Below are 72,089 nucleotides of genomic sequence, written 5' to 3' on the forward strand. Positions count from 1 at the left end.
CCTGAAATCTGAATGTCCTCCAGAAAGAAGGTGAGAGAACTGGTGAGGGAGGGCTCATTGTCCACCTTCACAGGAGGAAGACCCTCACAATAGGGTAGTACAGTTTGGTAATGAGGAACATGGCCTCTAGTGTTTGAATCCCATCTCAGCTGTGTGACCTTGAATAGTTTATCCCACCTTACTAAGCTCTGGTGTTCTCATATGGATGAGAACTGCCTCACAGCCCCATTGCAAGGATAAAATATGCTGACCCATAAAATATACTGAATGGCACAAATGAAACTACAGAAGTGGTAGTCATTGTGCCTATTACCATTAAAGAGAAGGAACAGGAGGGCTTCAAACACTGAAGTTTTAAAGTCAGAACTAATATTAGTCACCATTCCTAACACCTTTCAGCTACAACAAAATCATCCTGTCACTGTTCAGCAGGACTCTCCTTGACCTCTACTGAGCCCTTTTCTTGACCAGGACATGTCCTTTGAATGTATCCTAGTTTTAACTAAGCATCCTATTGAACTAAGTTTTCTCAAGAATCCTACTAAGTCAGTTTAGCAAAAATACCCCAAAACATTGACATCAAATTTAGTTCCTCTTTCCCCACTGCTGATATATAACCAACTTCCTCTTAGTCATTTCCACCCATGACTCCCTTACTCCCTCACTCTGTCCATTCACTAGAAATGTCCTGGTGTCCTTGCATTAAGAGTTGAGTTCAGTCTCTGTCCTGTGTTGTAGTAGTCTTGACCCTATTTCAAAAGTCTTGAATAAAACCTTCTTTGCCTGTTAAACTGTTTGGTGCAAGTTTTCTTAGACACTTATCAAGGTAAAACCAACATTTTCTTTGAAAAGTAATTGCTTAGGGTTAAAAGGGAGAGGAAGAGAAAACAGGCATCTATCCTTGGGCTTCTTCTTTTCATTCCAAGTCCTCCAACCCCAACATGGTCATCTGTGTCTGAATAAGTGATTTCAGATGTAACAAAAGTCACTTGTATGCATATGCAGTATGTAATTCATCAATGCAATTTATCAACCATTCCCTTAAAAGACTTTAAACAGATAAGGCCTAATAGGAAAAGGGGCAAGAACTGGGGCAGTGACCCATGGAGTAAGAAAGAGGTGTTTGTTCAAAGGGAAAAGGGTTTAAGAGTGGGAGGCTGAGTACTGAGACACAAACTGACCCCTTTTACAATGCTGCCAAAGGGAATTCTGTGATCTGTATTAATGAAATATTTATGGTGCATAATAAAGTCTGATTAAGAAAGAATCATTTCTTTCCCTCTGCATGACAGATTTCAAGCTGGGACATTGATCTACTTCTGCTTTTGAATTCAGACATAGAATCAAATCTATACCATTAGCTCTCCTGGCTTTTAAGTCTTGGTATTCTGACTAGAACTACACTATATCAGTCAGTTTCATGTTACTGCAATAAAATACCTAAGGAAATTAACTTATAAAGAGAAAAAGTTTTATAAGCTCATGGTTATGGAGTTCCAGTCCATGATGGATAGCCTCATTGCTTTGAGCCTCTAGTGAAGGCACCAATAGCAATGGTGGGGAGAACAATCCCTTTCTGGAACACTTCCCTAATTACCTAATGAGAACCCCCTCGTAGAGGACAATAGCACTGCCACAAATCACCACCCTGGGGACCAAGCCATTAATACCTGAAACATCAGGAGACACTATCTATTTACCTTCAACTCTCCTGTGTCTCCAGCTTATTAACTATATACTTTGAATTTCCCAGCCTCCATAACTGAGTAAACCAATTCCTTGCAGTGAAACTCTTTCTAAATTCCCACATCCATATCCTAATAATTGCAACAATTTGCTCTCCCTCTTCTCCCACTATTCTCTCCATTCCTTTCTGCCATACTTATTTTCTACTATATGAATCAAGATTACTCAAATTCCTGGCCCCCATGCATAAGGTACAGTACCTCAGTGTGGCGACTCTAAATGCAATCAATCTTATCCTACTCCTTGAGACACAGCATTCTGCTCTAAAAGGTACATGCTGTAGTCATTTATCAAGCAACAGAACACCTACCTTTGAAAGGGAAGTTTAAAACCTATCTATCCCCCGCCAGGGCATGCATTTAAATTTCCCAATACACCTTCAGTATCTTATCAACATAAAATAGAGCTCCAAAATTTTTTCTCCATTATTCCTTAGAAAGGAGAATTCACTGTATAATAAAATATGAAGGGCTCTCTAAATTTATTTTGAATCATAAACTAAAGGAAGATATATTATTAGTTAGAAAGAACTAGAAAATCTTCATCATAAAAAAAGAAACATGTTACCAAATTATTCCTTACAAATGAATTCAATACCCAATTGTTTATATAGCCCAACTAAAAATACTACATAATAAGATTCTCTTTATTCCAACTATTATGTTATAAATCAAATATATAAGGAAAATATTGCTTACATTCTTCCTCTCATTTTCTGGAGCTGCAAAAAACTTTCTTCTATAGTTTTCTCTAATAGTCATTTGCCTCTAAACCCACTAACTTGGAAGAAATTTTCCCTCAAGGATAAGTAATTTTTCCTTCCAAAATTTGTCAAATATAAGGCATAAAAATTGACCTTAGTTTGCTTTTTAAATTTTCTGCTTCAAAGAAATAAGGGACTAACTCCGCAAGATACCTTTTCAAAGACCAAAAGGAACATTGGATGCTGTTGTAAATAAACCTTATAAGTAGTCCTATGAGAAGCAAAAATGAAAGTGTTACATTATGGAGATCGCACACTCACCAGAATGAGTGAAAACAACGTGGGTACTGTGACTTGGGATACGATTTTCTATGATGGCACCAAACAAAACCACTGTGTTGTTTCTGTTTAGGAGTCAAGTTATTGAGCCCTGAAAAACTATGTCAAATGATTCAAAATACATATTCAGTGATGATAAAAGACAAATATTAGAGATGAATGAGGGACTGTGGAGTAGCTCAGTGGTAGAGAACTTGCCCTCACCTAACATGTGTGAGGCTCTGAGTTCAATGCCCAGTACTGCTCAAAAAGAAAAAAAAATAAATGGGTAAATGCTCAGTAAGACTTTGTTTTTATTTTTTATTTTTTTATTAAAATCCAAGTACATAAAGTCATCACTACTACATTAAAGACATATATGATTTTAGAAGACAAATAACTTTAATATTTGTTGATTTTTTTATGAGCTAGTCACTCTTTCACACTTCAATTAATCCACACAACTAATTGAGAAGACAGAACTAAATGGTTCCAATGTACAGATGAGGAAACAGAAGTATGAGGCTAGTAACTTACGGGAGCCATTCCACAAGGTTGAGGCAGAGTCAGAATTTGAACAAGGACATCTGGATTAGAGTGTGTGAGACCATGAGACTTCTGTTGCTCAACAACATGTGTTTTGTTTTATTTTGCTTTTTGATCCTTTCTTACAGAGAAGGAATCATTTTCTAATTCCTGAAAGGTGGATATGTAGACAATCAGTCCTGAGAGTGTAAACACACACACACACACACGTGCACACACACACACACACGTACACACACATAGACACACACACACACACACACTCATAATCAATAATAAATGCAATGTTATACTTATGTATTATACTCAATTTTGCTGCATCCTTTAAAGGTTATATATGCCCATCAACCTGATAAGTTGTTTTTTGAGTTTCTATTCAAGAAAATGGGGGAATTTGGTATTTTCTCCATGAAATCAGGTATACCCAATGAAAATACTACTCTCATGTCATTTTTATCCACATTCTAAAACATAAGAGAAAGAAAATATGCAAAGCATAAATAAGACATTGCAACTTAATTTTTAATTTGGCCCACTGTTCTCAAAGGCATTATTTACAGATAAATTCTGAAGCACTTGCACTGTCTATTTACTGACTACAGTATATGAGGCAGTCTAGTGTACATAAAATGTGCCTCTGGATTACCTGGTTTCTAATCCTGACTCTGTTTTGTAGATAAGCAAGTCTGGGGAAGTTATTTAACCTGTCAATTTCCTCATCAGTAAAATGGAGATAGTAATAGCACTTCATTCACTAAGTTTGTTATTAAATAAATTTAAAAGTGTCTAGGCACTTAAGGAAGCACAGTATGAGTACAAAGTTATATGTTTATGTGCCTGTGCTAGTCAGTTTTGCATCACTGTCATTAAAGTACACAACAAAAACAATTTAGAGGAGGGGAGGTTTATTGGGGGCTCACAGTTCCAGAGGTTTAGTCCATGGTCAGCCAAGTCTGTTGCTCTGGACTCAAGGTGAAGCAGCACATCATGGGGAATGGCTTGGTGGAGGAGCACTGCTCCACTTATGGCAGCTAGGAATCAGAGATAAAGGAAGACAGAAATAGGAGGAGACAGAGAAGGGGTTGCAAGGAATATGCACCTCTCTAGGGTACACTCTCAGTAAACTGGGCCCTCTAGCCAGGACCCACCTACCTACTGTTACCAATGAATCAGTCCATTCAAACTAGGATGGAACAATTAGGTCACACCTCTCATAATCTAACCATTTCACCTCTGAACATTCCTGTCTTAACACAGGAGCTTTGGAGGATGGCTCACATCCAAATCACAACACTACTCAAGTAAAAATAGCTTTCAGTCTATCATGGTAGCACATGCCTGAAATCCCAAAAACTGGAGAGGCTAAGGCAGGAGGACCACAAATCAAGGCCAGCCTGGGCAACTTAGTGAGACCCTGTCTCAAAATTAAAAGTAAAAAGGGCTGGGGTTAAAACTCAGTTGTAAAGTGTCCCTGGGTTCAATCCATACTCCCATACAGAAAGAAAAGTTTTCAGATAATCCATAATAATATTTTTCCAGGTATTCTTTTTTAAGTTAAAAAAAAAAAAGAACAAGAATAGCTTCTTTCACCCATTTTCTGAAGTTATGTGAAGCATTTTCTGTTTCCTTTCTAAAATAAAATCTTTCTCCATTATTTTCTAGTGGTCATTTACCCCTGAAACACCATTGGACCCACTGATTTGGGAGAAGCTATGCCCTCCAGGATAAGTATTTCTTTCTCTACAACATAAAAGACACAGCAATTCACTTCAATTTTCTTGCCAAGTTTACTGCTTAAAAGACAAGGGACTAACTTCAAACATATGTTTTAAAAGACAAAAGTAATTTTCATGTAAAGGAAGCAATACAAAGTTATCCACTCAATGAACAGATACACATATGTGACACTCAAATCCTTCGCCTCAAAGATAACATCCCCAACTGCCAAAAATAATTCACTCTCTATTATTTTGAGTAACTGCCTTTTTGTTTTTTTACTCTTAACTTTTATCCATTTTAGGAAAATAAATTTTATTCCAACCTCCTGAGTCTCCTCTCTTTCCTTCCTCTTTTTTCACATTTTAAGTCCAAATTCCCAAATGATTCCATTCTTCACCACATATTCCCTCATAAAAGCCATCCATAACTGGTATAATTATCTTTTAGGAGGTTTTGCTAAATGGTCATTTACCTAAAACCCATGCTTTCTCCTCTGTCTTGGGTTCTGGTGTTTACTGGTAAACCTGTTATCTTCTCTCCTGACTGGTTTTTTTTTTTTTTTTTTTTTTTTTTTTTTACTGTAAACAAATGGGATACATGTTCTTTCTCTGTTTGTACATGGCATAAAGGCATACCATTTGTGTAATCATAAATTTACATAGAGTAATGTTGTTTGATTCATTTTGTTATTTTTTCCCTTCCCCCCACCCCTCCCACCCCTCTTTACCCTCTATACAGTCCTTCCTTCCTCCATTCTTGCCCCCCCTCCCTAACCCTAACTCTAACCCTAACACTAACCCTTCCCTCCCCCCCATTATGTGTCATCCTCCACTTATTAGTCTCCTGACTGTTTTTAATCCTCCTTCACTCTTTCCAAAGCTTCCATTCTACGATCACATCTCTGTCTACTCTTCAAATGACACGTTATCAGAACTTTAAACATTACTAATGTATTGATTGCCTCTCAAGCCCATGCATTATCAAAACTCCAGGGCCATTTCTTTACTTGAATATCAGTTCCATCCAAAATCTTAAATGTCCAAACTAAGTTCCCACTCTCCCTATTTTACATTGGTTTCACCATTCTCCTAGTGTTTCCAAGTCTGCAGATCTAAGAAAACCATCATTATCTTCAAAACAAAAATTATACAAGGCAAAATTAGCTCATTGAGTCCCAAGTTTTCAATTCTGCACATATTTTAACAAAATTGATCACCGGTCCATTACAATAAGTTGTAAATCATAATCTAAAGTTTATATATTAATTAAGATCATTATGTCATAATTATATTTTCTTATTGTATAATAACATATTATATACTATATTTAGGATTTTACAGATATTTCACATCTGAGACAATGGGACAAAGTAGGTTAAACAAGAAAAGAAGACAACTAAGCATGATTGCACTAGGGAAGGAGAGGCAGAACTCAATCTGAGCTTGTCTCTGCTGAAACAAATGGTGAGAAGAATTTGAGCACAGGAGTGAGCTTGTAGAAAAGTACTTGTGGATGTTAGAGGGAAGTCATAGGACATCTATGTTAATTTAATTTATCTAAAGAAACAATAAGCTTCTCGTATCTTTTTGGCTGGAGGTATTACCTACTTGGACAGGGAACTTATCCTCCCATAGAGACTATCTTTGATGATAAATACATTTCAAAGGATTCTTGAACAAATATTCCTGGGTTGTAAAAACTGGCAAAAGGACTTTTAAAATATTTACATTTCAAAGGAGCAGAGGAAGAATTTATAATTACAAGTTTTCTAAAATAAGTCTTCTAGGACAAAGGAGGCAAGGGACCAAGAGCAACAGGTAACCAACAGGACCTGAGTTCAGTGTACTGGTACACCCAATCCCTGGTTGGGATCATATGACTACACACAGGGAGCATGTCCCATAAGAACTTGTCAGGAAAAGCAGTAGATGTTTTCCATATGAGTTATTGTCCAGAGGAGGTAAGCAACAGTGCAGGTGGTCATCCAGTGAATGGTAATTAGTGACCTGGGAGGTGGGCAGCAGTGGCATATTGTGAACCATCATGGAGTCTGACAAAAAAGCTGCAGCTCTGGCATAACCCATGGCTGCCCAGTAGCAGAGGGCAGCCCAGAAGAACATTGAAAACAGAGCAGGTGGAATTCAACACTGTAGTCTCTGGTTCTGAGTAAATGTTACATAGTTAAGTCCCACCTCCCTACAGGAAAAGAATGATAAAATTGATAGAACATAGTGACCATTTGATAACACAAATCAAAGATACTGAGGAAAGATTGATCTCTTTCTTTCAAGGGAAAGAAAAGTTCAGGATTTAAATCTGACTACACAGGAGGGGTAGCACAAGCCCATAATCTTAGCAAATCAGGAGGCTGATGCAGGAGGATTGCAAGTTTGAGGTCAGCCTCAACATCTTAGCAGGACCTTGTTTCAATTTTTTTTACAAAGGTGAGGGGGATCTGGGATGTAGCTCAGTGGTTGAAAGCTCCTGTGCTCAATACCCAGTACTGAAAATATTAAGTAAATCTCACAAGAAACAGAATCCAGAACATGAAATTTCAAGTCTAAATTATCCGAATTATTGCAATTTCCAGTTCATAATTTACTTTCAAGCATGGATTTGTCTCTCAGTAGAATTATTTCTTTCTCTCTCTCTTTCTCTCTCTCTCTCTCTCTGTTATTGTTCTGCAAACTCATACACATAGATGCCCACAGATTTTTTAAAAGTGATTCATGTTTACCTCTCTGGTAACAGAAGAATCAATTTCAGCATTCCAAATTAAAAAAACAGAACATGAAACATTCAAAATGGGCATAGTATGTTCTACAAATATTTATATTCAAAGGATAGCAGGACAGAAAACTTTGTGGGATATAAAATTATACTCCTTTAAATGTGTTCTCATATTTTTTTTTAAATTTGGCATTGTCCTCACCTTTTAGAGTGGAAGAGAATTGTTTTGACTTAACATTAAAAGAGAGTTTTTCCTTCTTTTTTTCCTTTAAATTAAACTCACTTTAACTGATATATTAAAAGTGTACATATTAATGTTGTACCATGCAATGCTTCAGTGTGTGTACATACTGTGCAGTAGTTAAATCAGGTTAAACATAGATATTTCTTCAAAAATTTATCACTTCTTTATGGTAAGAATGAGATTTTGGGGTGCCAATGGATGGGGTGGTACCATTTTCCTGCTACTCCTTTAGTTTTTGTTTGGATTTACTGCTTCTATGCACCCTACTTATATTCTGTATGAAGCAGGGTATGATAATATGCATGGCAGTGACCTAGAGGTTATGATTTGTTTAAATAGCTCTGTTTAGTGCTGTTACCCCAATAGTGGCCCAGAATCCTTAGCAGTTGTTGTAAAGAAGGCACTTTTACAGACAAAACCACCATGGGAATCTGAGAAGAGGGAAAAAAGTGACAGTTCTGAAGACCAAAACTCTTTTACCTTCATGAGAGCTATGATTCTCTGAAAACCTCCAGTTTCAGAGAAGAGAATACAGAACCAAATAAGTACATCTCCAGGACACCATATGGGGGAAAAAAAACCAACATAGAACTAACTAGAGCGGCAACTGGTCTGCCCCTTTTTGTCCCATCTGAAGCCCCTAAGGTAGCTTATGGCTGGTGACTCAAAGACATCATGGCAAAGGTCCCAAATGGAATTTTACTAGTGTTTGCATCAGTTGAGATATTTGACCTCTCACAAACAGTATCCAAATATTACTTTAACCCCATTTCCTTTGTTCAAACAAGCCCTCAACTTCATCCCAGGTTATTCTCTGCTTAACCTTTCTTGAATAATCCTACCTCCATCTCTTTGCTCCGAATTTCTCTCTTGCCTGAAATAGTTACAATTTTTCTCACCTAATTCTATCCATTTTCAAGGCTCTGTTTATATACCACTCTGGGTAAAGCTTTCCTGTATTACCCAGCTTAAAAACTCCTAGAAAATTTTGTTAGTAATCTTATAAAACTGCCTTTCCCATTGTCTTGAGTTATTGTTGAAATACAAATGTATCTAACTGTCCAGTGCTTTGTAACATGTCTCATAAATGTGTCTCATAAAATACAGGCACCACCATTAAAGAGTTTACAATACTATAAGCTCTTTCATGTCAGAAGCCATGTTCTGCATCTTTGTACCCCACTGGTGTTTAACCTTTTTTTCTTTTCAGTTGTAGATGGACAAAATATCTTCATTTTATTTATTTATTTTTATGTGGTGCTGAGAATTAAACCCAATGCCTCACATATGCTAGGCAAGCGCTGTACCAGAGCTATAACCCCAGCCCCAGTGTTTACCCTCTTGATGCAGAGAATACACTCAATGATCCATCCCCTTCTGGGTATAGCCAGTGTTAATAACACACCCAGGTAATCCCTTCCTCCGTCAAACTCAATATATTGCTTAATTTACATGGATGCAGATTAATCAGATCTTTAAAGATTTTGCAAAGGAGAATTTCAAAGCCTTTTCTCATCTTTGCTGTTCATTTGAAAATTATTTCCACAGTTGATCTGACTTCACCTCACAACTCCCTGCATAATCAGGCTGCAGTTTCTTATATTCTCCCAACTCCGTAGTTCTAAAAAAAGAGCAGATTTGTCCCTCAGGAAGCATTTAGCAATATCTTGAAATACTTTGGTTTTCACAGCTGGGAACACATTCCTAGCCTCTAGCAAGTAGAGGCCAGAAATGCTGATGAAAAAAGTCCTGCAGTGTACACAGCAAGCCTTCACAACAAAGAATTACCCATCTCAAAAGGTCAAAGTTATGAAAATTTAGAAAGCTGACCTACCTGAAAATAATCCCCCCACTTTTAAATTTTTAATTCATTTTGTCCCTCCCCTTCCTTATGGGAACTCTTTTTCTCTACTTTGAAATTTCGTGAGAAGGGACCTTGCCTTCATCATATTTCAGTCACCCATCTCTCAGTGCTTAGTACCACGCCACATACTTTTACCTAGTTCCAAATAATTTTAGAGGATACCAAGACAAAATAAAGCAGAAATTCTTAACATAACAATACCTAACACTTATTAAATGTTTGTTCTCTTCCAAATATCCTAAATGCTTAACAACTTTTATCCCAATTAATCCTTCAACAACCCTGTGTGGGAGGCACTGTTATTTTACAGATGGGAAGATGGAATCATTAAAGAAGTAAAGTCACCTGTTCAAAATCACAGAGCTAATAAATTAAAGAACCCAAATTCAAATGCACATATTCTGATTCAATCACCCTCTTCTTAATGAACTGTATGTACCATGTGCACTTTATTAATGCTTAAAACATAATCCTCAAGCATAGACCAAAGATCTTTGTTATCAAGGTTAGGAAAGGTACACTTTCAAAGAGAGGAAACAAATTTTGGAAAGCAGGTTATTTTCCCACTATATTAACTAGTTGCTATACCGCAGATGTTAAATGTCTCCAAAGACCCAAATACTAAAATCTTGGTTCCCAGGATGGTGTTATTGGTAGGTGATAGAAATCTTTAAGAGATGGGGCCTAGTGAGAGGCCTTTAGGTCATTGGGGGGCATGCCCTTTAAAGATGGAACCACAGCCCCTCCTTACTCTCTTCTGCTTCTAGCCATGAGGTAAGCTGTTTTGCTTCACCACATAACTCCACCATGAGTACTTACTACTGCTTCACAAAAGGCCCAAAGCAATGGACCCAACCAATTGTGGACTGCAACCTCCAAATTTGTGAGCCAAAATATACTTTTTCTCTTTGTAATTCAATTATCACAGGTGTTATGGTGATGGAAATATGACTAACAGATGAGCAGGGTCAATAAAATAAAACTTCTTTCTCTTGTTTCCAGTAAGCCCCATCTGTCATATGTCTTCCCTTTTACAGAAATGATATGAAGGTCCACATTTATAAAAATGAACAACTCAGAGTCCCTAATTTGAAAGGATTAATGATGGATTAAGAGAGAGAGAAGAGGTTCAACAATTTTGACCCAATAAGGTTAGTACTTTACTAGACCTGTAAATAAGGTGTTATGGGAAACTGAATAGAAATAGAAAAATGCAGCATACCTCTTTGGGAAAGTAGCACTGCGACTGATTCTTAATGGAGCAAAATACCACCTGAAGGACATGCTGACAAAGGGAAAACAAAAAGATAGGCCTATGGATGCATGTGCTCCTCACAGAACTGGTAGTAATTTATCTGAATAAGTAAAAAGTTAGGTATAAAGCAGTCACAAAATGGAAACTTTGAAAAGAGCAAAGAGTCAAGTGGCCATGCACTTTGTGAAGCTTATAGCAATCTTCAGAGCACGGGGATATCATCCAGTGATTTTAAGTAGGAGAGTGATACAGTCACATTTGCCCTTTCAAAGATCTTTTAGGCAGCAGGGGGGAAGGCATATTCGAAGGGGGCAAAATTACATGGAGGAAACCCAGTTAGGCATTTATTGAAATGAGCCATATGAGAAAGGATAAGTTCTGAAAAAAAACATTGACAGTGGAGGTAAGAAGTTCCCTGCCTCTAAGCAGATTCTTCCCTGAGTTATTTCCTGAAATTTACAGTGCCATATACCTCACCATCCAAAGAACTTAAGCAGGCTTATAAATATTTTTCTCTTCAGTCAAATATTCAGTACTTCTGTGATTGTCTTAAAATTTATGATAGAAAGTCTAGATCTTACTCTAAAAATCCCAAGCACACCAGCACTGTTCAGGACCATCCCAATAGGTGTAGGGACCACAGCAATGGGATGTTGCAGTGGGGAAGAGAGATTGATCTCAAATCTGAACACATCAGGGGCAAATAGGAATTGAGAGCCAAAGGGTATGTGGGGTCAGAAATGGGGAAATTACTAAAAAGAAAACCCAGGGTAAGGTGGATAGTGACTAAACCAACCTAAAGGATTCATGTTTAAGACAGGCTAGGCTAGGTCATCTCTTGGGGGATGGCAGAGGAGCAGGAATCTGATCAGCTATTAAAGGTGATTAGTTATTGGGGGGGCAGTGTTGATAAATGACTTAGCAGGACTTTTTTGTAAAATTAGATTTTACAAGGAAGTGTGCAGATGGGCATATAAGATATTTCAGGAGGGTGTAACTAGCATTTGGCCAAGCAAAGAAACTTTGTCAACTTCAATAACTTTTATTAAATAAATAACATAATTGAAGATCTTCTTCCTGGAAGTTCTCAATAATGTTTAATCTAAATCCTTTAGGATGTAGTCTTCTTTTGTATTATTTTGGCTTACTTTCATATTATTTATTCAAATTTTAGAAGTAATACATATATTTATTGTAAGGCAGCTTAGGACTCATGGCGATAGTCGCCACTTTGTGGTCCCATTGAACTGCTGCCCACTCACTCAGCTCGCCAATAGCTTCTAGAAACAGGCACCGCAGACACGAGGTCTCACGCAAGAGACTTCATTATGCGGATGACTAACATGTCCACTCAGGGTGAAAAGAAAGGAAAAAGAGAAAGATGGCATGTGTGTTTCTCCCAGATATTGGAATCTCCTGGGCTGGAAGGAACCAGTAGTGGAGGAGAATACTTGCAAGCTGACTGATGAATCAATAGCTATTTAGCATGTTAGGATGTAACGTGGGAAGCAGAAAAATGGTGGCAGCATAAGCCGGAAATTCCTGTAACGTAAGAGGTGGGCAGAGCGCAGATTGACAGGTGGTGGGGAAGCCGGAAATTCCTGTAACATAAGAGGCAGGCAGAGCCCAGGTTGACAAGTGGTTGGGAGGCAGAGTATCGGCTTTATATTACATTCCCCCATTTTTTATTTTATAAAATATACATCTTTTTGGGTACATGGATGAAGGTCAGTCTTCTGTAATTACTTCCTGCTGAGTGTGGACATAGAGCTGATTCAGGGGAGAGATCATCGTGGCAAGTTGGGGACTTGATAGTTCCTCCGGGGACACATCTGTAGCTGGGCTCTGATTTCTGTAAGATCCTGATATCGGCTTCATATTACATTTATCTCCTTGGATTTTAGCTTTTGCCCCACAATTTATTTTTAAACCCAAGTTAGGATTTTTTTTTTTGGTAGTGGGGATAGAACCTATGGGCACTTTATGACAGAGCTACATTTTCAGTCCTTTTAACATTTTATATTGAGACAGGATCTCACAAAGTTGCTTGTGGCTGTGATGGGCTAACAGATCTGGCTCTATGAGAATGTTACAGTCCAGACTCAAGGGAAATGACCAAACAGACTCCATTTTGATCTGAGACTCCATGTTACATAGGAAATAATTTTCTCCCATGGAAACACCCTGCCTCTGTACCCATCATCAGTTACTTAGTGTGACATGTTTAACAATACAGAATGATAATTCCTATGTAAATAAAATTGCTCTCTTTTGATCCCTGTTGCTCTTAAACAATGTACCATGTGAACGGAGATTGTGTGGATGCTAGTAACCATTCTTTAATTTGTACTTGTGTAAGGGTCATTTTGACCCACTTCCTCCTCTGTCAATGATCTCATGATGTTACTGTGTAATTTAGAATCATAGCAACACTTATGATTAATGTATTTTTTGGTATAAGAACCCCTACAACACTGTGATCGGGGCTGTTCTCCCAATAGCCATTTATTTGGGCATTGTGTGAGACAGTCAGCTGGCCAGCTTAATGCAGACTCTCAAATTTGGACTTCTCAGTGGTGATCAGTCTGTTCTTAAGTTGCACCCCATAACAATGGTCTCTCTAAATTGTTAGGGTAGATTCAAGCTTGCAATCCTCCTCCTTACTCTCCCAACTTACAGGGATTACATTAAAGCAGACACCACCAAACCCTGCTACAAATTCTCACTTTTGAAAGCATAAACCTTTTTTAAAAGTGTACAACTTCATTTTAAAACTTAATCAGTATCATGGCCATTCATCTCAAAATTCCAAAATGACTTTGGAAGCTCTACACATTACACCCTTGGTCAGCAATGTCTAAAGACCAAAAGAGTACAGGTTCCTTCCTTGAACCTTTTCTTGAGAGAGAGGTAAATTTTCTCAGAATATACTAGTAATATCTTCCTAGTTGTGCCTATTCCTAAACAATGTTTTGATTGAACTTCCAGGGATGCCACTCATTTAACAGGATGATGCCTGATCAAAAAAAAATTTCCCCTCCTCCTCTCTCTCCTCCTCTCCCCTTTCCTCATCCCCAGAGCTCATGGTCACCTTGTATCTAAAAATTTTCATGGGTCTGTTTGCAAAGAAGATTGGAGAAAAGGGAAACCAGTAGTTAACCACATATATCATTCCCATGAACAATTTTTCTTTCATTTGTCCATTCTAAGGAATAGATTTATTATCATAATTATAAGGTGGAAATTCAACCGGAGTAAGTACATATGTTAGGTAAGAGCAAAAAGGACCAGGATAGTGTGGTGCACACTTGTTGTTCCAACTACTCAGAAGGCAGAGGTAGATGATAGCTTGAGTCCAGGGGTCAGTGACCAGCCTAGCAATGTAATAAGACCCCATTTCAGAGAGAGAGACAGAGAGAGGGAGAGAGAGAGAGAGAGAGAGAGAGAGAGAGAGAGAGAGAGAGAGAGAGAGAGAGAGAGAATGAAAAGAAAAAATTAGTAAAATGGAGTTTTTATTAATTTTTTCAACAAATTGTGAAAGGAGCTTTTTGTAGAATAACTGATAAGTACATTTTCCTGACTCTCATAAAGCCATCTTGAGAATGAGAGACATGGTTTGAGGGTTCCTAATTCTTCCTTTAAAGGAAACATGGTAAAGGGTGATTATAGAAAGGTATGTGAGAATATCAGTCTAGTGATCTCAAGATGGGTTCTGGTGGTCTGGTCAGTCTCAGGATTCTCAGGCTGATGTGGTCTTCATTATCTGAACAATCAATAGTGCTCGAAAGTCCCCTATGATAGGTAACAGACAGATGTGAGCAGTGGAAACATGAGATTAAGGGGACAATTGTATTAACTGGGCTTATTGTGCTGACCATGCATTCTTTTAAAGGGCAATCTACCTACATCCCTGCCTGGTTTAGTTAATAGAAAATACATTCCTCAGCAAACAACCTGATCTTTACCATATGCAGTAAGGACACTGAAGTCTGATGTAATCCTGCTGTCAGTCAAAAGTCAAGAGGTGGACATGAATGGAACTCTCAGGAAACTTCCCTGGGAAACTCAATAAAACTGGAGGGAAACAGGGGTGCAAAGCCTTCTCCTCTCTGAGAGGATCCACTGTCTCCCTCAAGAGTGTCCTCCTTTCCTATTTTTCCTATCCCTTCTAAAAACTGATGCCCACTACTCTGAATGATATGCCTGAGGTCTTTCCAGTATAATCATAAGAACCAGTAACTGAGGACCTTCACAGCTGCCTCAGCTCTGTGGCAGACCTTGTTTCCTAACACCCTAAATTATATGTTCCTCAAGATATTGTATCTCTCTTTGCTCATTGTATTTATTAGGAAAGAGAGTTAATTAACAGTGCATAGCTAGATTTACAGATTTCTCAGCAATTCTTGGAGTAACAGACCTGTAAACGAAACAGACCTAGGGAGTGACAGGTGTGGACAAGTGTACAGAACTTCTGAATTAAAATCATTCTTCCTTGTCCTTCCTCTATGTCTCCTTGCTATCTATTTTGTTATTTCTTCTACCCTACCTCACAAACACATAAATTCAGTGATCAGGTGTTATGGTTTGGATACATGGGGTCCCCCAGCATACTTAACATAATCAGTGCATTGATTCACTTGAATGGATTAATTGGACATAGGTTGGTAGGGTGTGGCTCAAGGTTGTGGGTCACCAGTGGGTAATCCTTTGGGGTATATATTGTGTCCCTGGTGAGCAGAGTCCTTTCTCTGCTTCTTTGCTTCATATTCTAACCTGATTTTCTCTGCCACACCCTTCTACCACCTCTTCTTCACCTCAGACTCAGAGATATGGAGTTGGCAATCTAGGGACTGAGACTTCTGAAACAATGACCCCAAAATAAACTTTTCTTCCTCAGTGTTGTTCTTGTCAGGTCATTTAGTCCCAGCAGCAGAAAAAGCTGGAAAAGCTGGTATTAAGTCTGAAAAATGAGGAGAGATAGGTGGAGGGCAGGTGCCTTAGGCAGAAGGAAAATATGAAAGGTCTAAGGCAGAGGCCATAAGGCTTGAGAAGGGACACTTTCTCCTCTGCCTCAAAATTAGAAAGCAAGGATGACTCCAGGTGCAGGTAAGTGGCAAAAAGTTGAGGGGCTCCCTTCCAATAGGTTTTATGTCTGTAGATGAAATAAGATACTGGTTGCTATGGCTCACATTACCACTGAAAGAAGCCGAAGACAAACCCATTAAAAGGAAAAGCACAAGTTCCTATGGAAGTCACAGAACACAGAACAAGAAGTGCTGCTGGAAACCAGGAAAACCCTGAGGACTTCAGGGACTAGAACTAGGAACTTAAAAGTAATCAGTGCTCTCTCAGGCTTGCCTGATGCCTGGGCATCAGCATCACTCAGGTTTCTCCTTGTGAAGGGCAACACTGCTATAGGCAGCTCTTCAGGTAGAAGCTTATAATCCCAGGAAAGAGAGAAGATGGATGATTCCCTACCACTTCCATCCAAAATAAAATAATACCAGCTTGGCACATCCCGGAGTCAATCACTGCAGCCAGGAGAAGGAAAGCACTATTATTTATTTATTTATTTATTTATTTATTTATTTATTTATTTATTTATTTATTTATTTTTATTGTAAACAAATGGGATGCATGTTGTTTCTGTTTGTACATGGAGTAACAGCATACCATTTGAATATTCATACATTTACATAGAGTAATGATGTTTGATTCATTCCGTTATTTTTCCCCTTCCCCCCACCCCTCCCACCTCTCTTTTCCCTCCATACAGTCCCTCCTTCTTCCATTCTTGCCCCCCTCCCACCCCCCATTACATGTCATCATCCACTTATCAGTGAGATCATTTGACTTTTGGATTTTTTAGATTGGCTTATCTCACTTAGCATGATATCCTCCAATTTCATCCATTTGCCTGCAAATGCCATAATTTTATTATTCTTTATGGCTCAGTAATATTCCATTATATATATATAATATATATATAATATATATATATACCACATATATATATATATATATATATATATATATATATATATATATATACCACAGTTTCTTTATCCATTCATCAATTGAAGGGCATCTAGATTGGTTCCATAGTCTGGCTATTGTGAATTGAGCAGCTATGAATATTGATGTGGCTGTATCTCTGTAGTATGCTGATTTTAAGTCCTTTGGGTATAGGCCGAGGTGTGGAATAGCTGGGTCAAATGGTAGGTCCATTCCAAATTTTCTAAGGAATCTCCACACTGCTTTCCAGAGTGGCTGCACTAATTTGCAGCCCCACCAGCAATGTATGAGTGTACCTTTTTCCCCACATCCTCTCCAACACCTATTGTTGCTTGTATTCTTGATAATTGCCATTCTAATTGGGGTGAGATGGAATCTTAGTGTAGTTTTGATTTGCATTTCTCTTATTACTAAAGATGGTGAACATTTTTTCATATGTTTGTTGATTGCTTGTAGATCTTCTTTGGTGAAGTTTCTGTTCATTTCCTTAGACCATTTGTTGATTGGATTATTTGTATTCTTGGTGTAGAGTTTTTTGAGTTCTTTATAGATTCTGGAAATTAGTGCTCTATCTGAAGTATGAGTGGCAAAGATATTCTCCCCCACTGTAGGCTCTCTCTTCGTATTGCTGATAGTTTTCTTTGCTGAGAGAAAGCTATTTAGTTTGAATCTATCCCAGTTATTGATTCTTGCTTTTATTTCTTGTGCTATGGGAGTCTTGTTAAGGAAGTCTGATCCTAAGCCAACAAGGTTTGGACCTACATTTTCTTCTATAATGCAGGGTCTCTGGTCTGATTTCAAGGTCCTTGATCCATTGTGAGTTGAGTTTTGTGTAGGGTGAGAGATAGGAGTTTAGTTTCATTCTGTTGCATATGGATTTCCAGTTTTCCCAGAACCATTTTTTTAAGAGGCTATCTTTTTTCCATTGCATATTTTTGCCACCTTTTTCTAGTATTAGAAAATTGTATTTATTTGGGTTTGTGTCCATGTCCTCTATTCTGTACCATTGATCTACCTGTCTATTTTGGTACCAATACCATGCCGTTTTTGTTACTATTGCTTTGTAGTATAGTTGAAGTTCTGGCATTGTGATACCTCTTGTTTCATTCTTCCTGCTAAGGATTACTTTAGCTATTCTGGGTTTCTTATTCTTCCAGATGAATTTCATGACTGCTTGCTCTATTTCTGTAAGGTACGTCATTGGGATTTTAATTGGAATTGCATTGAATCTGTATAGCACCTTTGGTATATGGCCATTTTGACAATATTAATTCGGCCTATTCAAGAACATGGGAGATCTTTCCATCTTCTAAGGTCTTCCTCAATTTCTTTATTCAATGTTTTGTAGTTTTCATCGTAGAGATCTTTTACCTCTTTGGTTAGATGGATGCCCAATTTTTTTTTTTTTTGAGGCTATTGCAAATGGAGTTGTTTTCCTCATTTCCCTTTCAGCTGTTTTGTCGTTTGCATATAAAAATGATTTAGATTTATGCATGTTGATTTTATAGCCTGCTATTTTGCTGAATTCATTGATGAGGTCTAGAAGTTTTCTGAAGGAGGTTTTTGAATCCTCTAAATATAGAATCATGTTACCCGCAAATAGTGACAGCTTAAGTTCGTCTTTTCCTATTCATATCATTTAATTTCTTTAGTCTGCCTAATTGCTCTCACTAGAGTTTTGAGGACAATGTTGAATAGAAGTGGTGAAAGTGGACATCCCTGTCTTTGTGAAGCACTATTTTTGACTTACTGTTTCACACGTGCAGGGTTTGTCATTCAAAGGGAAAGAGAAGGGCATGGACAAAAACAATTATCACCACACTCAAGCTCTTAAAAAAAAATAACTCATGTGGCTGACACTGGCTAAATCCATAGTATGTTAAAAAAATCCTTTATAATTAATTTATACAAATAAACTATAAAAATCCTCTACTAAATCCAGTACTAAAGTTCTCATTCAATTCACAAAAGAATCAATAAAGCCTTAAGCCACTTGCAGCTTGGAGAAAAGGTTTTCCACTTCTATTTGGAATCTGTTCTTTCAGTGAACTGGTTCTGTGATGCTAACATCTCATTGTGTTCCAGTTTATCCCATAAAGTCCCATAATTGGCTTTATTAGAATTTTACTTCCCTCTGTCAACAGATGTTCAAAATTTTATGCTTTCTTCACATCCACTCCACAAATATTTGCAAATATGAAACAGAACAAAAGTATACTTAAAGTCACTACAATGATCATCCTTGATCTTTGTCATAAATCACATAATGCACTCAGTTAGGATGTAAAGTGTTAATAGTTTTTCTGATAGAAAAAGACTTCATGGCTAACTATAAAATCTGATTTCAATTCAGATAGCACCACCTTCAGAGTAATTTTGAAATGTTGCAATTCAGAAAAACCAAGCAAGCATAGCATTTACTGAGAAGAAAAGGAAACAGAACTAAGGGGTCATGTTCTCCTTTGTTATGTTTTCCTGAAGTCCTGCAATTATACACTGCCTTGCAATCTTCTGTAATTTCCAGAAAATTCCAAAGTCTCAGACTTCAAAATTCTAATTGTATTCACAAAACTTGAAATCAAAAAGGTTAGCATAAAAGTGTATAACAGAATATAAAGGTATTAAAATATTTTACTACTTATCCTCTTAAGCAGCATGACTTTCTTTAAAAGTTAACAGAATCTATGCCTTTGGAGAGATGTCAAACAAAATTTTACCAATACAAAGAGTATGTAACTATATAGCAGAAAGAAGAAAAAATTTTTCTTTCTTCCTAATTTTTGCAATTTCACCAACTCTATCCACCTCAAATAAGTGTGGTTAAATGTTTTGGTTAAAGGAAGTATTGATTGTTTGTTCTCTACAGTACATTAAAAATGATCTCCTATACTTTTAACTGTTAATTAGCTCAAGATTTGGTTCAGAAATCACAGCCCTGTGTAGTGTGACTTCACTGGTATGGTATATGGGCAATTATCTTTGAGATGAGCCTTTTCATCCATAACAGAACAACCACCTCTCACTTAGACTGCAAAAGATCAGAGCCAATCTGCTGCACGCTAGTGTGCCTGCCATCCCCTTTGTAATGTACCTTATTTTCAAACTAACCTTTCACATTCTGAATTAATTAAAGTGTTTTCAGGTTAAAAATTAATGAATTCACTTTAGCATCATTTTGGGGGATAATAGGCACAAAAATATCATCCAAGCAATGCTTTTTATTCAAATACCACAGCCTCAATGGAAAGGAAAACTGCATCACAGAATTTTCTGACCTGTCATAGCTCAACTGGATCCCGATTTGAGTTACTTGGAAAAACAGTGCCTCAGAAATGTTTCAGTGATGCAGTGTGGTACATAATTACTTGGCATTTTGATATATATGCTAATATCACTCAAAAATTAATTTGAATATCACCAAATTTTCAATCAGTATTGTGGTCCCTAACATTCACTATCAATGCCTACCTTTTATTTGTTTCTGCTTTGCTACCTCACCTAGTCTTCAAGACTAAATTTGTCCCAAGTGCTCATGCAAAACAAAATGAACATGGAACCCCTTTCTCAAGGGGAATTTAAGGCTGGGGATATAGCTCAGTTGGTAGAGTGTTAACCTCAAGGGGAATTTAAGGGAGAAAAGAGATTTCACCCATCACTATGTTTATTATCTGAGACCAGTATAACAAAAGATAGATTAGCAAGATAAAATAATATTTACTTGTTTAATATAAGTTTTATCTGACAGGAGATTCTTCCTAAGGGAAAAAAGATTCTAAAAATCAGGGAAGTCTGTGTATTTTCTAAATTGGTTAAGGTGTGGACACACACACAGACATAAATTCTTTGAATAACAAAGAGCTTAAATATTTTTTCAGGTAAACCCTCCAGAATTCACTCAAGGATGGTTTGAAAGTGGCTTTTCAATAATGGACATGTGCAGAAGAAGCCAGCCCCCAACACACAATTTTGACGTCTTGAGCTCCAAACCACCCACACAGAGCAGCAGAACATAACTTCCCTTCCCCAGAAGAAACATGCAACCTGTGAAGAGACTTGACCATCTATGCCCACAGAAAAGAACCCTGAAACCCCCATTTCACTATCCAATCAACAAACAGCTTCTCCTGTCTCCCTTCCTATAACTGTCTTCAAACAGAACCAGTGGTGGTGATAGATTTGAGCAAGACTTCTGTCTTCTTGACAGTCAGTTCTCAATAAAAGCTTTTTATTTATGGAAAATAAAAAAAGAAAGAAAGAAAATATTGTAGTAATGGCTTCTACATGTGCAAGGCAATGAGTCTTTGCTCAGTATCACAGATGTGTAAGTGAACAAAGATGGTACAATCTGATGCCAATGAACTCAGAGAAGGAGGAGAACAAGGCCTGTTTTGGATTCTCCTTACCCTTTATCTGTGTTTAAGTATAAAGATGTTCCTTTCCTCCATGTAAACAGAGGATCCCTCTAAAATGAAGGTAATTTAACCTTTTTTGGAGCAAGATCAAGGGAATTATTCTGCCACTGGAACAGGTCCCACGAGGTCCCCAAGAGGGGACCTCAACTGAGGGTAATAGTGATCCTTGACAAATACCACCAAAAAGAATTCCAAGACATGTCAGACAGAGACACCAGCAGAGATTTATTCAGAAAAGTAAGGGAGAAACAAAGAGAGAGCAGGTTATCTCAAGATTGAAACACAATTCTAGGGCCCCAGGTTCTTCTTATAAAGGAATTTTTGGGAGGGGCTGGCATGGGAAGGCATGTGAGAATATCATTCTGATGTGGGAATATCAGTCTGGTAATCACTATTAGATCCAATGCTTAGCATCTATGCAACCATTTTAAATTCTTACCATAAGTTGCTTTCCAATCCTAGAGGGGTACTTCCAGAGAAAACAAGAGTTAAAATGTAACTTCCCCTTCCCACCTGTCATTAACCACCCCACTGGAACATCCCCTTTACTTGTCCTGTCAGCCCGTCATAAGTTCTTACACAAGTAGCTCATATGAGCTCATGTGACCTTATGCAAGCCACCCAAACTGCCCTATGAAATACCCCAGGGCTAAGTTATTTCTGCCTCTCTTGCTTTCCTGAGTGATGACCTTTGTCAGATCCTGAATGGCAAATAAAACTTTCTATGTGCAGATCTCCTCACCTGGCTTTTGTGTTTCTCATTTGTGTCCCATTTTCCTTTCAATCACAAGATGATTCATAGTTGTCTGACTGTTCTCCACATCTTTAGGTGGATGTTGTCTTCATTATTTGATCAATAGATACAATGTTTAGAATGCATCCTATATTTTAGGTTTCTTAAAATAGTATATGTCTCTGCTTAATATACTTTCAATATGAATGTGTTAGTACATTGCACAAGGCAGTTTTCAAACAAAGTTTTAGATTTTTGTTGTGTGTAGTGGTACACGCCTATAATTCCAAATGTGCAGGAGGGTGAGTCAGCAGAATCTCAAGTTCAAGGCCATTCTGGGAAACATGGTGAGACTCTGTCACAAAAAGTTTAAAAAATATAAAAAATAAATATATATATACATATATGTATACAAAATATAAAACATGTATGTATTTACATATAGATAGAATGTGGCTTAGTGGTTTAGTGAGTTCAATTCATAATAATAATAATAATAATACAGTAAAGATAATGAGAAAAAGTTTTATAGTTTTTTAAAAATTTTGGGAATGACAGGCCTGGAGAAAAATCAGCTTTGGTGAGAAAAGGTATGAGGAAACTTTAGCACAAGATTTTTAGATTAAAGTTATACTCTGCTTTTCCTTTCTTCTGTCTCCTTTCTACCTTTTCTTCTATCTCACTTTTAAGTCTGGCTCAAGGAAGAAGAGGAAGGGAAGGTGAGAGAGACCTTCCTGCTCTTGCTTTTCTCTCAAATGCCAAACTTCCACACTTGGGGTAGCACATTCTGAACCCCAGTAGGGTCAAGCACTCCTTGAAAATCTACTGGAACACCATTTTTCTATAAGTCTATCTTCCTGAGGTAGCTTGATATGGACAGATTCCATCTAGATATACAAAAACTTTTTAATATCACTTTGAAATAACACAGGAATCAGTCCTGTTCTCTTACCATTTTATGCCTGGCTTGACTTGGTAAGAAGGAAGGGAGGCCTGGAAAATGGATGCTAACTGCTTTGTCATCTTTCTCTTTGTATTTGTCAAGTTTCTTTTGTTTGTGAGGAACAGAAATCAACTCAAAGTTAACTTAATCATGAAGGAAGAATTTTTCATGAGACTTAATTGTATCCAAACCTCATGAAAAACTAGATCAAAAACCTGGAAATGTAAAGCAAAGTCTCCTTCTCTTTCTCCCTCTCCTCATCCTCTTTTCCCTCTCTTCCTGCTCTCATTTTTCTCTTTCTTCAAGTTACTTAGCTTAGCACCAGTGATCTATGTAGATTTGCAAATAAGAAAAATGACAAAATATTAAGATGCTTGTATTGATCCATACCTGTGTCCAGGGAGGTAGGGATTAATTTTCTGAATATGGTATGTTTCGGCAAGGCCTTCAACATCAAAATAAGCATTCCAACTACACATGCACATCACACTCCCCAGACCACCAGCATCCAGCCCTAAAAGATTCGGCATAAATGATGAAAATTTAGTTATGCCAATAATGAAACCCATGGTAAACGATACATTTTTATTTCACCCTTGAAGATTTTTTCCCCTGCACTCATACTAGAAAAATATCTAGCACTGCCTTTGCCACCAAGATGCAGGTATAGACTGCTCCAATGGCTGGTGGGAATGGAAAATGGCCCAGTCACTACAAAGGTCTGAACATGCAGCTACCCTGGGACCCATCAAATGGTATGGTTGAGCATTTATCCCAGGAAAATTACAACCCATGCTCACCCAAAATTCTGCACACAAAAGTCCACTGCAGCTTTGCTCACAATGCCAAAATACTGGTAGTAACAGAGCTCCCTGCTGACAGGTAAAGAGCTTGAGGATCCCAGACCATGGAATACTACTCAGCCAGATCAAGGAATCAACTATAGGTACAGTGACCAGGAGGAATCGCCAGAGGCTTGTGCTGCCTGAGAAAAGTCAGTCCCCAAAGGTGGCATACTTGTGATTCCACTGGTCTAATACTCTGAAACTGAGAAAATCACAGCAATGAAGAGCAGATGAGTGGCTACCAGAAGTCAGGGCTGGCAGTGGGACAAGGGAAATGTTCTGTATGCTGACTGGGAAGGTGGGCATGAATCTCCACTGTGAGAAAACCAAAGAACCAACCAAACACACACCCAGTGCCAAGAGGTGAGGGCATGTGAGACTGGGAAGCCCAAGCACAACAGGTGTGTCCTCTCAGTGCTGAGGCCCTGGGGGTGCATGAGTTGCATCAGCTTTGCTAGATGTTACAATTGTGGGGAACTGGGTAAAGGACATACAATATACTCTGCTGTATTTCTTACAACTGGGTATTAATATATAATGATCTCAAAACAAAAGGTTTATTTAAAAAAGACATACGCCACTTGTGTTGTATGTCCATTGGACAGGAAAAGTGGGGGAGCCATGAGCCTTGAGGTCTCACCTTGTTTCCTGCCTACCTTGGTCTAACATGGAACCAGAGCTCCCCAGGCCCACAGTGTCCAGCTCATTTTATTGTAGGACACCCCACAACCTGCAGGGGTAAGCAACCTCCTTCCTGTTTCCATCATCCTGAACTGATAATGGCCCAGGAGGAAGGGCCCCATGGCCTTGTGGATCTCAGGCTGGATGCCTCTGTAGTAGATGAGATGCAGCAGCTCCTGCTCCTTGTAACTCTGGGGTGCAGGAAGGAAGCAGAGGGCTTAGTCAGGTGGGAACCAGCAGGTGGGCTCTGAGGCTCAGTTTGCTTCTTGGAGCAGCCCCAGAGATTCTATGTGCATGAGCAAAGAAATGTGTACCTGAGTATTAACTGTGGCATTATATGAAGGAGCAACACCTAGCAATCCACTGGCTGCCAACCATGGAGAACAGGCATCCCTGCCTGGGTACCACACAGAGATCAAAGAGGGTGGGGGTGCATTTATGAGGCTTGATGCCAGAGAGGTTGATTCCTTGCTGGCTTAACAGCCCTGGGTGTGCACTTCTGGTGAAGGGCATCTCTCCTCCCCAAGAAGTTCACGCTTCTTCAGTCTGGGCTCCCACCATTCTCCAGGGCCTCATGGTCATGTGAACCAGCAGAAGAGGAAGTAGACAGGGTGGAGGGAACCCACAGGAAAGATTCAATGTGTGTTAAGTGGGAGAAAAAAAAGAAGCCTGATACAGAACATATCTAGTGAGACTACAGCATGCCTAGGGCTTTTGCAAAAAGAAAAATGAAGAGCATGAATGTATTGTATATCCATTGTATATTACTGTATGTAATTGTTATGTCATAATTCACATGTATGTTTAATTTTAAGCCAATGCTTCATATTGTGTATATTTGGAAATATTATCATGCAGTTATTAGTGTGAACTCAGCTCTAAGAAAACTTGAAAGGGAATGAATCTAAAAGGAACATTTCCACTTGGTACTTCACACATCAATAATTTCTGTGCACACTGGTATGACCTTAGCAACTGTTTGCCATATTGTGTGGAGTTGATTTTTCCATCTAAATAATAATCATTTCTATGCAAAGGCTTTTCACTGAACTGAGGAGCCAGCAGATCCCTGCTGGACTGTGTCTGTGGAAGGGAACCAATGGCTGCAGGATGCTGCTCTGAAGGGCCCCAGGGACATCTCCTATTACCTCTTTATTTCATATTCCAACTTTAAAAGTGTATTTCACATGGGAAGGCTTGTCTTGGGTGTACCCAACAACAATGAGAAAAACAACCCCTCTTTTGTCCTTCTTGGGGATTTTAATTTATGTTTTGTAGATGGCCTTGTCAAAGCTATTTAAAAAGGAGAAAACAATTTGCCACTGAGGCTCTGATCTCTTCATCAAACATCTGCTTCCTCTTCTGGGTCTATCATTAGACTCCATTTCATAGCCTCCCTTGCAGTTAGGAGTGGTCATGCTGCCAGGATCTGGCCAATAGGATGGGAGAGGGTGTGAGAGAAGAAGCCCTTTCTAACCAAAGTCCAGGAAAAACATGTGGGTTCCCTCTGTACTATTTCCCCTTCAGCTGGATCACATGACCATGAGGCTCTGGAAATGGGGGGAGCACAGACTGAAAGAAGGGGCCTGAACCCCTTGGGGGAGCAGAGATACCATTCAGCAGAAATGCCCACCTGGGGCTCTTAAGTCAGCATGAAATCAACCCCCTGGTGTCAAGCAACTGAAAGAGTGGGGCCCGTCCCTTCCTAGCAAAGTCTACCCCAATGCCAATAGGCAGCTAAAGGCAAGACATGGCCAAGTAGGTTGAGAATGGTGTTCAGTGAGACCTACTCACTGTACTGTCTCAACTAACTTGTCCTTAGACTGGGGCCTCCCCAACTTGGAGGATTACCAGAGCACCTGGGGACCTTTCAACATAGATTCTGGGCTGCATTCCCAGAGGTGCTAAATTAGTACAGCTAGAATTAAGCCCAGGAATTAATAAATCTTTTAAATTCCTCAGGAAACATGGAGACTCAGAAACTGCTGGGGGTTAGGAGTACTATGAAGTTCTGGGACAGTAAGCTGGCTTCTCTATTTAAATTTTAAACTCAAATCAATCAATTTTATTTCTAGGAATATCTCAAAATAAAAGCACTAGTACAGAAAGCTATAAAGATGTTGAATGGAATACTGTTTAAAATAAAATCATTTTTATTAAAAAACAAGAACTCAGAACCAGGGCGGCGAGTTCCTGCCCACAGGTTGCTTCAGGGACCAGGACAGGGCAGCAAGGGACTTCCCCAAGCAGCCCACAGCCCGGCCCTCTCTGGCGGTAAGTGCTTTTCCAGGCTAGCTTCTTGGAGGACACCACCCAGTGAGAGCCTTCTACACAGAGCCAGCCACAAGTCCCCAAGCCAGTGGAGACTTCCGGCCGACAAGCAGCCTCTGGGACCAGGGCAAGGCAGCCAGACTCCTCTCCAGGCAGACCTGCGCCCCCACCCCCCTGGCCGCAGGTTTTTTCCACGGGGCAATCCAAGATGGCGGACTAGAGGGTGACTGCATCTCCAGTCACTCCAGAACCCAGGATTCAAGAATGGGAGATCACTGAGAGTCTCGGACTAAAATAGAGCCATGGAGTGAGTCTCCCCCACCCAGTGAAGTGCTGCCTGGATGGAAGGCCCAGATTCAGGTGGCTTATTAGAGTACAGCAGAGCAGCTAGAGTCTTCCCCAGGCAGCCTTGCACAGTCTGGCGGTGGGCTCAGGGCCAGATTCTGCAGCATCTTGGAGCAAGACCCCCAGTGAGAGCCTTCCTGCACAGAACCAAGCTTCAAGTCCCTGAACCAGGGCGGCGAGTTCCTGCCTGCAGGTTGCTTCAGGAACCAGGACAGGGCAGCCAGGGACTTCCCCAAGCAGCCTGCATCCTGGCCCCCTCTGGTGGGAAGCACCTTTCCAGGCTAGCTTCCTGGAGCAGGCCCCACAGTGAGAACCTTTCCACACAGAGCCAGCTCCAAGTCCTGGAACCAGTAGCGGGCTAGGGGCAGCTTTCCTTGGAAGCACTGCATTATCAAGTTACTCCAAGACTTCAGGCTCCTGAAGGCAGGAAGGTGATACACTGGAAATCTACAGGGACACTATAAGCCAATAGAAGAATTCTGCAATATCAGAAAGTTCCACTGACATCTGACCAATAAAACAAGGGAAGAAAATGTCCCAAACAAACCTAGATGCTATATCAATAAAACCCAATGACAGCACAGCAGAAGAAATGTCAGAAAGGGAGTTCAGAATGCACATAATTAAAACAATCAGGGAAGCAAACGAAGAGATGAAAGAGCAAATGCAGGCATTAAATGGTCACACCAATCAACAGTTAATGGAGCAAATACGGGAAGCAAGAGATCATTTCCATAAAGAGTTAGAGATATTGAAAAAAAAAAAACCAAACAAAAATCCTTGAAATGAAGGAAACAATAAACCAAGTTAAAAACTCGATAGAAAGCATAACCAATAGGATAGAACACCTGGAAGACAGAACCTCAGACATTGAAGACAAAATATTTAATCTTGAAAACAAAGTTGAACAAACAGAAAAGATGGTATGAAATCCTGAATAGAATCTACAAGAATTATGGGATATTATGAAAAGGCCAAATTAAAGAATTATTGGGATTGAGGAAGGCTTAGAGAAAAAAACCAAAGGAAAGAACAATCTATTCAATGAAATAATAGAAAATTTCCCAAATCTGAAGAATGAAAAGGAAAACCAAGTACAAGAGGCTTATAGGATTCCAAATAGAGAAATTTACAACACATCCACACCAAGGCATATTATTATGAAAATACCTAACATACAAAATAAAGACAGAATTTTAAAGGCCACAAGAGAAAAGAATCAAAGTATATTCAGGGAGAAACCAATAAGAATATCAGCAGGTTTTTCAATCCATACCCTAAAAGCTAGAAGGGCCTGGAACAACATTTACCAAGCCTGAAAGAAAATGGTTGCCAACCAAGTATCTTATACCCAGCAAAACGTACTTTCAGATTTGACGATGAAATAAAATCCTTCCATGATAAACAAAAGCTAAAGAAATTCACCAGAAGAAAGCCAGCATTGCAGAACATTCTCAGCAAAATATTCCATGAGGAAAAGATGAAAAACAACAATGCAAATCAGCAACAGGAGGAACTAGCCTAAAGGAATAGCCAAATAAAGGGGGAAACCAAATCATGTCAAAAACAAAAATGAGTCAAATGACTGGGAATACAAATCATATCACAATAATAACCCTGATTGTTAATGGCATGAACTAATCAATCAAAAGACATAGACTGGCAGAATGGATTAAAAAGAAAAATCCAACAATTTGCTTCCTGCAAGAGACTCATCTCATAGAAAGAGATACCCATAGACTAAAGGTGAAAGGATGAGAAAAAACATACTATGCACACGGACACAGCAAAAAAGCTGGAGTATCCATCCTCATTTCAGACAATGTGGACTTCAAGTCAAAACTAGTCAGAAGGGATAAAAAAAGACATTACATGCTGCTTAAGGGAAGCATAAGTCAGCAAGACGTAACAATCATAAATATCTGTGCCCCGAACATTGGCTCATCCATGTACATCAAACAAATCCTTCTCAATTCGAGAAATATAATGGACCATAACACAATAATACTAGGCAATTTTAACACACCTCTCTCACTACTGGATAGATCGTCCAAACAAAAATTGAATAAAGAAACCATAGATCTCAATAACACAATCAACAATTTAGACTTATCCAACTTATATAGAATATACCATCCAACAATGAATGAATACAATTTCTTCTCAGCAGCACATGGATCATTCTCTAAAATAGACCTTGTCATATGCCACAAAGCTACTGTTAGCAAATACAAGAAGATAAAGATACTACCTTGGATTCTATCAGATCATAATGGATTGAAATTAGAAATAAATGACAGAATAAAAAACAGAAACTTCTCCAGTACCTGGAGATTAAATAATACACTATTATATGATGAATGGATAACAGAAGACATCAGGAGGGAAATTAAAAAAAAATTGTTAGAAGTAAACATGAACAAAGACACATCGTATCAAAATTTCTGGGACACTATGAAAGCGGTACTTAGAGGAAGATTTATTTCATGCGGCACATTCAGCAAAAGAAGTAGAAATCAACAAATAAACGACTTAATACTACAGCTCAAAGCCCTAGAAAAATAAGAGCAGACCAACACCAAAAGTAGTAGAAGACAGGAAATAGTTAAAATCAGAGCCGAAATCAACGAAATTGAAACAAAAGAAACAATTGGAAAAATTAACAAAATAAAGAGTTGGTTCTTTGAAAAAATAAACAAAATTGATAAACCCTTAGCCACACTACCAAAGAGAAAGAGGGAGAAAACTCAAATTACTAAAATTCGGAATGAACAAGGAAATATCACAACAGACACGAGTGAAATACAAAACATAATTAGAAGCTATTTTGAAAATCTATACTCCAACAAAACAGAAAACCTCGAAGACATCAACAAGATTCTAGAGACATATGAATTACCTAAACTGAACGAGGAGTACATACACAACTTAAATAAGTCAATTTCAAGCAATGAAATAGAAGAGGTCATCAAAAGCCTACAAACAAAGAAAAGTCCGGGACCAGATGGGTTCTCCGCCGAGTTCTACAAAACCTTTAAAGAAGAGCTCATTCCAATACTTCTCAAAGTATTCCATAAAATAGAAGATGAGGAAACCCTCCCAAACTCATTCTATGAAGCCAGTATCACCCTGATACCTAAACCAGACAGAGACACATCAAGGAAAGAAAATTTCAGACCAATATCCTTAATGAACATTGATGCAAAAATTCTCAACAAAATTTTAGCAAATCACATACAAAAACATATTAAAAAGATAGTGCACCATGATCAAGTGGGTTTCATCCCAGGGATGCAAGGTTGGTTCAACCTCCGGAAATCAATAAATGTCATTCACCATATCAACAGACTAAAAGTCAAGAATCACATGATTATTTCAATAGATGCAGAAAAAGCATTCGATAAAATACAGCATCCTTTCATGCTCAAAACACTAGGGAAAATTGGGGTAGTGGGAACATTCCTTAACATTGTAAAGGCCATCTGCACTAAGCCCATGGCCAATATCATTCTAAATGGTGAAAAACTGAAAGCATTCCCCCTAAAAACTGGAACAAGGCAGGGATGCCCTCTTTCACCACTTCTATTCAAAATTGTTCTTGAGACTCTAGCCAGAGCAATTAGACAAACCAAAGAAATTAAAGGGATACGAATTGGAAAAGAGGAAATCAAAATATTCCTCTTTGCCAATGACATGATTATATATTTAGAGGAACCTGGAAATTCCACCAGAAAACTCTTAGAACTCATAAGTGAATTCAGTAAAGTAGCAGGTTACATGATCAATGCTCATAAATCCAATGCATTTTTATACATAAGTGATGAATCTTCTGAAAGAGAAATTAGGAAAACTACCCCATTCACAATAGCATCAAAAAAATAAAATAATTGGGAATCAATCTCACAAAAGAGGTGAAAGACCTCTACAATGAGAACTACAGAACACTAAAGAAAGAAATTAAAGAAAACTTTAGAAGATGGAAAGATCTCCCATATTCTTGGATAGGAAGAATTAATATTATCAAAATGGCCATACTACCAAAAGTGCTATACAAATTCAATGCAATTTCAATTAAAATCCCAATGATGTACCTTACAGAAATAGAGCAAGCAATTATGAAATTCATCTGGAAGAATAAGAAACCCAGAATAGCTAAAGCAATCCTCAGTAGAAAGAGTGAAGCAGGGGGTATAGCAATACCAGATCTTCAACTCTATTACAAAGCAATAGTAACAAAAACGGCATGGTATTGGTACCAAAATAGACAGGTAGATCAATGGTACAGAGTAGAGGACATGGACATAAACCCAAATAAATACAAGTTTCTCATACTAGACAAAGGTGCCAAAAATATGCAATGGAGAAAAGATAGCCTCTTCAACAAGTGGTGCTGGGAAAACTGGAAATCCATATGTAACAGAATGAAAGTAAATCCCTATCCCTCACCCTGCACAATACTTAACACAAAATGGATCAAGGACCTTGGAATCAGACCAGAGACCCTGCACCTTATAGAAGAAAAAGTAGGTCCAAACCTTCACCTTCTGGCTTAGGATCAGACATCCTTAACAGGACTCCCATAGCACAAGAAATAAAAGCTAGAATCAACCACTGGGATAGATTCAAACTAAAAAGCTTTCTCTCCACAGAGGAAACTATCAGTAATGTGAAGAGAGATCTCGCCTACAGAGTGGGAGAATATCTTTGCCACTCATACTTCAGATAGAGCACTAATTTCCAGAATCTATAAAGAACTCAAAAAACTCTACCCCAAGAATACAAATAACCCAATCAACAAATGGGCTAAGGAAATGAACAGATACTTCACAGAAGAAGATGTACAGGCAATCAACAGATATATGAAAAAATGTTCACTATCTTTATTAATAAGAGAAATGCAAATCAAAACTACCCTAAGATTTCATCTCACCCTAGTTAGCATGGCGATTATCAAGAACACAAGCAACAATAGGTGTTGGCGAGGATGTGGGGAAAAAGGTACACTCATACATTGCTGGTGGGGTTGCAAATTAGTGCAGCCACTCTGGAAAGCAGTATGGAGGTTCCTCAGAAATTTTGGAATGGAACTACCATTTGACCCAGCTATCCCACTCCTTGGCCTATACTCAAAGGACTTAAAATCAGCATACTACAGAGATACAGCCACATCAATGTTCATAGCTGCTCAATTCACTATAGCCAGATTGTGGAACCAACCTAGATGTCCTTCAGTTGATGAACGATAAAGAAACTGTGGCATATATATATATACAATGGAATATTACCCCACCATGAAGAATGATAAAATTATGGCTTTTGCAGGCAAATGGATGAAATTGGAGGATATCATGCTAAGTGAGATAAGCCAATCTCTAAAAACTAAACAACGAATGATCTTGCTGATAAGCGGTTGAGGACATATAAGGGGGGCGGGTAGGAGGGGTTAGCGTTAGGGTTAGGGTTAGGTTTAGGGTTAGGGATAAGGAGGGTGGTAAGAATGGAGGAAGGAAGGACTGTATAGAGGGAAAAGAGGGGTGGGAGCAGTGGGGGGAAGGGAAAAAATAACAGAATGAATCAAACAATATTGCCATATGAAAATTTATGATTTTTAATTAAAATAAATAAATAATATAAAAAAAGAAAAAATAACAAGAACTCAGCTCTCTGTCATTAGGGAAAATTTGAATAAATTATGTCTGATTTACATATTAGTTGTTAGCATTCAGTATTTCACCTAGAGGTTTGAAAGACACTTGACATAAAATTAAATTGGTTACTTAAAATGCAATTTTATATCATTTAAAAATCAAGAGATAGTATGGTAGAAATCAATATTATAGAGGTGTAGATTTCTATCTATATATTAGATATATATAGTCTTACATATCTATATATAAATATATATAAAAATAAGAGATCAAGATAAGATTTAAAAATATATAGCTATATATAAGTATGTAGTTATATACAGAAATATACATAAGTCTATCTCTGCATATCTATAGATATGTAGATTTGTATCTATAGATATAGATATAAAAATACAGATAAAGTATATATATGTGTCATATATACTATAGACTCATAGAAAGATAGACAAATTACAAAGATATTTATATATATATATATGTGTGTCTATGTGGCTTCATATCTATAGTTATAGAAATACAGATAAGATATAAATAAATATATTCTCTTGGATAAACAAAGAAAATATATGAAAAATTCTACACCAAATTAAGGCCCCAGGGATCAGAACTAGAAGAATAAAGTGGAGAGGTGATATTTCAATTTCTCTTTAAATTTTACACACCTGTATTCATCTTTGAATTCTTACAGTACATGGACATTATTTCCATAATTTTTTAAAAATTGCGTATTTTTGGCAAAAAGCAAAACCACCTTTCTGTTAGTTCTGGCTTGGGAACTAGTTGATCTTTCCTCCTAGTCCCCTGGAACCCCAGGAATGCACCTAATAGGGCCTCCCCACCCCATCCAGTGTGCAACAGCAGTGTCTGTCCTCTCCTGCACTTGGTAGGAAGGCACACAGCCAACAGGGCCACCAGATCAACACAGTGTGGAGACAGGTGCCTCCTCCAAGATTCTGTTCTTGGCCCAAACTAGAGCTTCTCAAAGTGGTTCCACCTTCCACTAACCATAGGAAGCACTTTTTCAACAGGTTTCCATGGCCAAATACATCTGAAGGAACATTCCTCTTACTCTCCTTCACTTCCCTGATTTCTTTCCTTTTTTTAATATGTTTTTTTAGTTGTTGATAGACTTTTATTTATTTAAATTTATTTATATGTGGTGCTGAGAATTGGACCCAGTGCCTCACACATGCCAGGTGAGTTTTCTACCACTGAGCCACAAACCCAGCCCTCCCCTGATTTCTTGAGCATGACCAGGATATTAGCACAGCCATGGTTCAGAGAAGTCCTAAGGCATACAGAAAACTGTTTAATTCAATGTTTCCCAAACTAGCTGATGAGGAAAATTTTTTTCAAACATCAACATTTTTCTCCCAGGGACTTTTACAACAATCAGGAAATCTTAGAAAGCATTTAAGCAATGATTGTCTGTAGGTGAACTATCTCTAGACCCTAGGCCACCAGATGGAGATGGGACAGTATTGAACCTTGGTGGAAAAGGTCCAGTGCCTGCCTCAGACCAAGCTGCTCCCATTCTAGGAGATTGAACAGAACTGTAAACTCCTGCAGCTGGATCCAAGTCACTGTACCTGGTGCAGTACTGAGCACAGGGCTTATGCTTGATCATCAATGGTGACCAACTCATTCCTTCTTCACCCCTTCTGGGGAGGCATACAGGTTAATAACCCTTATGTGAAATGCTTAGGACTAGAAGTGTTCAGATTTTGTATTTTCTCAGATTTTGGAATATTTGCATCTACATAATGAGCTATCTTGGGGATGTAGTCCAAGTCCAAATAAGAAATCATTTATGAGCTGGGGTTGTGGCTTAGTGGTAGAGTGCTTGCCTCACACATGTGAGGCACTGGGTTCGAATCTCAGCCCCACATAAAAATAAACAAAATAAAGGTATTGTTTCCATCTACAACTAAAAAATAATTAAAAAAAAAAAAGAAATGAGAGGGGGCTGGGGATATGGCTCAGTTGGTAGAGTGCTTGCTTAGCATTCATAAGGCCCTGAGTTCAATCCCCAGCACTACCAAAAAAAAAAAAAAAAAAAGAAATGATTTTGTTTCATATATTTATTATTATTTGAAGATAATTACATGCAGTATTTTCAGTGCAGCTGTGTTGTGACTGAGACCTGTCACATGAGGCCAGGCGTGGGATTCTCCACTGTGGTGTCATGTTAATACCCAAGTAATTTTGGAGTATTTTAGATTTTCAGATTAGCTGTGCTCAACCTGTTTATGTCCTTCATTCTCTACCATAAAGGGGCACTGGGTTGTGTGTCTTGGAATTCTCCAGAAGAAGGAACCTTCAACATGCATGTACAGAACTCAGGCAGGTTGACTCTAGTCCCCACAAGCAGGAGGTTCTATTTCTCAGATAATAGGACAGACTTCCCTGCAGCCTGCCCAGTGCAGCCTAAGTCCCACCAAGGCTTACCCTGCTGTCCTGAAGGTACTGCTCCAAGATCCCAGCAGTCAGGCCCTGCCCAGCATCACAGGGCAAGTCTGGATACACCATCATGTGATTGACAAGGGCAGACAGGTGGGTCCTCACAGTGGACAGGTGTCTGCAGTAGGTAAGCCCTATGGGGGTGGTGGAAGGGAAATATCTTCTTCTCTGGCTCATGGAGACTTCAAAGTGGCATTCTTCTCCACAGCTATTGAACCCCCATACCCTACAAATTCTCATAACTTCTTTTCCCAGAAAAGGAAAGTGAAGCCCAGAGGGGTGATGTCACTTGATGGCTTGACTGCTCAACCCTCAGGAAGTTTTATCACCTTTCTTAGCCTCACTCAGGGTGGGTGACACCACCCAACTGGGTTGGAGTCCAATGCATTCAACTGACAGGCTGCAGGCAGGAAAGGATCAGGAAGGAAGAAAGCCAGGAACTCCTCGAGCTCACTGTGCCTCTGCCTCAAATCCATAGACAGAGAACATGAGGACTTCTGCTCAAACCGCTGCTGGATAAAGGAAGTCCCAGCAAGTCAGTGACCCAGAGATGCTGAGGGCACCAGGTCTGCTTTCCAGGGTGGACCTGTTACCTTAAAGGAATGTCTGCCAATGTGCTGCACCCTGGGCCCATGAGGGTGCCTGGAGATCAAGAAGCATTCAGCAAATGCCAGCCTGTGCCATTTGCTGACTGCGCCCCTTCCTCTTGGCTCATCTCCTATTCCCAGAGAGAATGCTGGAATTTCTAGAGCCTGATGATTCACCCCACAACAATAGGAAGGTACAAGGATGGTGGTGGTTGTCACAGAATGTCCAACATTTATAGTGCACATGATGCTACACAGCACTAACAGCCAGGAATGTTCCCTGAGTTTCCATAATTGAGCTATTGCTCACCATGACCGTATGAAGCAGGTATTAGTATTGTCCTTACTTTATAGATGGGGAGACTGAGGCACACACTGCTTATATCATTGGCTCATGTCACATCACTAGAGGAAGTACAGGGTGGGGATTTGGCCCCAGGCCTCGTGGTTCGAATATGGGCTCTCAACCAGCATCAGGGATGCATAATGTCATCATCTGATCACCTGGTTCCAGAATCATCTCAACCCCTGTCCTTCCTCCAGAAAGATCCTGCACTTGGGTCTGATAAACCCTTTCTCAGTGCCTGCTGCATGCCAGGCTCTGCCTCAGGCACTAGAGATGGTGGTCACAGAACAGGGAAGAACCTCAGCTGAGGGAAGCTTACACTCCCTGTCTCTCTGGGCACTTGAAGATGATGGGTCCATGCAGGCACATCCAGGTTTCTCTGGCCAAATACATTTGAGGGAATGCTCCTCTTACTTGCCCATGCCCTCAATTTCTTGAGTGGGATGGGGATATTAGCATAGAAAGGGTTCTGAGAAGTCCCGAAGAATACAGAAAACCTCAATGTTTCCCAAACTAGTTGACAAGGAAACTGTTTTCAAACTTAAACATGCAGGCCCATGCAGGGTGTATTAGAACTTTTCTAGAATCCCTAAAAATGCATGCTTTATCTTCCCCATCCAGGTTGTGAGGCTTGGGAAATAAAATGTGCTGAGAAACAAGACTGTAGAGAGAAAAAAATAAATAAATAAAAGAAAAAAAAAAAAAAAAAGCCTTTGGAGTCAAGCATGCCAGGATTCAAGTCCTAGGTCTTTAAATCTTGTTAGCTGTGTGAACACAGGAAAATAACTTTGCCCCTGTGTGCCTTGTCTGATTAATGGGAACAACCAAAATATCTATGTTATTAGTTTTAATCTTTAAGTTTTGAGGATGGGATCAGGTCACCTTTCTCTTCTGTCTGAGAAATGGAACTTACGTGTACTGAGCACCTACGGCATGCAATACTAGGTGCTAAAGACTTTACACTCTCTTCTCATTCCATCATGAAAACAAATCCTCAGGATGCAGTAGTGACCAAACCAAGCCTCCTCTCCCAGGGGCCCCAGTGTCCACTGCCCTCTTAGAACCCAGAGATAAAATTATCTGTAGATGAGCAAACTGAGCCTGAAACCAGATATCTAGAAGGTAGGGATGTTCAAACTCCAGAGCCAGGCTCTGTCCCTGGATATTTCTGGCATACATCAGGCACACAATAGATGCTCCTTGGAGACTATGCCAGCAATGGAGACCTACATGTACATTCGTAAAAGGCTCTGGAGAGGATCTGGTACTTCATATTGTCACAGAGCAGCTTCAGAGGAGCCCTGCAGGTGGAGAAAGGAAGATGCTTTACAAGAGCCATACATAGCCCAGGTTTTCTGAAGAGGATCACAGCCATTCTCTGAGGGGACCTCAGGGTGGGTTGCTGTGATTTCCATACAGCTACATTGCCCCTTCTTATCAGAACCCCAGTTTTCCTTTGAGGTATCACCTCTCCCATAAACCTCTGTTCCTGTGGTCTGGATGGGACAAATAACTCTACCTAGTGCAGGACCCAGTTTGAAGTCATGGTGATTGGCTCAGAGAAGGTCATGTGACCTAACCTGGGACAATGAGAATCAGCCCTTGGGACTTTTGTTGGAACTACCAAGAAACGGGCACTTTTTTTTTTTTTTAAAATCTCCTGAGTTTCTAAGCCATGGAGATATACGTTCATGGCTGCTGGGAGTCATCTTTGCCATTGTACAGGGAGGGCCTGCCTGAGAGCAGAGAGTGGAACTAGCAAACAGGCAAGTGAAGCCAACATCTGAAGACACAGACAGGGCTTCCTATTTTGAGCATCATCCATCCAGATGCTGCTTGCATCTGAACTTCTCAGTTATGCCAACATGTTTTATTTTCTCCTTGAATCAGCTTGAAGTGGGTTTCTGTGACTTTCTCCAAGTGGCCCAGTAGAACCAAACAAATTCATGTTGGGATTCAGTTGGGATGACTACAAAGTGGGTGACATCTCTAAACTTCCCCTTGCATGGCCATTTCTGGGTGCCATTTTGGCTAAGGGAAGAGTAAGGCCCTAGCATTGCTGAAAATTAAAAGAATTGCCAAAGGAGTGCTGTGTGCTCTTGCAGAGCACGGAATGGAAGAATAGCCATGTAATTATTCTCAGGACATCCCAGGGGAAAGCCCTGGAAAGCCCAGGGAAGCTGGAGAGCAAACACATCTCAATCTCCAGTTATGCACATGGGAAAATATTCTCTTTGTGCCTCAGGGTGGTGAGGTTGACTTGGTCAGGTTACAGAAGCACAGCATCACACCCACCACTGTTCCCTAGCAGGCGTGGTGCTTAGCAAGGTGGTGAGCTCTCCACCATGACAGATACATAATCAAATACTATCAGAGTGTGTATTATGGAAAACAGCTTTTCTCAATGGCCCATGGAGATGAGAGGTGCAGCCCAAGACACTTGGGGTTTCTCTAACATGTGAATTCCTGGTCCCTCAAGAGACCTCAATCAAGATCTCTAGGAAGAAGTCCTGGAACCTGTGCATTTTGCACTTCCTCAGGTAATTGATGCACAATTAAATTTGAGAGTCTCCAGCTACATCAGCGCTTCTCACACTTAAATGTTGACATGTGTATTAGGGTGTTAAATACAGCTTCTCATTTAGTAGGTAATAAGCTGAGAATCTGCCCAGGTGATGCTGTGGGACCACTTACTAAAAAGCCAGGGGTAAGGAAGCTTTGAAGACCCGATGCTGGCCCCCACCCCTCACAGTCCCATGCCTAAAGACTGGACACCACTAGGAAGAAGGCCAACAAGGCCAGAAGGAAAGGATTCTCCCAGACTAGGCCAAGCTGGGCCAGTGGGAAACTACACCAGTCTCATGAATGGGCTGAGTAGTTACCAAGAGGCAAAAGTTCTGTGGATATGGACAGAGATGAAGTTGAGATTTAACTTAGAGCAAGACAACATTGAGTGTCATTTACTGAACATTGCCACGTGCCAAGTACCATGTGCTGGCCACTTTAAACCATTATTTGATTTGCTCCTCATAATCACATAAAGGAAGCATTTTGTAGGTATTTGTCTAAATATTATTTTTGGTTTTTTCCTTCCAAGGATATGGTAGGGCTGCAATTCCTGGTTTCCTGTGGGTGGTGTCAATGGATTGGAAGAGGACATTATAAGTAACATTTTTTGGTGAAACATTTGTTGATTCAAGTCCCTCCAGACTGTGAGATGAGCAACATCCACAGTGACTGCCCTTTAGTGTGAAGAAAGCAGAGCTCCTGGCTGACCCATGATAGACACACAGCATGTGTGATAAAGCAGTTCCTGTATAAAGTTATACTAAGATCTCAGGTCTATTTGTTACTGCGTCACAGTCTTGTTTATCCTGACTGATACAGTGAGTAAGTTCCATCAGCTACAACTGCACAAGGCCAGGTTTTACTCTAGCTCTGGTTGATTCCATAGCTTGTGTTCACTCCTCCAAATTTGGTGCAGGGCAAGAAGTGAGCATCCACAAAGCTCTGGGTAATCCTTCAGCCTCTTCCATGAACAACACAAGCCCCTGCTACCTCTCATGGTTACAGCCATTGAGCTGCCACCAGTTGAGCCACTCTGTGAACAGGACGAGCAGGAGGATTTCTGGGGGCTGGGTTGCCATAGAGATGGGAGGTTGTTCATGGAGACATCCATCAGATCTTGGAGGACTGTGGTAAATAGAAGGGGCAAAAGAGCCTTGGTTAAATCTGTGTAGGTCACAAAATCCTCATCCCCAAAGCAAGCAGTTCCCCTCATCCTCCAGGCTGGCACAGGGAAAGGAAAAGACCCTGAAAGACAAAGTAGGAAATAGCCATTTAGATCAGAGTCCAACTGAGGTCCTGGAGCCCACCTGATCCAATGAAAGCTACCACCAAGATCTGGAGGCCCCAGAAGATGGGCAGAGCTGATGATGGCTAGAGAGAAGAAAAGAACCAGGAAATCAGAGCCAAGAAAACATGCAGCCATGCCTCACCATGTTGTCATCTAGCTGTGCTCACAGAATGTGGAGGGGAAGAAAGGGAGCCTGCTGGGTGCTTCTGGGAAGGCTGAGGGAACGAGTCCCCAGAGATGGGCCTCCCAGGGAGCAGCAGGTGGTCCAAGAGAAAGGAGCCTGAATCCAGGGAGGAGGCAGAGCACCCAGGGCAAGAGACCAGTGGGTGAGGGAGAAGCGTGCTGGTGCTGTCCATGGTCCTGGGCCACAAAGGTGCTCCACTAGGTGGGTGCCGGCAGACTGGCAGCCCACAAAATCAGAAAGTTACAAGCCCATTCTGTACCTGTGACCTACTGAATTCACCTCCTGGAGACAAAGTCCTCAAATCTGGATTTTTTTTTTTTTTTTTTTGGTACGAGGGATGGAACCCAGGGGCGCTTAACCACTGAATCACATCCCCAGCCCCCCTTTTTTTTATTTTGAAAAACAAGATCTTGCTAAGTTACTTAGGGCCTTGCTAAGTTGCTGAGGCTGCTCTTGAACTTGCCATCCTCTTGCCTCAGACTCCGGAGCTGCTGAGATTACAGGTGTGCACTACCATGTCTGGCTCAAATCTGTATTTTTCAAACAGTTTTGACACAGCAGCCACATTCCAGAGATCCTGATGTCTCACTCCTGGACACTGGTGATTCCTGACCAGTTGCTCCCGGGACACAACACTCAGTTCCCCTGATTTCCTTCTTTCCCAGCTTCATGAGAGCCACGACGTCTACGAATCTGCTGGGTGGTTGAGTACTTTAGACTTGCGAGCCATCTGGTCTGTGTTGTAAACACTCAACTCTGCTATCACAGTGCAGAAGTCCCCAAACACAAAATGTAAACAGAGGAGCCTGGGTGTGTTCCAAGGCCACTGTGTTGATGGACACTGAAATGTGAACTCTGCATCATTTTCACATGTCATGAAATATTCTTTTGATTTTTTTCACTCACTGAAACAAATAAAAACCACCCTCAGCTCATAGCTGTGCAGACAAGGCCAGATTTGGCACATGGGTCATAGTTTTCTTATTCTCATTCCAGGAACTCAGAGAGGTGCCCATTCCCCATATGCCACGGCTCCTGGACAACTCGTCCTATTTCGACTCCCCTTCAGCTCTACGGGAAGAGGGAGCTGTGGACCTGACCCACTGGCCATCAGAGCTCAGCACCCACTGGCATCTGTCCTGCCCACAGAATGCGGTTCTTAAGGCCACACTTGTCCTCCCCATGCAGATTCACTAAGGAGATGGCCCAGAAAGGACAGTGACCCCCCTAGTCTGTTCTAGAAAGACATCTGCAGTTCCATGCCAGTCTCAGGGAAGTGCTGATTGGTTTAGCCCAAGTGGGGACAATCATGACTTCATCCCAGCCCCTTGACCCAGCAGGCTTCACCAACCAGTCCCTCCACTACTGGATCCACCATGCTGCCAGCTACCTGCTGCAGGGTGGACGGCTGAGGGCATCGATTGGTCCCTTCCATCCATCTCCCCTGGAACCAAGACTCAAATGATAACATGGCAGAGGTGGCTAGGACCCAGCCCCTGGGGAAGTGGGGAGCCCAGACATTACAGGGAAGCTGCTCCTTCAGGCCTGGTGTAGAGAGGGTGGTATTCCATCTGGCTCATGCCCACTGACTGCCTGGCCACTACCAGCATGGCTGACCAGCAGGAATCATCATCTAGCCGGGTCCCACAGAGATGGGGCAAGCACTGGCCAAGATGTCAGGGGCAACCTGAGACACAAAACAAAAAAGCCCTGGTGAAGGGGAGGTCTGGGGTGGGTGGGACAGGGAGACAGGCACAAGAACCAATTCCTTGGGGCTTGAACCATCCCCCTGCCCTGCTCTCCACAGCCCCCCACCCCCAGGCATACTGTGTTTGATTAGAGGACAAGAGAATGCTCACGGTTATCAAGTGACTAGTTCTGTGGGTGCTGGGCTGGGCAGTGCTCTGCCTTACCGTCCACAGTGACCCTGTCAGGGGGGCATCTGTTTTCTCATCTTCCAGAAGTAACTGAGCCTCCAAGTGATGATCTAATTTTGTTACCCTAAGACCCACCAGGGAGTAACTGGCAAGGCTGGACTTTTTAACAGAAGTCTCCCTTCTCTTTAACGACAGTCATCTCTCACTGAGTGCAGGTACTATCATTATCCCCTTTTATAGATGAGGAGACTGAGGCACACAGAGCAACATGCCCAGGACCATCCAGCTAATGAGTGAAATTCCAAACTAGGAGGCCCGACTCTGAGCTCCAATCAGATCCCTGATGTCGTTTCCCACTGGTTCCTGTCTCTCCTCCCATGGGCTCTCAACTGGGGCAGGTCTGGAGATGTCTTGAGACTTCAGTTGTCACAACTTGCAGGTAAGCTCAATGGTACAGGCATCTGGTCCTGGAGGCCAGGGATGCTGCCCAGCACCCCACAAAGCACAAGACAACCTTGCACCCAAAGAATCAGTTAGCCCACCAGGCCCACAGAGCTGATGGTGGGAAATCCTGCTCCAGACCAGTGCTGCCCAACGGGAATGTGAAGCAGCCATGTGCAGAATCCAAAACTGCCCAGGAGCCACATTGAACAGGTGAACACAGCTGCAGCAATGTATTTTGTTCAACCCAATATTCCCAAAATGTTCTCATTTCAACATATAATCATATAAAATTATTCATGCTGTAATTCACATTCTTTTTTTTTTATATAAAGACTTGAAAATCTGGATTGTGTTTTATACCCACAGAACATCTTGATTGCACTAGTCCACAAACTTCTTGAGTGCTTGGTTGGCACATGGGCCTTGTGGCCACCACAGCGCGGAAACAACCTCAGCAACAGAGCAGTCTGAAATGCCAATCTCTGATGGTGGCCCTGTCCACATGCTCTGGAGTTTGTCTTTGCCTCCTGCATAAAGACCAGTCAGAAGCCAAGAGATGTAGACTGGGGTATATGACAGTGGGAGGGAGGTTGGAAGCATCTGCAGCCACAGCCTCTTCCCACAGGGTGAAATAACTGTCCTCCTGTTGAAGCCAAGCATCTGCACGTTTTCTCCACAAAGGGCCCAATAATACATAATTTTGACTCTGTGGGTCACCTAAGCTCTGTCAATCACTGACCTCTGCTGTGGTAGCCTGACAGTAGCCACAGACAATATGTAAATGAATGGAAGTGGCCATGTTCCTATAACACTTTATTTGTAAAATGTGGCCCACGGGAAAGGGTTTATTTCCTTCTGATTTTTTTTAAGTTGGTAAACCCCGTGTGGCTCAGGCCCCTGAGAATTTCAACCAAGGATGGGGTCCCCATTACCAGGGCTGCCTCTGACCTTGAGGATGAAGAGGGTGAAGCCACTTGGCCTCTTCCCACCATGAAAACAATATGCATGGAGTGGTGCTTAGAGACACAGGCTCTGGAGTCAGACCACCTGTGTCCAGAGCCCAGCCATGCCCCAAACCAGCTGTGTGACCTTGGATCCACTGCTTTACCTTTCTGTGCCTGTTTTCTCCTCTGTGCAACAGGGGGACAGTGATGACATCCTGCCTGGGAGGCCTGTGCTGGGGATGAAATGAATGAAGACAGAGTGCAGAAGTGGACCTGGCACATGTGGCACTCAGTAAGGACACTAGACTGCGACCTGAGCATCCACCAAGGATTGGGCCTGCACCTGGAAACCAGGCATTTCCCAAGTCATCACTCTGAGTCCTCAGACTATGACCCTGGTGAGGAGTGCTGTCACCCTGTTCCCCAGACAAGGAAAGGATACCTGAACAGGAAGGATCACAGGGTGTCCTGCAGTGGCAGAGCAGACTCAGTGGTGGTGGTTCTTTTCTCGAAATCAGTGGTTCTCAAGCAGGGGCAATTTTGCACCCCTGCCCACCTAAAGGCAACATGGCAATGTCTGGAGACATTTCTTATTGTCACAAGTTGGAGGAATGTGAAAGGTTTGCTACTTGGCATCCAGGGTGGAGCCCAGGGATGCTGCTCTGCACCCTCCTGAGCTCAGGACAACCCTGTCCTATGAAGGATGCTTCCAGCCATCACATCAGTGATGCTAAGGTGGAGGAGCCCTCCTAAATACACTGCTTCATCAGGGTTTCCTCAAAGTTAGAGAAGGACCCCAGTGCCGATTATTTGGGAGGTGCTACTAAGAAGCACAGACAGTGGGGAGGTGAAGTGAGACATGGTAGGAAAGACCAAGAATAAGCAGGTTTCCATGAGGGGCAACTGCACCTAAACTCCCTGGGGAACCATGAGGGGCTCTGCAAAGCACAGAGGCTTCAGAGCTTGCTCACCTGAGGACGAGGGGCTGGGGTATCTATGCACAAACCCTGTCAGTCAGGGGCTGGGGGATGCTCCAGGGAGACTGATTCTCTGACACTTCCAACATGCCTCATGCATGGGAGAAGGGACCTTGTTGGCCAGAGAAACCTTTCAGGCAAAGAGACACTGAGAAGGGGAGCTGGCAATTAAAGAAAATGCCCAGCACAGGAAGAGCCAAGGACTGAGGGTGGGCACTGCTGGCCTCTGTTCCTCTGCCACACTGACCCCCAACAGTATAACAGGGATCTCCCCAAAATTAACATACAGCAGCCAGCCTGGCTCCCAGCAGGTGTGTGCAAATTATTTGCTGGGTGAGAATCTGCAGGAAGCATTTCCTGGGAAGAGCTCCAGGGTATCTGGCTTTTCCCCATCGCGGGCTCACCAGTGAGGTGCTGCGAGGCCTTGTCAGTCTCTGGGGGTGGGAGCCCTGGTTCTCGGGAAAGGGAACAGAACCAGCTCGGTATCCTGGGGATTCTCACTTGCACAGACAGCCTTTTCAGCACTGGGCCAGAACAGCCTTGGTGCAGGGCCAGGGCTACATGAGAGACTCACTACCACGGGGAGCTTGGAGGAGTCCACAGCTTGATGCTGGACAGCCATGGCTGTGGTAGTGGCTCTGTAATGCCTGGGTGAGCTGGGAACACAGGGCTTTTCTCCTAATTGGCCATGAAAGAACATCATGGGTGAAAACACAGTTTAACCCAACAGACACAATGCCTGACTGCCAAGCCTGCCCTAGGCCCCAGGTTGTGCTTGGCTGTGGACCAGAGCCAGGACAGTGGGGGCCTGGCTCCACAAGCCCACCCTGCCAGGGAGAACATCTGTCCACTTTCCAAAGAGCCTCTCACTGCTCAGCACATGGTCACTTATGCAAAAGAGGCTCAGGGCCACTGTCCATTAAATGGAACCAACGTGGCTGCAGAGGGTTAAACAAATGAGCTTAACAGAAAAGCTGTGATTCAATACTGGTTTAAGAGCCAGCCAGAGAGGCCCACTGAAAGCCAGGCCCTGTCTGAGTAAGTGCCATTCAAAGATTCATTCGTGGTATTCGCACAGCAGCCCGTGATCATGGGGAGCTGACACTGGCATGGCATCTCTTTATAGCAGTCAGCACACAGACAGCACGACATCTGCTGTCACCTGGGGGACTGTGCCACTGGGGAGCCTCCTGGGGCTGTTCTTGCTACCACTCACTGAGGGCTCCCATGTGCAAGACCCACCCCATGTGCTGCCTCTAACCTCATGGAAGCTTTAGTCTGAAGTAAACCATTAACAAGATGCATGTAATGGCAGCTAACATTCCAGAATTTTAGGTGCCAAATGCGCAATCTCGATTAGCAACCTGGCCCTCTTAGCAACCCTGTGAAATGGGTGCTGCACACATCACTGTTTCACAGATGAGGAAACCAAGGCAAATGGGTGGAGTGACTTGCCCAGGTTCAGCTGGGATCCCAAAGCCCACACCCTTGTCACTACCCCATGTTGCTTCCTGTCTGACATCTTTATGAGCCAGGTGGAGAGTGGTTATTGGTTCCCATATTTGGGGAGAGCTGAGGCTGCGAAGATCCCAGGTCCCCCTGCCAGACCTCCTATCTTCTCGTTCCAAACACCTGGGGTCATTTTCAGGCTCAGTTGGCAGGTGGATCCCTGGGGCCCAGGGACAGGGCAGCTTACTGAATTTAGACTGCTTGCCAGGGTAGATGATCCAGAACATGTAATCTGTGGCCTCCTCATCTTCCTTGTCTGAAGACGTGGACTTGGAGGAACCCTGAGGGCTCCACTTGTTCAGCTTGGGAAACACTTTGCCCTGAAAGGACATGTTGTAATGCAAGGATGCCCCTGTCCCCAAATCTGCACAGCCTGAAGGGTCTTGGCAGGGCATGGGAGTCTGTGAAGTCACATGAGGGCTCACAGGCAGCAAAGACCTCCCCAGCCTCCCCAAAGCACCATGGCCACTCACCTTTCTCCCTTGGATCCAGAGAGGCGGGTCCAGCTGCCCGTGGGGGAGCAGCCCATTCTCCAGGCAGGAGAGGAACTTCAGGATGTGCCCACCCTTGGGGAAGCAGAAGGGCAGCCTCTGGATTTCATCCTGGCTGACCAACATCACTGTCCCGCCACTGTCCACTGCCACTGTGACCGGCAGAAAAGACACAGTGTAAAGGCATGGTGATGGGCTCCCTGACTCTGCAAACACACGTCCCCAGAGGTGCCAAGCCAGACCCCAAGGCATGAGGCTCTGGACCAGGCCTGGGCAAAAGATTAGGGCAGATTTTACCCCTCCTGCATCCCACTCCTCCTACCCACAATCCACCTGGCTGGATAACTACAAGACAAGGTCAGGGACAATGTGGCTGGGCCTCCCTAAAGCTACCCACCAAAGGAGAAGGCGTCCTGAAACACCCACACTCCTCAAGAATCTGGGGCAAATATGACTTACCGGGGTTCAGGGGGTCCAATTTCACCCCTCCTCAGACCCCGGGCTGACTCTGGCTAGTATGGTAAACATTCACTCTGTGGCAGCACAACACAACACAAGTATCCCCGTCTTGTCTGACACAGCATCCCCGTGAGGCTGATCCACTAGGGCCTATTTTACAAGTGAACCACAGGCTCAAAGAAGGTAAATAACTTCCTCAAGGTCACACAGATCTGAACCCAGGTCTCTCTTGTTCAAGACTTGAGCAGCAGTGCTTCACACCTCAGTGGGATACAGGCCACTTGCTTTCTAAAGCAGGAGGGCCATCTGCTCCCTCTGACTGTAGCCTCTTCTAACTTTAAACAACCACTACAAAGACCTGGTTTGAGTCCAGGCTCTGGAGCTTACAGGCTATGTGGCTTCATGTCAAGTGGCTTCTTCACTTCTAAAATGAGAACACACCTATCACTGGGTTGTCGTACAATTAAATGACAGGCCTTGTCATTTTACAGAGGGGGAAACCCAGTCACTTGCTTGAGGTTGCACAGGTAAGAGGATGTCCCACCACCTTATCTCATGATGCAAATGAACAATCAGAGCTAGAGGCAGGCAGGGGATCCAAGAGACCCCTGCTCTCCTGTGGTCCCTACCTTGCTGCTGACAGTGCAGGTAGACAATCTCCTCCAAGTGGATGATCATGGCATAGTCCCAGTAGATGATGGAAAGGAGAGAGGGCTAGGCTTGCAGGAAGCCCACCTACCTCACAATGGGGAGGGGCTCTGGCAGCCAGAGGACCACTCCTGAGGTCCTCCCTTCTCACCAGGACCTACTCATCCCCAACCTGTGTTCCAGAATGCCCAGACTTTCTCCTTTTCTTTTGGTTCCAGCACCTCAATTATGGAGGAAAGCACTCTCCCCCAGCCCATGTGGCCCAGGCAGGGGGAACCCACCAACTCTCTACCCCATGGATCCAGCAATGATCACCAGACCCAGACCTGGCCAATTAGCATGATCCGCTGTCCCAGGATGGTACAGGATGTCCCCACGACCCAAGAAGAATCAGTGAGACCCAAGGATCAGAGTTACATCAGAATTGCTGCCTCTAGCTGAGCTGTTAGGAATAACGCTGCAATGAATATTTATGTACGAGGTTTTGTGTAGATAAAAGTTATCAATGCCTGGTTAGATCCCTGGGCATGGAGTTGCTGGGGCCTTGGGTAAGGGTGTGGCAGATGAGTCTGCCAAATGGTAAAGCAGTTCTCCCACTTACATGCACCACACAGCAGGGCAGAGGCCTGAGCCAAGTCCAGCCTGACTCCATAGCCTGACGTTTCTTCTCTAACACTAAGAGAATTTTGACCATGGCTGTGCAAGAGGAGGTGATGGCTGGAAAGAGACAGAAGTGCTCCTGTGCTTTCCAGACAAGGACCGTCCCCTTGATTGTCATTGCCTCTTGGTCCCAAAGAGGGACCCTGGTCATCTGAAGCCCCTGGTCATCTCCCTTCCCCACACTCCAACCTCATGTTTTCGATTCTTGCCTGTTTCTCTCTTCCACTGAGGCCCAGGCTCTGTGTGAGGGTAACAAGGGTAGCTTGGGTTCAGAGCTCAGGAAGGTGGAAGCCCCCAAGGCCAGGATGGTGACCTTGAAGGTCCAGATTCAGTGGGAACTCAGTTTGTCAGCACCTAGTGGTGCCTGTTTACAGAAGAAAAGATGGCGTGGAAACGTGGAGCCTGAGGGCGGGAGCAGCAGCAGGCAGGTGAGGATCTGGTCAGTGCCTTTCTCCAAACACTGGCATCACGGGTTTCTTGCCCACACACTTCTGGCCTTCAGTCCAAGGAATTAGCAGGGTCCTGGGGCTCTTTAGAGCTTTGCTATTAGGAAGGACATGCTTCGGGATTTGAGAAGCACTTATTAAACCTTCAGGGAATCTCTTGAATCTGGGGAGGCCATCTTGTCCAACTCCCTACCTGGAGAGAAGGGGGAAACAGGCTCAGAGAGTGGCATACTCTGGGTCAACCAGCAAGGGATGGTTGAGCGAGGACCTATATTTATGTCTACTTGGTTATTCATTTTCTTCCCCAGGATAATGTGAGCACTGAGATGGTAAAGGTATTGCTCTCCTTTGAATGAATAGCTAATTCCCTGTGTCTAGTACAGTGCCTAGCAGGAAGTGGGGCTCAGTACATATTTAATGAGTAGATTGTCCCAGCACCTACTGTGTGTTGCAATCTGTGGCTGGTGTCAGGAATCAGCTGTGAGCAAGGCTGGGGCCCTGTCTTCAAAGATTTAAAGCTGGAGGGTTAGGTGGTAGATAGAGGAGGGTGCACAGGCTGGTCATGTGACTATGGTTTGACAAATACTAGGAAGTACAAGTGAGCCACACTCAGCTGGGAGGCTAGGGAAAGCCCAATTCCAAGGTTCAAGATGGAGAATTGAGTTCCAGGCCAAGGGCCTCTCCACAGTCCCTACACTGTTCTTCATTAGAAACTCCAGAGTCTGGCAGGGACAGAGTTACCCAGCCCAGCCTGGGACCTCTCGCTGACCAACTCTGAGAACAGATGGTAACCTCTGAACAGGAAGTGACCAGCTGAGAAAATGTTATGAATCACCCCAAGACATAACGTGGATCACAGTGAACTTGATAGTAAGTAGAACACAACAGCATCTGAGACACTTTAAGCCTTCTTGAGCCTCCTCAGTGGCCGTGCTCAGCAAAGCCACCTGCAACCAACCTTGGAGGTGGGGAGATCTACCTAGTGCAGTATTGGTCATGTTTCCTGAAATGAGTCCTTTTTTTTTAAAGCTACATTTAAAAATGCATATGAAATACATGTGGTCTGCAAGCTTCTTTAGAATAACATGTTGGGGAAGGGTATGATTGACAGTCAAGAGGGCTGGGGCACAGGAACTTGTGTCATGACTATTTTTATGCTACAAGTTCTTCACATAAAAATATTTTTAAAGAAAATGAAAAAGAAAAACTAGAATCTGAGGGCTGGGGTTGTGGCTCAGTGGGCTTGCCTGGCACAGGGGGGCACTGGATTTGATCCCCAGAACCACATTAAAAAAAATTAAAAAAAATAAATCTTATGTAGATTCAGAACAGCCCAAATCACTGCTTCTCCTCCCCACCAGTGGCCACGACACCTGAGGCTGGATTGATGGGCTGGCTGCCTCAGCCCCATGGCTGCCCTTTGCTCTTCTTTGCAGGAGGGAGCCAGTCATGTGGCTCTTTTCAGTATGAGTCCAAAGCTACTGCAGGGCTATATGGTTGTATGTATCATGGATATGAAAGAAGAGACAGCTTTGGGGACCAGAAACCCTGCAACCACTCCCAACCCCTTTCATGGAGTGATGAGAAAGGGTCAGTAGCAACCAGGGATTATCTTGCATTAGCAGGCTCTGTGGGTCTTTGTAAAGCTGTCTCTCTCTGGGTGGTCAGGGGCACTGGCTAACCCCCAGCTCTAACCCTCTTCTCCTGGTTTCTTCACCCCCCTGAGTCTCTGAGCTACCCTTCAGGCCACAGCTGCAGGGAGGCTGGCTAGGTCACCATAACAACCAGGTTGAGTGGCAGACAGGGCAGGGTGCACATCCCTGCTCTCCAGGAGGGGAATCTCCCTGTGCCAAGGAGAGTAGATGGACTCAGGGGACACACTGTGGGCCCAGGGTCCTAACTTTTCTCATAGTCCAGGTCCCCCATGGACCCATTCATCAGCTGGTTGGGCATCCACTTCAAGGTCATGATGTCAGCTGTCTGGGGTAGGGACAGGTACCCAGGTACAGCCTCCATGTCATCCCTCTGCAGAGAGAAGAGATCAGGCCTGGCCATGGTGGTGGAGGACATATGGACAAAGGTCCTGACCATTTGACTCTAGGATGCAGAGCCGAGTTATCTGAGAAGCTGAAACCTTCCAAAGCCTCCTTGGGTGGCCATGCTCAGCAAAGCCACCTGTAGCCAACCTTGTGGATCAGAGAGTTCCACCAAGTGCAGCTTGATAGCTGCCCACCCCTGATACCATCATATTTTCCCTCCTGAGGCCTAGGGGTCTTTAGAACCAGGAAGGGTTCACTGTCACTCTTAACATCACCCTTTTCAAATCAGGCATTTATCTGGGCCAATCTTAAGGGAGAAAGAGATGGCAGTTGAGCTAGCCCATTCCCCAGAAACCTGCTCCCCAAGTATCCCCAGCACACTCTGGGCCAGCAGTCAGATCCTCCACCTCCCCAGACTTGCCCAAAGGACTTCTTGCCTGCTTTATTTTATCCAAGTAGGAGGGATACGGCAACATCCCTCAAATATGAAGGAGGCAGCCCCTGCACCAAATCTACCTCAATGACAGGCAAAGACCCATAACTGTTTACTGAACACCAGATACATAGGGAGCTCAGCTCAGTCCTCACACAGCCTCAGTTGAGCCAAGCACCCCATGGAGGAGCAGCATTCCATCAATCCTAAGATGCACATTCTGTTCCTTTCACATTTTAACCTTCCTAAAATGGGGACATAATTATCCTCGATGAGAGCTCACAACCGTGATGCAGAGGTGACTGTCTGAACTCAGATTTGGGCGTATCTGTTCTCACTTCAGCTGAGTTTTGTGCATGGTTATTGTGCACGAGCAGGATAGCTTCTATTTTAAATGCCTTCAGAGAGATTAGTCTGAGATTCAGCTTTGAATTGAAAAAAGTTACGGTGACACCGAGAGGCTGGGAACAGAGCAGCAGAGTACTAATGTGATATTGGCGAAGCAGGCACATTATTCACCCCTGCAGGGATGCCTGTAAGTCCAAATTTCCTTGAAAAATAGCAAGTGAGTGCTTGAAGGGACATCTGACCCATCCCAGAGATGAGAATGCATGATCTTGAAGAACTACTGCACTTTCTGGGCTCATGGGTCAGGGGGCACCAACATTTTTGTGTAAAGAAACAGAACAGTTTTGGCTTTGTGAGCCATATAGGCTTGGCTGCAACCTAACTCTGCCACCATAGCCTGAAAGCTGTACTAGATAACATGTAAACTAGGGGTCATGGCTGTGTTTCAACAAAACTTTATTTAAAAAAACAGGTAGAGGGCCACATTTGGCTCACGGGTTATAGTGTGTTGATGCCTTCTCCTGATGGAACAGAGAGCAGCATGTGGAAAACTTAGGGCATCAATGACTCTTAGTCAAAAGTGATACAGGAGATTAAACTCTGGACTGTGAAGACTTTAGGAATATCTTAAGTAATGTACCAATTACACTTTCTCTGGTGTGTACTTGGGAAGGTGATGTATGATTACAAGACAAACAAAACCTATGTTTGATTAGGTCTTGAAGATTTGATTCTAAACAGATAAGGGGAAATTGTGCAGTGAAAAAGTCCTGAGCATAATCTGAATAGCATTTTAGAAAAGAAGGCACATCTTGAAGCCATCGCACTTGAGCAGACAGGGTCTGGTGCCATGGTGATGCAGATACTGCAGCTCAGAGGGAGGAGGAGTTGCCCAGGGTCACCCTGTGATTGAAACTGTTCCTACACAACTGGGGTGGCTGACAGTTCTCAGAGCTTCCTCCCAGCAGAGCCCAGACACCACACTGACCCTGTAACTCAACAGCCCTGGAGAGAGGGGATAGCCAATGGAGACACTGCATAAGGGCAGGAGCTGCATGTGCCCCACTCTCTCCACATCCCTGGAACCTGGCCAGCCTCTGGGGCACAGAAGGTGACTGATGAATGGCCCCAGTTGGCCTGAATTCCAATCATAAATCTGTCCCCTAACTCACCGTATGGGACTCAGTTAGGATGAGAAATGGGTGGGTATAAAGATGCATAGATGAACACTCACTGGCTGAACCAGAACATTGTTCTTGCCATAGAGAATGGTGGCTGTGGAGTTCTGGTGTAGGGACTCCATGTAGTCACGGGCAGAGAAGGATGGCTGGTTGTCCATGATTCCACTTGAATGCCTCTTCTGGATCTGGTAGTGTGACAGACAGATGGCCCTGGATTGACCTTCAGGACCTCTACCCTGTTCCCTGCTCCCAAGTCCCTCCCACAGCCCCACCACCCACCCCACTCACACAGAAGGCTGGCCGCTTGCTGGGTGAGTCCTGCTACAGGTGTGAGCTGTGGATGCGGTGCCTCTGGGCCAGCTCATCAGCCCAGGGGTTGGTCCAGAAGTGATCCACAGTCTTCATCTTGGTGTACTCCAGAGCACAGGACCCCACTGCAGAGCACACGGGGCTGGAAACTTGCAGCCTGTAGCGCCGCCCTCCCTCACAACTCCTGCAGGCTGGGACACTCATTTCACCACCCCTCCCCTCCAGCCAGCTAGGAGGCCTGAGTCCTGCAAGCAGGAGACCAGAATGAGGCCCTGGGAGCAAGAGGCAGTGAACAGTTTTGATGGAGGAGGGTGAGGGGGCCCTCAGGAGTTACCTGCGACCCCAGATCAGATGGAACTCAGACCACCAGACCACATACCCAACAAGGAGGCAAGGATGGGGCCATCCACAGGGTCCACCAGAAGAGCTCCTTCTCATAGTATTTACTAGAAGAGGAAAAGACACTTGGGTTTGGATGGAGGCCAGCAGAGGATCACAACTTCCAGCGTGGCTGGATCCTGTGTTGCCCACTCACTCCAAGAGCTTTGGCTGCCCCATGTGTAGAATGGGGACCATCATCATATATGTCAGCGGGCTGCCAGAAGGACATTTGAGCAAAATGAGAGATGATCAGTATTCAGCATGGAGTGTGGTTTGCACCTGCTTAACACACTCTGAAGACAGGGCCTTTAGGAGCAACAGGAGTCACGAGCAGGCTAGGTGATTCCACCTGCTTCTACCACATCTTCTGGTGAAGACAGGAAGTCCTGAAAGGCCCAGCTGATGTCTGCCCTCCTATCTCTGTGCAATAAAGTGCTGCTTAACTGCACTGTGCACTCAAAGGCCATGCTAACAGGCTTTCTAGCCCTCACAACTAATGTTGAAAATGCTGCCCTTAGATGCTCAGAAAAGCCCCTTGAAATCTGGCTGTGCCAAGTATATGGGACACCATCAATATAAGGGTCATGCAGAATGTTTCTTCATTTGTTTGTATTACTTACAGTGTAATGGTTTCCAGTTCCTTAAAAACTCATGCAACCACAAAACCAACAGAATTTCAAAGTTGGAAAGGACCTTGTTTTGGCCTCCCAGGGATGTTGGGTTCAGAGAGGGTAAATGACTTGCTAGAGGTGACACAGGTCAGGTCACTCCAGCTGCAGGCCCTTGGCTTGGCCCTTGCTAGCATACAGCAGGGGGTGATGTACACAGGATCTGGAGTCAGACAGACTGCATGGGAGCCCAGTTCAGCTACTTTCCACCTTGCTGTGGCCCCCTGGGAAGAAACCCAAGGTCCCTTCATCCTGCTCTAAATGAGGAGCCCCTGCATTGGTATTAAACATCCAAATTCTCCCAACTTTTTAAGCTAGGCTTGCTCAGGGTTGAACATCCAGGAGGCATGTTTAAAATCACTTCCAAATCTACTTCATTGTCAAAGGGAAAAAGAAAGGCACTTTCTGTATGACAGTGCAATTCCCAGGATGGGCAGCAGGTGGAGGCAGAGTAGATGCAGGCATCTGGCCTCTCACCTGCTGTTTTTCACAAGGTAATGCACAATTTTGTCCAGGACTTTCTTGAACAAGGCGGTGTGGATCCACGGGTGCTTGATGGTGAGCAGGGACAGGTTGGGAAGATTTGGCAGCTTCCATGAATTTTCCTGGAGGCCCTGGATCTGGTTTCGCCTTTAAGACCAATAGGGAAGAAGAGATCCAAAAAGGAAATCCACAGGACCAGTATGCAAACGTGAAAATGCTCATTCTCTCTAGAAAATGAAGGAATGGCAGTGAAGCAAGAGCCCATAGTGCTCCAAGCCAGTGGGTCAAGTGTTGAAAAATGAATAATACCCAGTGAGTTTGGAGATATGGCTAAACAGAGGGTTTCAGATGCTGTTGACAGGCAAGCCAGCCTCTGACCTCCCTCGCTCCTTCCCTCTCTCTACTGGAATGAAATGCTGACCAAGAGTCTTGGACTACGAACACTTCAGAGGCTCCCCAGTGCCCCTGAAAAAAAAGTCTTCCCTGTGACTGGCAGGTGCTCAGTGACCTGGCCCCCTACTTCTCCAGCAGCCTCTTACTCTACCCACTCATTCCATGATGCACACAGAGCAGTGAGCATAATCCGGAGGCTGCCAGGCTCTCTGGAGCCTTCCACAAACTGATGCTGCTTCCTGGCTCTCCCCTCACCCCATTACTGGGAGGGTCCCTTCTCACCATTTGGGTCTCAGCAAGGACATCTCCTACAGGAAGCCTATAGAACAATGCTGTCCTCTGCCCCTAAGCCTGCTCCATTTTCTCTCTTTCCCTCCATGCTATGATCTTAAGAATATGGACTAAGCAATTTAACTTCAAAAAAATAAAATAAAATACTTACTGAGAGTCGACCAGGAGGCAAGCATGGGCCTGCATTTTGTCTGTACCTTAGGGGCCTAGCACCATGTCTGGCACACAGGAAGTGCTCAGTGATCATGCTCATGAATGAGATTGCACAATGGTTCTCCCTTACTGCCTGGCAAGGGCATCTCTGATCCCTCCCTAGGGAAGTCCTCACACTGTGAAAGGCTCTGGATATCCAGCTCCTTAGGAAGTTATCTGAAAATACCCAGGAATTCAGCAGGTGAACTGGAAGGAACCTAAAGACCATGTGGCTGAGAAATCCAAACAGGAGCTGGAAAATCCAAATTCAGATCTCTGCCCACCATATGGTTCTGGGGCAGACCTGGGCAGGCAGGGCCTGCAGGGCAAGGGAAACAGGGGGCTGTTTCTCACTCAGTGGAGTGATCAGCCTATGAATTGATGGCAAACGTAAGGCATGCTATAGTTTGGATCTGAAATGTTCCCCAAAGATCCAAGTGTCAAAACTTTGTGCTAAAAAAAACAAACAAACAACAAAAAAAAAACTTTGTGCTCAGCCTGGTGCTACTGGGAGGTGGGGAACCTTTAGTGGGGGGGCTGGCGGAAAGTTTTAGGTTATTGGGGGAGTGCACGAAAATGGCACTGTGGGATGTGGATCTCTTCCTTTTTAGAAAAACTTTTTTTTTTTTTTTTCATCCTGGCCATAAAGTGAACAGCTTCCACACCATAGGCCAATAATGGGGCCAACTGGTCATCAGACAAAAACCTCTAAAACTCTGAGTCTAATTCAACCTGTCCTCTTTTTAAGTCAATTATCTAAGGTATTTTGTTGTAGTAACAGAGAACTGATAGACACAGAGTATGTTTGTCTCTCCCCTTCCCTTCCCTTGCTTGTGACAGACACAGTCGATCAATCCACACACATTTTCCCATGATGCCCAATCACAGCTTCAGAATCCTTCATGTCACAGTCTATGGGAGCCGCAGGCACAAATTGGAGTTAAAACCCATTTTCCATCTCCACCCAGGCCCCAAGTTGGGGGTTGGGCTCTGTATTCAGAACAGGCCATGTAGCACAATCAGTCATAAACCTCCCCAACTCGTTAACCAGGCACCACGACAGGTGAGTGACACACCTCCCCCTTCAATAGCGGCCTCCAAGACAGTTTTAATCAGAGGCTCCAGCAGCTGGTCCCTGAAGGCAGAGAGCACTCTGATCCTTTGAGGCTTTGCACTGAGAACAGGGTGTGGTCCCAGCACCAACTGCCTCAGGGGCATTTTCCAGGTGCTAGATACTGCCCCAGATGCTGGGGACATAACAGGATGACACGGATGTAGCTGCCTTTCCTTGTGGCATTCAGAGAGGTAACAATCAAGTTAAGAATAAAACAAGAAACAGCTAATTCCTGATGGCAAGAACAAATGTGAAGAAAGCAAACAGGTGATGTGAAAGAAGGTGGGGTTAGGGCTGGAGTGACCGAGCTGGGGCCATGGAAGACCAAGCAGTCAAGCCTGCTGGAGGAACAGCATGTGCCAAGGCCCTGAGGCAGAAAGAGACTGCAGGGTCTGGGGAGCAGAGAGCATGCCAGGGGCTAGGGAGGGGCTGTCCAGCCTGGTCCCCACACTCACATGCTCTCAATCAGCTGCTCCAAGTCCTGGACTTTGTGGCTCAGCTCCTTGGCTGGTGGAAATCTCTTGCCCACCTTCATGAAGAGAGCTGCGATCTTGTTGCTGCACAGGAAGTTAGCCACCCACTGCCACAGCCCATGCAGGACACAGGCCTCCACTGCAGCTGTGGGGACATGGTGGGCAGCAGCACTGACTCTCCTGTCCATGTTCCCAGCACCCAGCATAGCTTGGAGCTTCCATCAGACACAGGCTCCTTGGGCAGCCAGTACCCCTAGCATCACCTGCCTCTGGCCAGCCTTACAGGAAAACATGTGTGCACCCCACCTGGCTGGCTTCACCCTCTAATGAAGTGAGGGAGTGTAGTGGATAACCACAGTCATGGCTAAGGCTGGTCCACCTCTATGCAGGTCCTCTGCCAGCCACTAACCAGCTGTGTGACTGGGAAATGACCTCCCCTTGGTGCCTCGGCTTCCTCACCTGAAAAGGGCAGTAGTGTGAGCATTAGCCTCAGAGATGCTGTTAGGAGAGGTGAAAAGCACACATGGGAAGTACTTAGCACAGACAGGCACACAGTGGGTGCTTTATGAATTCCAGCTTCTACCCATTTCAGAGGGAGAGAGATGGGCTATAGACTGCCCAGCTCTACCTGGGCCAAAGAATATCAATATCATCATCATCATCATCATCACCACCACCACCACCATCATTGCTACTGTGAATGCAGTACAGTTCATGTTTATGGGTCTCCTTTAAACTCTGCTGGAGTTTAAAAAAAGGAAGGAAGGAAAACTACCTCCACTTTCCAGATGTGGACCCTGAGGATCAGAGAGGTGAACTGAATTGCTCAAGGGCACCCAGCAAGTGAGTCAGCATTCAAACACAGGCTGAGTTCAAGGTGAGCCATAAGTCACACTGTTGAGGATTTTGTAGCAATCTTCCCACTTCTGACTATGCCCAGTCTCCTCAGAGCAGGACACGTGGATTATATACCCTGGCCTCTACTGTAAACTCACTGTGTGACCTCTGGCAAACTTCTTTCCCTCTCTGGGCTGAAGTGAGCCATTCTGGGAAACTGGCCCTGTGCAGGCCATTCTGACAGCCTCTATCTTACTCCTGGTGCTTCTGGCAGCCCTCTATCTTCTCACCTCCTCATGCACAGGTATGCAACAGGTATAACATTAATGCTTACTGAAAAAGTGAGTATATAACAGCAGCTATTCCTTACTGGGCACCTGGGGGGATGTCAGATAACTGGGAAGGTTTACCTTACCTAACTCTTGAGACAAAGCCCATGAAGTAAGAGCTCTAGTGAACCACACAGGGTGGAGAGCTTGGCCAAGGTTCTGTGCAAGCAGAAACAGGGAGAAAGTTGGGGTTGATGGTTCGTCTCTGTTTGAGTCAGCCTTTACTCGTGTGAATCAATGTCCAGATTGTCTTGCCCACTCTGCATTATGGGTAAAACTCTTTTTACATTCTGAGTTTTAACTTATACAGACAATATTTTCTATATGCTTATACTGAAATAAGTTAATTTCAGGTTCTGTGTACAATGTTTGATCCTTTCTGACGAAGGCTCTGAGGACACTGGATAAAAGCACCCTCGATGGGACTCTTCAGGCCTCAGTTACTGCCATCTGATTTCTCTCACATGGAAACTTTGGTCAGTTAGAGAAGTATCATGATACTTTTTATCACTTTCTATTTCTCTAAGGGTTTAATTGATAGGTATGTTGGCAAGTCTCGATGTGGACATGTATGTTTTCTATTTGCAAATAAAAATGACCAGGAGAAAATAAATAGTTATATAAATGTAATAAAATATAAATGTTTTATATAAACATAGATAATATTCCCATGCATATCTGTACTTATATATATGTATTTATGTACACATATGTAAATACATATATTCATATATACACATATATAAACACCTGAGTGTATGTCTGTGTGTATTAAATAAACATATTCCACTTAAAAAATAAATTCTTGCCCAAAGTCGCCCAATAAGAAGAGGCAGAGCTGGGATTTGAACCCAGGTCTGCCTGGGTGAAAAGGGGGTGAACTGGGGCTCTGGCTCCCTGACATGAGCGTGCTCAGCACATTGTGGTGCCCCAGCCATCTGCCCAGAGCTGGTGGGCTTGCCAGGTGCCTTTACTCAGGCACCTCCTGGGGGTCAACGTCACAGGGAGGGGGCCTGGAGGACACCGTCACCAGGAGATGCTCCTGTCATTACAGTTGAAACTCTTGAGGAGGAAGAGAAACAAACTCACTGTGCACATGCACCGATGAGCTGAGTGCTGACTTCAGGCTCACACAGAGCACCTATATCCAGCCACCGTCAAAGCACAGCATGAGCCTGGCAGTGCCGTTATTTCTGGAACCTTATGAGCAGAGCAGGTTTAGGGAGAGAAGTCTGAGTCATGCTCTGAACCCCAGGCCTGCCTCCTTTGCTGAGCTACCTGGCCATGGTCCCTTGGGATGTGTCAGCAGGGACTCTTCATATGTTAAGTTGGAGATGGTAGGACTAAAATGTATTCTAAAGGGAAGTATTTAATGTGTATTTTTCTAAAATTTATTTTATGAGTTAAAAAAATAAAACACACTAAGGAAAAGAAATGATTGGCTCATTTTAGAGAGAATTCAAGCAAGACTGGATCCAGGTTTTAGTCATACTATTTCTTGTTTCATCTTTTCATCTCTTGTTTCTGCTTTTCCTGACTCCTTCTCCCCAAATAGGCTCTCTCCTTCTGGTAAAACAACATTTCTCCAAGAATTTTAGACTAAATGAGTTTATATGGTTCAGAATTTTAGAAGAGAAATACTTTACCTGATAATCCAGTAAAACTCCTTGGGGCAGAATTACCTGCCTTAACTTGAGGCATATGCCCATCCCTGAGGCAATCCATGTGTTTGGAGAGAATAAAGCATTCTGATTGGCTAAGGCCATGTGGTATGACCTCACTGTGACTCAGGAGGCTACAGAGTCTGAATGAACCTGGACCAAAGTTCTAGAGCTTCTTTCCAAGGAAAGAGGAGGGTTGATACTGCAAATGGAGGTATAAAGCTGTGACTTCCTCTTAATAGCAACAGAAGTGGATTGCTAGCTTTTAATGCACATTGTTGATTTCATACTTAACATAGATACTAGCTACACTTTTAAAAGGAAATAGGAAATCACCAATCTGTATTAAAAGTCAGCAACCCACTTCTGTGTACCCTACTCAATTCTGACATCTGTGGAGAACAATATTGAAAATATTCTATATGCTGTGATGGCTTGGTCTGTGAAAGTGTTCCAGGAGATGTGTTCTGTGTTTTCTGAACATTAATACCATTTGGGAGACAGAGGTCATGTCCAGTGCTGAAACCCCCGAGCCTCATTCCCACTGTCCTTGATCTACAGTAGGAGCTTAGGAAAAATATTTTTTTTCAAAGATTAATGTAGCAAAAAGTACACTATATAATTTCTTAAAGCTCATATATTGTAGAACCTTCTTGAGTGTAATTGCCTATAACCAAAACATATATTTTGGATGAAAATAAAACAAATAGTAATTGAAAGCAGTGGGGTTTGAATCCAGTCAGTCCAAATTCATGGTTTGAGAACTCGAGAGACTTCATCATATTGATTTTCAAGGGACCTCAAATTCAAAGTCTGTTGCCTTCTGAACCTCATAATTTATATTTCCTTTCTAATATCTCAGACTAATTCTGCTATTGAGAAGAAAATTAAAATCCATTACATCCTTACAGCTTTTTATATCTAATTTTGGGGTGCTTTTCTATGTAGAACACATTTTTTGACCTCTTGTTATCATAATTTTATTGGCCCATTTTTCTGGGTTGAAACATTTTTGGGCCCTAAACATAGAGTTTGGGTCCAAGGATATTTAAGATTATTTTTAATGCCCCAGATGTCCTAAAATATCATGGCTAAATTGCTTCTTAAAATATGGCTTTCTTTATGTCATATTCTTAATCAAGAACAAAGTCTTCAATTTGTTTTAGGTCCTACAAAATTGGTCCTGATTATCAAATTTCATCTCCCACTGGTTGGTCCAAGAGGCTGTGGTCCAGTGAGACAGTCATTTCAACTTCATCTCTCTGTTCACTCTTCATCTCCATTGTGCTCTTAAGGTCTTACCTTTAATCTAGCCACCAGCCCATGGCTTTTCCATGATTCTTTGCTTTGACTGAAATCTATTTTACTCATGGAGATTTCCCAAATCATAATCTAGATAAATTTCCCTTATTTGGGAATTTTTATATCACCTATGGTTTAGGACCTGTATTTCTTAATTTGCTTTGAAGGACACAAATGTGGATAAAAGCATTTAGTGTTCAAAGTGGTCAGGGAAATTGTACTTCTTGCTATAATTTTTATTTTTTGAGGGCAGAGAGCAAGTGTAATAAATGTTTTGGGCCTGAATTCCAACATTGAGCTTGTTCCATAGTAGGGATTCTACAAATATAAAATAACTTAATTACTGAAAAGATTCGCCTTTCTTTTTGTAGTAGTCTTTACTTTCTTATGAGTTTGATATGTAACATTCCATTTTATTAGAGAACATGGAAACATTCTTAAAAATAGTACCCATGTATGATTTTTCAAAATGCATAAATGCATTCTAATGTTATGTACAGCTAATTAGAACAAATATAAATTTTTAAAAAGCATCCATATATATCTTGCATGGGATTTGTATTTTTCATAGTCATTTAGTGCAGGGTTTGTCACTTAAATAAGAAACTCATGTTGCTCTAACTTGAACACTTAGACTTCAGCATGTGTATGCATAGAGCAATCAATATTATTTTGACAGTTATAATATGGCACAACATCTTTGATTAGTATTCCATCTCCAAAATTCACTCTATTCTGATATTATATTTGGCTAAATATTTGGTGGTTCACTCTGACTTATTGGAGCAAGTGAATTCATTCTGTTTCTCCTATTTCAAATTTGTTGAACTTGGGCATCATGGTTAAGAAACTGAATAGGTTCCTCAACCTAGCTTTGTATAAACTACTGCCTGTACTCATAGTTCTAAACACATTTTATAGGAAGGATTTATAAGTCAAAAGTTGAAGTTCCTATGACAGAAATTAAATAACTTGAAGTAATACCCAGGTGTTTGACCACTTCCTGCAAATATGCCAATGAGGCTAGAACTTTCGGAGGAGAGATTTTCTAACAGCTCCTGAACACAGCAGCCATTCCTCAAGCCTGTACCTGCTTAAACTGGAAGCAGAGTGCTTTTTGGAAAAGCTAGTTTTCTGAGAATCATGTTCCTCTGGATGTAGGCTATAGATTTAGTATATGATGCCATATATTTCAGTTTGAATTTTCTGGTCCCTGATTGTGGGTTTTATTTACAGCTACCTGTCAGACTGGGTTTTAATACATTAGTTTCAAGAAATTCTAATTATGATAATCTGATATCATTTAATAATTATTTTAATAATTGTAAGAAAATGAATTAGCTTTAATAAATTCATGAAAGTTAAGAATTTAGATTATTATATGGCCTAGGAACTTCAGAAAGTTAGGTGTTTTTAAGTGTGAACACTGAGGCAAAGAGAACTTACCCATGGAGGGATGGTTTCCAGAACATGGAGACTATTTCTCTTCCAAGACTAGCTAGGCAAGTTCTCCAGCTCTTTCTCTCCTCAGAGAAAGAATGTGAAGGTGTGATTGGCCATACTGGGCTGGTTATCTTAGAAAAATCTCCCTTTTGAAGCTGCTTAAACCCATACATTCTTTCCTTCTACTTGGGAAAACTCAACAGCTTTCTTCTGAGAAATTTCTCTTAGGGAGAGGTTCAAATGCAACGATTTCAATTTTCATCCTAAAGATCAATTAAAAAATGGTGCACGTAAGTCTTCATCTCTGGCATGCTTCAAGGATTCCTTTCTTCTGCTATGGAATGCTTTCCAGTTTGAATTTCTGCCCCCTCTTCAAATTCCCCATTTTACTTTTTAACTAAATATTTAAGCATTTTTTAACATATTAGTGACAATATAAACCATTATTTGGCTGCTTTCTAAGGCTTTGAGTCTTCACTCCCATCCAACAGCAAGGTTTGATGGTGATTTATGAAAAATTTCTAGGAGTGTGTTTATATTTTTTTAAATAAATGCTTTTTCTTTTCATCTAGTAGTTTCAGAGGTACTATTTTCCTGTGGCTTTTTGAGGAATTTGACCCTTGATTACCACACAGAGGAATGTCTGAGGAAAGCAATATGGTCTCTGTTTAGCATTGAGCGCCTCTTCTTTCCCTTTTGCAAAACATTTCCACACTCTGGGCAAGCCTGCTTCACTACAAGGGGAAGTAAACCTGTTGAAAGTAGACTAACCTCTCTAGGAAGTTTCTCAAGAATGGCCACACTTTTGGTTCCCAAAAATTAAAAAAAAAAAAAAGTAAAATCAGAGCCATGGACAGCAGCCACACTCACATTGTGGTGTGAATTTTTCATTGAGTTTCTTGTAGAAGGTGAGAAGGCATGGAACTGCACACTTAAAATTGTCAGCAATCATAGGGCAGGTCATGCATGTGTTGCAGGGAGCTACCCTGTGCATGGTAACAGCAGCATTTAAATAGCACTTTGTAATCAGACAGCATTGTCACTTAACACTACCAGCTCTGTATTCAGGATGCTTCTGGGGAATGCCCACACTTCTGGCTTAGGAGGCCATCTTTTCTGGTGTAGCTCTTCCCTGCCTCTCCTGCACTTCTTTCATCTCTCTTTTCTTAGGACTCTGCCTTCCAGCCACACTAAACTCCTCTTGTTTACTAAGTCATAAAGTCATAAAGTAATTCCAGATAAGTGATCTGAAAATTTTTTTCCCAGTTTCTTACTTTTTCACTTTCACACCAGTGTACTTTGAAAAGCAGAGTGTTCATATTTTGTTTACATTCAACTTTTCAATTTTTCCTTTTGCTTTTAGTGTCATAATTAAACAATCTTTGGCTAGTCCAATGTCAGAAACATTTTCACTTGTTTATTTTCTTCTGGATATTTTCTAGAATCTAGAAATTTTATATTTAGGTATAGAATTCATTTTGAGGTAGTTTTTATATATGGCATGAGGTTTTAATTGAATTGGAATTCTTTTCTTTGCCTATTGAGGTTAATTGTTAAAATGCCACATATTGAAGTAACCATTTTCCAATTGAACTATTTTAGGATTGTTATAAAAACAAATCAAGTGATTGTACATGTTTGGGTCAATTTGTGAGACTTACTGTTTGTATTCCATTGATTTATTGATCTATTTCCACGCCAATACCTCTTGATAATTTTAGCTCTGTGTCTCTCAAATGGGGGAGTTATTTTGATCCCCAGGGACATTTGGCAATGTCTAGAAACACTTTTGGATGGGACAGTTGGGAAAGAGGAACTACTGGTGTCTAATAGGTAGATGTCAGAAAACTGTTAAATACCGAGTAATAAGTAAAGAATTACTTATCCCAAAAGGTCAATAGTGCTGAGGTTGTAAACCATCCATACCTTTGTAAAGCACTTGAAATCTGATAGCATAAGTCTTCTACCTCTCTTCATGTTTTTCAAAGTTGTTGTGGATATTCAAAATCCTTTGCATCTCCTTACAAATTTTAGAATCACCTTGTCAGAGATCCCCACCTCCCCCCAAAAAAAAATTCAAGGTTTTTTGGGGGATTTTGTTCCATCTCTTTATCAATTTAAGAAGAATCGGTATCTTATTGATATTGAGTACTTCCATCTATGAACACTGTTATTTTTCAATTCATTTAGGTATTTAAGTCTTCTTAATTTCTTCTTCATTTCTCCTAGTATATTACAAATGTATAAGTGAAAATAATAAATATTAATATAAAATATTTAAATATATAAGAATATATTCAACATATTACATTGTCTATTTTATATTGCTATAAATTATACATAAGTTCCTACTGAACCCTATAAAAATAAAATTAGCTATTTGTACCAAATGAATAATTTTCTAGAAAAGCTGAAAATTCTGAAAGTTGATGACAAAACATTTGGAAATATTATCATTCAGTATAATGAGAAAATGCATAAAATTTTAAAAGAACTGTCCATAGCCAAAATACCATTCCAATTTATTCAAATAATGATTTGAAAGATAATTATAAATCATTTAATAATACTTTAGAACATATAAAGAAATGTTTATAATATGAAGATACTTTAGACTCCATAAACTCCCCAAAATAAACATAAGCCTAAGAGAGCCTGCTGAGAAATATTCTGAGCACCTTGGCTAGGAGGAGTTCTTGACCTTTTTTCTGTTTTTCTCTCTGTGTTCCATCGCATTTTCTGCTGCCTATGCTACATCTGCTTGAAGTACTAGTTATTCCATACCGACATGTCTTAAAGAGCCAGTGGTCTCTCTGACCATAATGCAGTGCACTCTGTCCCCAAATCCATAAACTGCAAACTAGAGAGTAGAAGATTACACTGTGGAGTCCAGTTTGATATTAACTCACTGTTATACAACAACCCCAAGACACACTGACAGAAGTAAGTTGCATACTGTGAAGGCACCACATAAAAGTAAAGAAATATCCATCCAAGCAGATGTGCAAATCTTACCATAGCAACCCAAGAAATATGGAAAAACAAGGTAATGTGCCATCTAAAATTTATGACTTCAAAAGGCGACTGTGACTGGGTGAGATTCTTGGCAGTCAGGGCTGCTGAGGAAGAGGAGAGGCAGCAACAGTGAGTGGGACCAGTGCAGGCATGATGGATGTACCACCTGGGCCTAGAGGCCTCCTCCCACAACCAGCATCTCTGGCCCTGGCAGTGGGCAAACCTGCTTGCCCCTTCCCAGCAGGTTCTGCTCTCACCTGCTGCAGCAAGGACCAGGAGGATGACAAGGAGCACGAAGGCGTTGTCAGCAGGAGCTGGGTGGGTGGCTAGCTGATTCCCCACGAGCAGCAACAGGTCTTTGGATTGATCATCCATGAACTGTGACACCTCCAGGTGGCTGCTTCCCTCAAGAACAAAGTCCAGGTGGCCAGGAGCACAGCTAACCTCAACAGGGACCTCAAAGTGACTGCAAAAAAGTGAGCCAGGGTACTCTCAGGAGAGTGACCCCTTCACTCCTTCTGCATTAATGCAAGAACTGTGTTCCCCATCCCAGGGCCAGCGACCCTACAGTGGCCTGCAGTAGACTGACGGCAGGCACAGAGTAGAAGACCAGAAGTTGTGGCTACTGTCTTGGTCCCTGGTCAATGGTTGCAGTTTACAAAGTCATTAGGAGAGCAGGGAGATCGAGCCTATGGATGGTCAGATGACATGATATTTCTGATATGTATCCAAGCTACAAAAGCCTGATATCATGAGACTCATCACCAAAGATCTGTCTGAATCCTACTCCATTTATATATATAGATATTGTATCCACAACTGGACACAGCTGTGCTTCTTGGCCATGGTAGGGAAAGAGTGTGTAGGTGTCATCATTTGCAAGTTGGAAATGCCCAAAAAATGTTTTTCAGAGGTTATATTGTCATATTAGCTGTGGATTCCAAATATGGGAGAAATGGCAGTGGTAGTAACTTGGTTAAGAAAGCTACATATGCCATGGTTGAAGGAGACTGCAATGAGGTTGTTTTGGAAACAGAAATAACAAATAACAAATAAATCTGCTTTAAAACTTTATGAAAACCTTGGTTTTGTTTGAGATAAGAGGATGTTCAGACTGTATTTAAATGGAGTTGATGTGCAGAGTGCTGTGGTGCACCCTGTTATTCCAGTGGCTCAGGAGGCTGAGGTAAGAGGACCACGAGTTCATGTCTTAAAGAGTCAGTGGTCTCTCTTACCATAATGCAGTACACTCTGTCCCCAAATCCATAAACTGCAAACAAGAGAGTAGAAGATTACACTGTGGAGTAATCTTCTACACAGACAGAAAGGCACTAAGAAAGCCAAAAAGACCCTGTCGATAAATAAAATACAAAAGAAAAAAATGGGACTGGGGATGTGGCTCAGTGGTTGAGTGCCCCTGAGATCAATTCCCGGTACCCTCCCAAAAAATAATAAGATAAAAAGAAAAAATAAATGGAGTTGATGCTCTGCAACTTAAACTGTGGCTGAATTGAAAAGTTGACACTAAGGAATAACTTCCGTCCATGCGGAATTGAGCTTTGCATGCAATGCAGAAATTGGACAGAATTGCTTCCCAGGTGGATTTAGTACGTTCCATGCAGCAATTCCCTGTCAGTGGCTCATTGTGTGTCCCATAATATTTGCTGCACTTTGGCATAGCATATTTGATCTGAATTAAAAGAGATTGTTTTAAACTTCGAGAGTTATTTTGGTATGAACAAGATGTGACAGTTCCTGGCCAATTTTTGTTCATTTACAGAGCCTGTTGACAATATTATTTATGTAGTGATTATTTTATCATAGACCCAGTAAATGGAACATGATTTTTGTGCATTAAAATAGCCAATGTAGGTTATAAAAGTCTCTAAGTATATAACATATCACACAAACCTGCCACAGTTTCCTGAAATGGTTGAGGGACAAGCTTCAATTTCATGTTTTATTTTTTCAAATATTAAATTCTCCAATCTTGAATATTGGTAGCTCAGTGCATAGTGAATGAAGAAAAATGTAGGGTGGTGTATTGTCTTACAGTAAGTAAAGTATCAAACTGCAACTGCCAGTGCCTGCATAGATAAGAATATTTGTCTTCATCTCTGGTTTTGAATGCATGCTCTCTTTTCTTTTTCTTTAAAGTCTTTATAAGAAAACTTTGTTTTACTTCAATTCTAAATTTGGTAATAAATTATTTCAGATTTTTTAACTGGGATACATTTTCCAGTTAATTAACAGAGTGGTTTACTTTAGAAGTTCTTTCTTCCTTACTTTTATTTATTTATTTTTGGTACTAATTAGTTATATATGACAGCAGAATGTATTTTGACACAACTTCTCATTTCTCTGGTTGTACACAATGCAGAGTCACACCCATTGTGTCTCAATTATACATGTACACAGGTAACAAAGTTCATTTTTTTCTAACACCCTACCCACGCCCTCACCCCCTCCCCTTTCTTCACCCCCCTCTACCCAACTCAATGTTTCTCCATTCTTCCCTAGCCCTCCCCCCACATTATGTAACAGCATCTGCATATCAGAGAAAACATTGGGCCTTTGGATTTTGGGAAATGTCTTATTTTGCTTAGGATTATATTCTCCAGTTCCATCCATTAACCTGAAAATGCCATAATATCATTAAGACTGAGTATAATCAATCCATTGTGCATGTATAACACATTTTCTTTTTCCAATCATCTGTTGAGGGTAACCTGGGTTGGTTCCATAGTTTAGCTATTGTGAATTCAGCTGCTATAAACATTGATGAGGCTGTGTTAATGTAGTATGCTGATTTTAAGTCCTTTGGTTATAAACCAGGGAGTGCGATAGCTGGGTTAAATGGGGGTTCCATTCCAAGTTTTCTGAGGAATCTCCACAGTGCTTTCCAGAATGGTTGCAATTTGCAGTCCCATCAGCAATGAGTGTACCTTTTTTCCCACATGCTCACCAACACTATTTTATTCATTTTATTCTTCATAATGGACTACAGTGAGATTATTTATTTATTTATTTATTTATTTATTTATTTATTTTGTGTGTGGTGCTGGGGATTGAACCCAGGGCCTTGTGCTTGCAAGGCAAGCACTCTACTGACTGAGCTATCTCCCCAGCCCTAGAGTGAGATTAAATCAGAGTATTATTGATTTGCATTTCTCTAATTGCTGTATATGATGAATACTTTTTCATGTTTGTTGATCAATTGTATTTCTTTTTTTTTTCTTTAGAGAAATACTGATTTTAATTAAACAGAATAAGGTCACCTCTAGGCATTGTCATCTTTCAGCCTAAAAATTAGCAAAACCGGTTGAAAACATGGCACGGTTTTTTCCCCATACTTGTTATGTGGCTCCAGTTAAAAAAAAAAAAAAAAAAAAAAAAAAATTAATGCAAATGTTAAACATAAAAATAGACGTCTTGAGAGTTTTTTTTAAAAAGTGTATAAAAAGCCCCACAAAATGTGTCAAGGTTCCTGATTCTACTGAATAGCACCGGTTAAGAGGAGTAAAAGATATTAAAAACCCACAGCAGCATTTCAGAAATGCAGCTTGCCCGACCTCCCGTTCCCCTAAAAAATGACGTTATCATGGAATAAAAAAGGATTTAAAATCTCTGGAGGGAGGATGGAGCTTTTATTGCAGTTTTTCCCCTGGCCATCTCTTAGATGAGGGGAAAAAGTTAGGAATGTGCTTCTGTCCCTGGGTGTCACCAGCTTGAGTCCAGAAAGGATGAAGAATCTTGGGACCTTGAAGAGGGGATGAGGGGGTGTACCTCGCTAGGTTCCCTCCGTCACGCCCCTCACACACACGGAAGGAGATAATTGAGAAGCTCAACTTCTCCTATGTAATATCCAGCAGCTTATATATAACTCTGGCCCACCCCTTCCTGAGCTCCCCAGAGGCTTCTATTGCAGTTTCCAGGAGGGATTTAGCTAAGGTGGCCCCTGCCTTTGGGTTGGGGAGGAATAGCCCTGAATAAGATGATGATGATATCATCCCTGCTGAATCACCATCATGGTGGGAAATACTCTAGTGGCCTTGTACTGAGGCAAAGATTCAACTATGTGTCACTTCCTCTTCTGGTAGCCCTAGGGGAAAAAATTTCATGCTGGACCTTTAAAATGTCCCTCAGCTACATGTCTACAACTGCACACTCCTGTAAACAGAGCTGTAGACATTTTTTAAAAGTCTTGCGATAACAGACTTGGGTGATTTGGCATTTCAACCTGAGTCTTGGAGGGCTGTGAGTATGTGGTTTTGATATCTTAGCCATTGTTTCTGAGTGGTAAACCCAGGAGGGAGGAAAAAGCCATTTTACTATCTACTTCAAGTTTTAAAGTTTTAGAAGAAAAAATAAGCACCAGGTCGGAATTGTGCACAAGGAGGTGGCACCTCGGCCAACCCCTGCAAGAGAGGGCCAGGTGGCTCTGCTCCCAGTGAGCAGGAGGACTAAAGTATGCGGGGAGACCCCACACAGCTCGACGGAGAGGGCAGAGTTGGGGTGCCTGTTAGGGATCAGGGTGCTTTCTGGGTCCTGGCTCTGTTCCAGCCACCCCAGTGCCCCAGCAGGCCAGGGTAGAACTATTCACATGCAAAGTAGTCCTTCAAGGGGACGAAGAGGTGTCTGATGACCAGCACGCTCCAGGACTTCCGGAGCAGCTTCTGGCAGGCACCACGGCCCATGTTGGACATATCTGTGTAGTGTACAGGAAAGCTGAAGATACTCTTGAGCTCGGTGCACCACAGAACATCTTCTTTGCCATTCATGACAACAGGGAAAAGTTGGTTTTTCCCCTGTTTGATCGAGTTGGACTTGGTGGTTATTATCTGCACTTTCTTTAACTTTGCTGTCCTATTGAATTCCAAGCAGTCTTGAAGCTCGAGCTTATCATTCTTTGATGCTATCACAGGCCTGTTCATCCCTGGTAGGTTTCCCCAGAAGTATGGGGCCCTGTGAGCAGCAGACACTTTGATTGCGTCAATCATCACTGGGTTGCACTCCAGGAACCATGAGATGTCCCTCTTGTCGCCGACCTTCATGGCTACAACATTCCCAAACATCCAAAAGAATGGCTGGTCATCCACCTCTTTGGGGAACGAGTAATTGAGCAGGTGGTAGAATTTGAAGAAGAGTCTGCCAGTGCCCTCATACAGGCCTTTCCGGGCCGGATTCACATTTGATAGGTCATTGCATGGGCTTCTGCCAATCACCAAATCAAATGGACCCCACTCTTCAATGTTTTTCTTGGTGATATTCCTGACGTCATTCACATATTTGATATTTCCCTCGAGTTTAATGGTTCCAAAAGAAATGGATTCTTCACACACTTCAGAGGTGACATACTTCTCCACTTTAATGTCCAACTTTTTGAGAACCAAGTAACCTGTGGCAATTCCATTGAACAGTGACAGGACTCTAATGGGATGCCGTTTGGCTGCAGGAATCGCAGGGTACACGTTGGGGACCTCGTATTCAAGCCCCACGTCACTGGTGAAGAGGGCCTGCAGGTACACATTCCAGTCCTTCCTGCACCGCAGGACCCTGTGGCAGTGCTGGGGGAGACACATGTAGCAGCTCCAGGGCTCCTGAAGCTTGGCATCTGCGGCTGTGCCTGTGCCCACCAGCACTTCCAAACACTCCACACAGAAGCACCGGCAACAGCTCATGTTGCTGCAGAGAAGCAGCTCGCGGCCCTCGCAGCACACGGTGCAATAGGACTGATAACCATCATCATCGTACATGTAGAACAGCACAAGGAAGGGATCCAGGCAGGTCTGGCAGAGACCACCCTCAAAGAGAGGGTGGAAGGACACAGGGTCTTTCCTACCACAGGACAAACAGCTATCTTCAAGACTGTCCTTGTTATTGGTGACATCAAAAGCCATTTGTTCTTGGCTCTGATCTTCCTCTCCATGGTCTTTGCCATTGTTACAACAGTTGGTCTTCAGGCGCTTGGTTGGGGGACAGTAGTCAGAGGTGGCAGAGTCATCAGCTGTGCATCTTTGACTCTTGTTCTGGTATTTCCTTGATTCTGAGTTCCTACTGCCTACAAGACGCATCTTCACTTTATTAACCACTGATTGCTTGCTGTTGGGTTTGAGGCCCTCGATCCCAGTGGGCTTGAAGCCCCTGTGGGCCCACTCCAGCATGGGCTTCAGCTGGTCTTCCAATGAGTCTCCAGAGCTGCTGGGGAAGGTCTTGCCAGCTTGCACCCTGGCTTTCTCCAGGGCATGATACATGGCCTTCCTGTATGACACCAGTTTATTGAAGGTG

At 42.3% G+C, this 72,089-nt stretch overlaps 1 protein-coding gene and 1 pseudogene across 2 annotated transcripts in view; both read right to left on the minus strand.

Annotated features, from left to right (window-relative positions):
• Positions 1-19,134: 19,134 nt before the first annotated feature.
• Positions 19,135-57,555, minus strand: LOC306652242 (small G protein signaling modulator 1-like; annotated as a pseudogene). Its single transcript, XR_013767019.1, has 15 exons — positions 57,197-57,555; positions 54,746-54,898; positions 53,599-53,665; positions 53,199-53,344; positions 52,964-53,095; positions 50,811-50,934; positions 47,785-47,853; positions 46,679-46,842; positions 46,394-46,525; positions 41,979-42,141; positions 39,973-40,107; positions 37,651-37,715; positions 35,470-35,615; positions 24,821-24,945; positions 19,135-19,316 (listed from the first exon to the last, which is right to left on the minus strand). The product of XR_013767019.1 is annotated as a small G protein signaling modulator 1-like (transcript).
• A 12,841-nt stretch (positions 57,556-70,396) lies between these two features.
• Positions 70,397-72,089, minus strand: part of LOC306652245 (DNA (cytosine-5)-methyltransferase 3B-like) — a gene marked incomplete at both ends in the record, with an annotated part of 2,566 nt that continues 873 nt past the window's right edge. Inside the window, 2 exon segments of the mRNA XM_079125257.1 lie at positions 70,397-71,830; positions 71,891-72,089. The exon segment at positions 71,891-72,089 is cut by the window's right edge and continues 249 nt beyond it. Of these exon segments, the coding sequence (XP_078981383.1) occupies positions 70,397-71,830; positions 71,891-72,089 (1,633 nt within the window).

Source organism: Sciurus vulgaris (genome assembly GCF_902686455.1).
Source record: "Sciurus vulgaris genome assembly, contig: HiC_scaffold_155_arrow_ctg1, whole genome shotgun sequence".
Lineage (NCBI taxonomy): Eukaryota > Metazoa > Chordata > Mammalia > Rodentia > Sciuridae > Sciurus > Sciurus vulgaris.